At 47.8% G+C, this 70888-nt stretch overlaps 1 protein-coding gene across 1 annotated transcript; it reads left to right on the top strand.

Moving 5' to 3' along the window:
• Nucleotides 1-7992: 7992 nt before the first annotated feature.
• LOC134428793 (heparan sulfate glucosamine 3-O-sulfotransferase 3B1-like) lies at nucleotides 7993-37912 on the top strand. The gene is made up of 2 exons (XM_063175777.1): nucleotides 7993-8435; nucleotides 33804-37912. Exons 1-2 carry the CDS (start codon nucleotides 7993-7995, stop codon nucleotides 34420-34422), a joined length of 1062 nt encoding a protein of 353 aa, XP_063031847.1. The 3' UTR covers nucleotides 34423-37912.
• Nucleotides 37913-70888: the final 32976 nt, after the last annotated feature.

The following is a 70888-nucleotide window of genomic DNA, read 5'->3' on the forward strand; positions in this document are numbered from 1 at the left end:
CACAGAGCACAGCACTGGCCTGGCAGGGTGGTTTGGGGAGCTGAGCTGCGTGGCTGGGAGTTGCCCTGTGCTCTCAGGTTCACGAGGAGCCCCAGGCTTTGTGTGAGCCGTGTGTGGTACCCCAGCAGAGCAGGTATCCTGGTACCCCTGCCAGGGAGGCATCCCAGCACAGCCGGCAGTTGCTGGAACAAAACGCTCTGCTCTTTGTTCCAGCATGAGTGAAGAAACACAATCCCTGTGCTCACAGCACTTTTCCTTCTCATTTTCCCCACTGGGCTTTTTTTTCTCACTTCCTGTATCAATCTCTGATATAATCTGCCCCAGCAGAGTCACACATTCACACTCTCCTGGCTCCAGCAGCATTTCCCGCTCAGCCAGGCCATGGCATTTCAAGGCTTACACAAAACACATGTCCTTTTCAGTTCTGACAGTCCCAGAAGAGTAGGAATGGAAGCAGTGATACTGTTAGAAATCATCATTACAGACAGAAGGCATGTTGTCCTGGTTGCTCTCCAGAGTTGATTAGATATTCCATCTTCCTAAGAAATTCAGGGTATCTATAGAACACTTTGCTATTAAAACAGAGATATCAGCACTGTTTCCCTGCAAACAGCTCTGCTGGAGGTGGTAATTCTATAAGGTCCTTTGCAGGCTATCCCCAATGGCATTTTGAGTCATGGAATTTCTTAACCAGGCAAAGAGCCACTCCCAGTGAGGGCTTATGGGATGCAGGATGCCACTTGTGCTGTCCGTGGGACCTTGAGTCAATTATTTGCCTCTTGGTGCTGCAATTCCTTCTTCCCATCACAGCAAGGTCAGTGCTGCAGGGCAGGGCTTGTCCCCCAGGGGAACATGTCCAGTTCTTGGCCTCGCCCAAGATAAGTCAGAGTCTGCTTCTAATGCTCGTCACCTCCCAAACAGAGTTTGGGAGGGTTAACATGGGGTTAGGGAGGGTTAACATGGGGTTAATTTGGAGTCAAAGGCCACAACAGTGTTGGGAGTTCAGAGGTGTCATCAGTGATCACCCTCCTCCCTGAGATCCCTCAGACTGTGTACCCTTCTGGATGGTTCCGTCGATGTTTTTTAGTCCCCTCTGAAATAAAAGTTCTACAGGATTCTATGGCTCCAATAGGAGGTCTAGTGAGCTTCAGAGCTGCCTTCTGAACCCTTCTGTTCACAGAATCCCAGAATAGCTGGAAGGGACCTCTGGAGATCATTTCATCCAATGCCCTGCCAAGACAGGGCCACCCAGAGCAGGTGACCCAGAAATGTGACCAGGTGGGATTGGAATGTCTCCAGATAAGGAGACTCCACACCTTCCCTGGGAGTTCCAGTGCTCTGCCACCCTCAGTGGAAGTAAGTTCTTTCTCATATTGAAGTGAAACTTCTTGTGTTTTAGTTTATGGCCACTGCTCCTTGTTCTGTCACTGGGCTCTACTGAAGAGTCTGACACCATCATCCATCACCTCTGTTTTTTCTGCTTCCAGACTTTACCTGTTTGTGCTGAAGATTTTCCAGCCTGGGTCAGCACTTCAGGCTACTTTCCAGTATTTCAGAAAAGTACAGTTCATCTGTTTCACAGAACAGAGTTGGCAAAACAAGCTGTTTTCCCACAATGTGGAGATGTTTTCCTACTGTTCCTAACCAGTTCTGGCACCCCCAGGTCTTGGAGCGAGAACTGACGATTTGGCAGCGGGCTCAGGTTGGCACATTAAACCATTCTGGGAAGGTGTTGGGTGTTTTTCCCGGTGCCTGAAAGGCTGTGGCTCCCAAATGCTTGTTTGAGCATTGCTGACCCTTCCTAAGAGATGCTTTGCATGTGGTGGGCATGGATTGTACTGGGGAGCTGGTGAGGAGCTGCTGCCATGGTGCATGTGCTTTGGGAGAGCACAAGGACTCAGAAAAAGGTGCTAGAAGGGAGGGTGCCTGACCCTCACCACTAGTGCTGGAACAGCTCTAAATTCATGCCTGTATTCTCATTTTTGTAGGACACCTGACTCAGCCTTGCCCACCGAGTGAGGGGGGTACCCAAAGAGAGGTTTCCATGTGTCTCCAAAGTGTGGGGAGACCTCAGGACTGGGGCTATTTGGCGGTTGAGGTTCTTCCCCTGGTTTTGCTGTCCCAGATGCATCCCATGGTCCTTTCTGCCCCCTGTTCCCCTTTTTAACACTTTCTATTGTAATTACAGATTCTTTTCCATACATTTTTTTCATGGAATGTGTGCTGTAACACACATTGTCTGTGCCCCTCAAAACTAGTTGTAGTCAGAGACAGGCTCTCTGTTCTTCAAGAGAAATGCAGACTTTGAGGAATTGTCCTGGGTGATTGGAACAGCAGGGATCTGATCTCCCACACTGACCAAACTGTCCCTAACTGGGGTGACTGCGAGAAAGGTGCACAGAGACCAGACCTTGCTGCCAGGGCATCTCCCAGCATGGCAGGACAGGCTCCAGCCCTGAACTTCTTCAGGTGCAGGATTGGCATGGCACTCAAAGCTCATTTGCAAAGAAGTGTCTGGCCCAGAGATCCATCGTTTAGGTTTTTAACCAAGGAGAAAGATCAAGATTTTTGCTGCTGAGAAAGGCTGGGAGATGTTTCGGATTTTTTTTGTTGTTGTTGTTGTTATGAAGAGGAGACACTGTATCAAATTAAAATGGAAACAGAAATGCAAATAAAGTAATTAAGGCATTTCCACAGTGCTTCCAGGGAAGCTGCTGGACAGCATCCAGACTGGGGAAAGGAACAGCCTTTTAGTTTATCAGCTGAATTCCAAGGTTTGGATGGATATTCCTGCTGCAAAGTTGCCAAAGCCATCCCTGCACTGAACCAGACCCAGCAGCACTGAAGGGAAATTCAGGCATGCCAGGGGTAAGCAGGATGGCTGGGGCCACACACTCACCCACCAACAGAGAGGAATGTTATTTGGGTCTCTTCTCCCTCGTCTGATTGCTCTGGCCTGGTTGTTGCGTTGCACTTGGCTTTCAGCGGGGGCAAGGACTGGCAGGACTGTCAATATGTTGGGAGTGAGGCTGATTAACCCTCCTCACTTCAAAAATGAGGATTGGGAAGTGAAAGCATCTGCAGGGCGATGTTCCCATGCCATCCCTTCCCTACGCTGCTCAGAGCTCGGCCCCCACCCTGTGGGTCCCCATGGCCCCTGGCCGGGCCAGGCCGTGCCTCCAGGGCTGCCGAACGCTTCTGTTGGGGTGGGAGGGGGCTGCCCCCGCGGTGTCACTGCTGCTGGGCCCCGGCAGTCACCGGGGCAGCATCGCTGCCATCGCTCCGTGCGTGTCTGGGAGGCGAGGAGCCTCCGGAACCCGTGCAGCTGAACGAGGCACCTGCAGAGCTGAGCCGTGCAGCCGTGACAATGCCAGAGCCGCCGTCGGACTGCAGAGCTCAGAGCTCCGGGCACGGTCCAGAGCCGCCCGCCGCTCGTGTGCCCTTCTCCCAGTGGGGAGGACAGACGGACAGAGGGACAGACGGGCAGAGGGACAGACGGACAGAGGGACAGACGGGCAGAGGGACAGACGGACAGAGGGACAGACGGGCAGAGGGACAGACGGGCAGAGGGACAGACGGACAGAGGGACAGATTGCTCCGCGCGGCTGCCGGGATGTGCGGCCGAGTCTCGCTGGCCGCGGTGGCGGGCACTCCACTCCCTCTGTTGACTTCTCCCGAAGTTGCATCCCTTCATCCAGCAGTGTCCCTGGGTCTGTAATAAATAGCACCTTCGGTAATGTCTGTAGCCCTCACTAAACCACAGACCAGACTGATTATTGCTGCTTTTTTAGCCTTTGCAGAGCTGTTTTTATTTATAATTGCATCCCGCTGGTCTGTTCATAATGATTTTCCCGGCTGCATCCCATGCGGTCCACTGCTGCAAAGCCGCATTTTCATAGAAGCTGTTGTTGGTTTTAATCACTTGTTATTTGGATGATATATTAATGGCAGTATCTCTGTGAAGCTTTAGAGTGTTTTCTTTTCCAAAACATTTACAATAAAAGCTAAGGGTTAGCCCTAATAACACGTGTGTTTCCTTTGGCTGCCTCCTCCAGCGATGAATGCAATTAACTGTGTGCTCAGTGCAGAGCCTGTCTCACCCCATCCTGTCCCCTCTCCTCCCCAAAGCCTCTCCTGAACCTCTGATTAAAAGGTGTTTGGGACCCCAGTGGGAATAAGGGTGCTTGAAAGGCACTGTGTGGTTGGAGGGGCGTGAACTTTTAATTGCCCATGTGCAGACTGTAGGAGGCTATAATAATCCCAACTGTACTTTGCAGATGTTTGTTTGTGTCTTGTGTTCTCCTAAACCCCAAACAACCCATCACAGCTTATTTCCCAGAGAGGAAGGGTGATGAGTTTGGGTGGTTTGATGCTCTTGGGATGAGAAAGCACTAGTGAAAACAGAAATAAAACCAGAGCTGTTGTCTCCTGAGTATCCTGAGTCTGTGGGTGGGGAGTAGTGGGGTGATGCTCTTTATTTTAGACATTTATGGGGGAAACCACCCCCCCTAGCAAAACCTTTGCTGGAAGTGGTTTAAATGCAACACTTAACTCACTGGGGCTGCTGCCTTTAATTTCATTCAGAAGGCGACTGTGAACGGATTCTTCACCCACTTCAAAAGGCTGTGGCCGTGTGTCCACTGTGGTGCAGGTCATTCATGGACACTACAGGAGATGTGAAAACATCTGCTAGGTCCATGCCTGCTCCTTTCAGTACAGTTACTCCCTTGCTAATAATTGTCTGTGTTCTGTCATCTAGAAAGGGACCTTGTGTTCCTCCCAGGTATTCTAATGCTAATTTGTTTAGTTAAAAAGAAGAGGCTAAACAGATGTGAACCATTTGGTTAGGTTGTAGTTCATTTGTTAGGAAGTGCAAAGGATTCTTGGCAGGATATTAAATATTACCTTGGCTGATCACAAACACTTCATATTTCAAGAGAGGAAGGGAGGTAGGGACTTCACTCCATAAATCAGCCTTTTCAAAGAGACAGACAAAGGCAAACATTTGATAAATCTGTGTCATTATATTTAGAGATCAAAGGGGGTTTTACATATGTATTTATGCAACTGGCAACCCAGGAGACAATAATAACAAACACAGATCTCTGACAGCTTTACAAAAATAAAAATTAGTCGGTTCTAATCTGTAATTATCTGGGAACTGTGTGAGGTAGGAGGTTGCTCGCACTAGAGCTTTGCTGAGACACTGAGCAAATGTTAAGTCATTCATAAATACATTAGGAAGTTCCATGGACAAGAGGTTGCCAGAGCCACTGGGTGGTAGCAGGGCACAGCCACTGCATCTGCAGCCCTGGTTTTATCCACAGAGCCCAAGTTAGGCAGGCAGGGGCTACCAGAGCCAGAGGTCACCAGGAAAAGCAACATTTCCCTCTGTGCCTTGATGAGAATCATTCCTTTGTAATGAAAATACAGAATGATGAAAATCTATAGAGATGGAAATAAGTAGTGATGAAAATCATTCCTTGATGGTTTTCCAGCAAATTAGCTACAAGGAATTTACCTGAAGAATCCCTGAAGGCAGGAGAATTTCCATCTGTGGGGTCTCTCATGCTTGGCAGTAGCATGGAGTTAGGGCTCCATATCTGGTACCTTCCACAGCCTCTCATGGCCTGGATGAGCCCTCACACTATTCCCAATGGCTGCTCCACTCTGTACAGTTCAGTAAGTACAGGACTGGAGCCAGAGGCTCGGGTCAGTCAGGGAAGAAGCCTGAGAAGACCCCAGAAGGGGTTTGCAAGCAGCAGAATAAGTGAAAGACTAATGGGGGCTGCAGTGGGTATTGCTTTAATCCGGGGCAGAATTTAATCCAGGGCAGAGGAACTGAAACTTCTCCAAAGCAGCAAGGGCCATCACATCACCCAAAAGAAGGCGAAATCCAGTTGCGTTAAAATAATTTCATGGACAAAGCAATGCAGCCACAGAAATTAGAGACGGAGGAGTAGCATGATGTCATCTCTCCTTCCTTCTGGCCAGTTACCGGGCTGATTTCCTATTCTCTTGTGCCGATTTAAAATGACTTCAGCAACTTGGTTTCTGCCCGTTCCCATGGGACACTTCCGCAGTCTATAGATTTCACTGGTAGGAAACTCTTCTTGACAGTCAGACTATATTTTCCTTTACTCAATTCCATCACATCACTCCTACTTATGCCTCCTTGGAGCACCCTAAACGCTCTTCTCCATTGAAGTCAGTGCAGTTATGTGAGCAGTAAATTTGGCTTATGGCACTTGGAGAAATAGATATTAAAACCCCAGGGACAAATTAGGGAGTAAGGGGAGGGAGGGCAGTGGGGGAAAGGAAATGGTTTCAGGTTAAGAGAAACAAGATCTCCTCTTACATCTGTAGAGCAGTGCTGCCCATGGGCCTGGTGGGAGCATGCCCAGGACAGCACAGCGGGACACTGTGAGAGGCAGTGATGTCCCTGGGGTCCCCCGAGGTTGTTCCTGGGATGTCCCTGTTCAGTGGTGGGGTTACAAAGCCACAGCTGAGGGCTCTAAGGCATTATGTGGCACTTGGACTTGGGTGCAGAGAGGTTGCATAAAGCCCTGGGCACTTGCCTTGCCAGTGGCTGAGCTGTTCTGAGTCCCAGTGATGGTACCCACAGCCACCCCATGGATGGCCTGTCTCCCCCAGCTGGGATGGCCACTGCCTGCTGCTCCAGCAACCCTGTTCCAAGAACACTCACTGCAAGCTGCACCTCTATGGGTTATATTTATGCATCTTTTAATTAAAAAAAAAAAAAAAAAAAAAAAAAAAAACCAAAAAAAAGCAGAAGAGAAAAGTTGCCCAAATGCGTTGAAGCTGTAAGTTACCTGATTGCTGGGAGAATACTGGCTAAAGCACTTCCATGGAATGTGCAAAATCCCCATCCCTGGACAATGCTGGAGCAATCAGGTCCTGGAAAGGAGGGTCCCACAGCTAATGGTATTGTGGCAAGGATCTTCTCAGACAGATTCTCTGAGTCTGCCTTGCAGGACCTATTGTGTTGAGTTTGGTTTCTGTGTGTTACTCCCATAATGTGGACTGTGGCAAATCTCACCAGGAATTTTTAAGGGCCAGGATTTCAGAAAATACAGCACAACAGATGGTGCAGCAGTTTGAAAAGCCAACTCATCAACAAAAAAGGCAAATCATAGTATCACAACATAGCTTGGGTTGGAAAGGACCATTAAAGGTGATATAGTTCAGCACCCTAGACCAGGTTACTCCAAGCCCTGTCCACCCTGACCTTGAATACTTGCAAGGATGGGCCATCCACAGCTTTTCTGGGCAACAGTGTTCTATCACCCTCGCTGTAAAAAAATTCTCCCTAATATCTAATCTAACCCTACCCTCTGTCAGTTTAAAACCATTATCCCCTGACTGTGCTAAAAGAAAGGCCTGTCCCCACCTTTTTTATAATCCCCACTTAGATACTGAAAGACCACAATAAACTCTCCCTGGAAACCTTGCTACCCACGTATCTGGGGACAAGGAGGAGAAGAAAATGACTGAGATGCCCCCCACACCATGATGCCCCCCACACCATGCTGCCCCCCACACCATGCTGCCCCCAGTGCCTGGCTGCTCCCTGCAGCCGTGGGGGACAGGACGGGCAATCCCAGCCTGGGATCGAGCGTGCGGCGCTCGGAGCCCCCGGAGCCGCCCGGGGGTGCCCCACGGGCCCGGGGCCCCGACGGCGCGGCCCCTCCTGCCGCCAGCCAATCAACGCGTCCTCCGCTCCTCTCGCCCCGCCCCTCCTCATTATGCGAGAAGCCGCGGCTGTGATTGGCCGAGGGCGCCGCCCGTCCCCCGGGCCCGCGCCCCGCCCCCCCGCTCTGCCTGCGCTCCCGGCGGCGGGCGCGGAGCGGAGCGGGCCGGGCGGCGGCGATGGGGCCGTGCTGAGCCTCCGGGGGTGCCCATGAGGCGCCGGGCAGAGCCGAGCCGAGCCGGGCGGGCTCCAGCCATGCATCCCGCTGCGCCCGCGGGCACATGGGGCAGCGCTTGAACCGCTGCCTCGATGCCCCCGTCGCGTTGCCGCCGCTGAGGCGGAGGCTGCTGCTGCTCTTCATCATGCTCTTCCTCTGGCTCTACATGTTCTACTCGTGCGCCGGCTCCTGCGCCGGGCTGACGACCCGCGGGTCACCCGCGCCTCCCCGCGCCGCCCCGCCGCTGCCCCCGCTGCTGCCGGGAGAGCCGGGCGAGGAGAGCAGCCTGGAGGAGCAGCGGGCAGCGCCCGACGCCGGCAGCCCCATCTCCAGCTTCTTCAACGGCTCCGGTACCAAGCGGCTGCCGCAGGCCATCATCATCGGCGTGAAGAAGGGCGGGACGCGGGCGCTGCTGGAGTTCCTGCGGGTGCACCCCGACGTGCGCGCCGTCGGTGCCGAGCCGCACTTCTTCGACCGCAACTACGAGCGGGGACTCGCCTGGTACAGGTACGGGCCGGGCCGGGGCTGAGCGGGGTCCCCGCCGTCCTGCGCTCGCCGCCCCGGTGCGGGGATGCGGCCGCCCCGGGCTCCGGAGCAGGTTGGAGCGCGCCCGAGGCGAAGAGTAAATGCTCCGCCGAATGCTTTCCCCCGAAAATCAACCCCTACAAATATAATAAACCCAGAGCGCAACTTGCGGTCCCCGTTAGCCCGGGCGGCGGCGGAGCGTCTGCAGGTTTTCCGCGAGCCAAACCCTATTTAATTTTTTTATAAAGGTTACATATTAATTTAATATTTTTAAACACTCTTATTCCGCTGTACTTCCCGGTCTTTTGCTGGAGCGTACTTTTCTTCCAGCTCAGGGTGTTGCTGAGGGATGACTGGTGTGTCTCCCGGGTCTGCGCGGGCTGGCGGGCGGTGCGCTCAGCCACCGCGTGTTTGCGGGGTTTCTGACCCTTTTGGGTTCGGGTTTTTTTGGTTTTTTGGGGTTTTTTTTTTTTTTGTACCCATTGCGGTGGGGCTTGACCCGTTTTCTCTTTTTCCATTTTTTGTGTCGGGGAGGCGAGGTGGGGAGGATTTAGTCATTTGGGAATTTTTTTGCACGTTTGGAGGGGGTTTGACCCGTTCCGGGAGCACTGCCTGGGACTGGCAGGCGGCAGCTCCACGTTCCAGGTAAAGCTTCCTCACTCGCTGCCTGCATTCAGTCTCCGTTCACTTTCTCCTTCCCCGTAATCATCTGTGGAGCTGATGGATCGCCCGAGGTCGCGATCGCCAGCCCGGCGCTGCGCTGCGGGAGCGGCGTGGGGTGCAGCGGGTACCGGGCGCGTCGGGAACGGGATGAACCCTTTGCACTGGGAGAGAATTATAAATCTGTGGCTTGCAGCCTGTAAGGATGGATGTAATTGTAAGTGGTTTTGCGAGGAGCAGCCCGGGCCGGGGTGTCTGTGTGCGGGTGGGCTCGGCGGAGAGGGCGGCGGTGGCTGCGGAGCAGAAGCGCGGACACCGAACGAGGGGCGACCCCGTTTCGGTGCCTTTCTCACCCTTTTCCGACTGAAGTTTCTTTATTGGGGTGTTTTGAATACGTCTTTCTACTGAGTGTTTACAGGAATGCTAAAGAAGCCGAGATGGAAACTTTGAAGCTAAATGGGAGCTGTGAAGTTCCGAATTGTAACCTCTTTGTAGTCTTGAAACTCCCACCCGACAAGTCCGCTTACGTTTATGTCTCTTTTTTTTTTTAATGTTGCCGTCTCCCAGCAGTTAGTGAAATGAGTGAAGGATAAGATCTGATGAGGAGGAAGCATTTGAAAGCCGTTTCGTTTTAGGAAATTCTGTCATCTCGGTGGAGGCTGTAGCGTGTCGTCCCACAGGAGCCCAAATGAAACCTTTGTAAATTCAGCTGAGTTTAAAAATCTCCCATTTTGAAGGAGAACTTGCATATAACAGAGCAGAAAACCTGTCAGGATTTATCAGCAAAATGGTGTTGTATGTGTTGAACTCTGTTTTTAATTAGGCACCTAAATTAGACCATAAAATGGTTGATTAATCTTTTACAAGTAGGAGGTGGAAGGGGAGAAGGAGAGAATAATCTTTATGATTGAGTTCATCTGTTATCCCAGATGTAGTGGGTGAAAGCCAATATTTAAAGGACATACATTATTTTTAAATTTGGAGAACAGGTATTGTGTTTAACTTCTTAAAGCTTCACCTTATCAGCTGCTGAATTTTAAGCAGCGTGGGCCCTATCCCTGCAAATATACTGTGGTTTTTCATTAGTATCTTTGCAAAAGGGCTGTTTTAGCTGAGATCTGACAAATGTTGAGGTCTGAATGGTGATGCTCTCAAGCAGCAAGAGATGCTGGAAGTCTTGAAATCAGTTGTGTGTGATTTACCCCGAAGATGGGAGTGTGTCTGGCTGTCTGTGGTACTGGGGCCTGGGTCAACTGGGGGGGAGCTAATTAATGCAAAATACTTGGGAGAGGATGAAAACCAGCAGACAAGTTGTTTTATATTGTGCATTATTTCTAACTTAATTAGAATTAGATACAGAAGTTTGTTCCTATAAATTTAGTCATTAGAAGTCAGATCCTATAGAGTAGTAACTCCAAGCTCTTGCTGACTTCAGTGAATCTTGGCTTCCCAGCGCTCCTCAAGAACACATTTATTTCTCCCAGACCTAATGAGGCTTTTATTTATTATCTTAGTATCAATAAGGAGATGTGCTTGTATCTTCTTGTTAGTGTTTCAATACAGTTGGATTAAAGATGCTGTAGAAGGTGTGTGGTGTCAGCATGGTGCAGTGAGCTGGGCAAGCCTTGTCTTTATTTTTCAGATGCTTTTGCTCAAATCTACTCAACTTTGGAACTGGGGGAGTTACTGTGTCCTCAGCACTCAGAGTGTAGTGCAAATCCAATTGCCTGACTTTGAAAAGATGAAGATAGAATTTTTGACCCATGCCTCATTTGAAGTATATTTTAGCTAATTGACTAAATCTGTTTATGTTTGTTAGGAATTTTTGTTTGTTTAAGTTGTTCCTGCCATCCAAAATATTTTTCAGATTTTCGAGACGAAGGGGCATGAGATTTACTTGTTTGGCTTGATGAATTCTTAATTTTGGAGGTGATTGTGATTAATCCTGTTTAACTACTTGTTTCTGCCTGAAGTTTTCATCTATTGAAAATAACTTTAGAAAGAGAAAACACAAACTTTTTCCTTGCTCCATTTTCTGTCAAGTGAAATGAAATCTGTTGGTTTGTTTCCATAGTCTGGAATGCAGAACACCATCAAGTGGTGCTGAGTATCTTTCCTGAAAAGCAGGGGAGAAACAGGACAAATTAAATGGCTTTTTTCAATAGTGAGATAACTAAAAATTGGTGGAAATAACTTCTGTATGCACATTGCAAGGTTTCCTCCCCCCCCCCCCCCCCCATAATGAATACAGCGTGTTAACTGCTTCTAGTGAAAATATGTATTGTGACAGGGGAGAAGGGGAGAAATGGGATCCAGCCACTATTTCAAACTAATTTTATGAAGTGCCTTGAATTTTTGGATAGTAGAGAAGTTCCCTCTTTGTGGCAGTAGGGAGTTCAGCTCCACAGCCTGCGTGCATGTGTCTGGCTGAGCAGCCTCAGGGATGTCGTTGCTTTCTTTGGGGTTTACAGTAGAGCTTGGTGGAAGTGTTTTTTCCAAGCCTAGAAAATCAGTTGTTGAATTTCTTTTATGATTTTCTTCATTTGATTCAACAATGATGCATTTTGAAGTGTCCTATGGACTTGAAAGCCTGTTGTCCTCTAATTATTGTAAGAAAAAATGATTGTCGTTAGTGTTACATGTTTTGGTTTTTTTCTTTTTTTGTTATTATTTTCAGCCCTGTGGGCTGTAATGCCCAGTCCCTCCTGCCTTGGGCTGGGTGTTGTCAGCCCTACTCAGCATCACTGATTTATATTTCAAGTCTGTAGCTCTCTGCTAGGAACCTCTGCCACGGCTGTGCCGGCTGTAACTGCGATAGCAGGACGAGGCTGCGCTCCTCTGCTTCTAGCGGGGCACCAGGGACACCTCTTGTCCTTTTTTCTTCTTTTCCGTTATGGAAAATTCTTAAAATGCTGGTGCTTTCTCTTCCCATTACTCCTAGGTTGCCTTAATTCATTGTCCTTGCTGCTACTGGGCGATTTGGATCAGCAGGATCAGGCCCTGTGGTCTTGTGGTGTGTGATAAACTGTTTCAAATATGCATTTCTTAGACTCTGAAATTGTTTGGACTTTAGGGTGCAAGGTGCTGCTTGAAAGCAATTCCTGAATTGTGAGAAACTTCCTTATTTATATTTTTTCCCATGAGCCTGCTTTTTTTTTTCCCCCAAGGAATGTGTGGGGGTACAAGCTGGTGCTTGCAATTGGCCAGGCTGTGAGCAAAGAATAAGGTTAAAAGTTTGGGGTGAAAGCCCTGATGAACCAAATCTTGAGCAAGGCAGGATTTTGCCCCTGTGTTTGGCCATGGTCTATAATCTCTGCTTTAATGAAGGTTTAATACCTGCTGCTTAATTGCCTTCCCAGTGATGCATGGACCCAGCAGCACAGACAGAACCGTGGTTGGTTTCCACTGAGTGTCACACGGTTTATTGGCCCCAGGAAGTTTGGGAACAGTCCTGATAGTCCCACCTGGGTGCAAATGACTGCATCTGAGCAAAGACTGGTTCCTCCACTGCATTCCTGTGAGTTGTGCTGGGTCAGAACAAGCATCTCCTAAAGGACAGTTGTGTTCTCTGGGAAGGTTTTGCCAAACAATTTTGGTATTGAGATTTCATTTTCTTGATGTGAAAAAAAAATTAAAACTCAACTATTTACCTTGCATTGTGTTGTGCTTAAGCAAGCAGGGACTTTTAGTGGCCCCTCGGAATGTGCATGGAGTTCAGTGCCCCCTTGGCCACTGCAGCGGCTCCCCACGACGTGTCCTGAGCTGCCGCGTAACGCTGGGAGGAAAATGGCCCCCAAAAGAAGGGCTGGACTGCTATAGTCAGTCAGCAAGGCCCTTGTGTTTGCATGGGATCATTCCTTTAGATCTGAGGAGGGTTGAGTTGTTCAAACAGATGGCAAAGATTATTCGTGTTGCTGGGGTTTCAGTGCACTGCTCTGTTTCATGCATGTTGCCCGATATGACGCACGTGACAAGTTCTTCCCAGCACGACGCTGGGGGGATGACATTGTCTGTTGTGATCGGGTTTCATGGCCTCACCTGTTGAGCTGCTGAACTTTTCAAAGTTGACCAAGCATTGGGGGTGACGGATGCGGATGGTGGATCTGCCTGGCTAATCGTGTTAGCGCAGGACCCGTGGCCTGCCGGGAGCATTGTGCTCCTTGGCATGAAAATGATGGGAATGAAAACCCACGGGCTCAGCTCGGAGTTTGGGATTTATTACTTTTTTCTTTTCAACTGGGCCATGGCAGGTGTCTGTAACACACCCCGAGCGTTGGATAGCTCAAGGCACTTCCAGGCAAGTCTTTGGTTTTAAAAGCATCCAGCAAGGCCTGCATGCAGCGGCTATAGAAACTCTACCCGAACTACTGTTCTTTGGAGCCAGATTTCCAATCTGCTAATGATAAGAATGTTCTGAATTCAGGCCTTTCTTGCTGCTGCTCTGTTCACTTGAGCTTGGGTTAGGGGCTATTTAATTAGGAAGAAGTCTAATTTAGTGACCATTCAGCACAGGATTCACGTCTCCTGGTGGTGTGGCCATGGGTGACCGATGGGTTCAGGTGATAATGAATGGGCCAGGGCCATGTGGGATGGGTAACATGGGTTCAAAGAACAACAAATAGTGGGGCATGTTGTCTCAGTGGTGTAATTAATGGGTCAGGGGCTATCAGCTACTACCTGTTGTCACCATGTGGTGCATGAGGACAGGCTGGAGAGGCTTCTTCCTTGGTTTGTGGGAAATGACTAAGTGCTGTGCTGGGTCCTGACTTGCTGATGATGACTGTACTGGGGCTTGCCCTAACCATTGCAATTCCAGGTCTTTCAGCAGCTTGCTGTATGCTTAATTAGCTTTCCAGAAATACCATGTACTTTTTAAAGGTACTCAGCCCAGCAGCAGCCAGAAGGCAATGGACCTTATCTTAGATTTCTTAATGGAAACAAGGGGTCCTGTGACAAAACATATTGATTATCAGCAGGCTCAGAGGAAATGAGGGGTGAATTCAGGACAGGCATTTGTGGTGGTGTAACTTTGCCTTCAAGGAGTTGCTCCCAGTCTGAAGGTGGTGAGAAGGAGTGCAGAGACAAGTGGGAAAGGGCATCCCATTGTGCCATGGGTCAGATGAGGGGAAGAAATGGAAGAGCACAGTCCCTCTGTCTCCACCTAGGGAGAGCAGGGTCTGCTTGGCTGGGATGTGCGGTGTACCTGAGTCCATTCATAACAGTGATCCAGTGGGAACAATCTCTCCTGATGCCATGCTGGCTTTGAGTATCCCCTGTGGTGGTTTTGCTCCTAGGAATAGCCATGAAGGAGGAGAAAATTAACTCAGTGATGATGATTTAGCATGTGGTGCCCCTGTACTGGGAAGGTCCAGAGATGAGGAGGGACTTTTGGGAGCTGGCTTGCTTGGCTGCCTAACCTTTCTTCCTGGTCCTGTGGCCTCAGGAATCATTCGGACAAGACCAGAAACTTTGGCGTTTGGGACTTTAGGTGATATTGGTGGGAATGTTAGAGAAAAATAGGTGTGCAGGTGCTGCTGGCAGATCTCACACTGATTTCTGGTAAATGAATAATTCCATTTTTAAAATCTTTCTGTCAAGATATGTGAGCATGGCAGTGTCCTGCCACGTGGTGGCTAGAGAAACTTTATTTAGAGAAAAATAATTCCAGGTTCTGCTCAATGCTTTACATCTGCGTTAACCTCCTTGGAAACGCCCTGGAACCAGCCTGCTTCTGCAGCAGTTTTGTTTTCTTCTCTCCATACAGAAAAGGGAGGGAGGGAGGAAGAACATCTCTCTAGAGGGATGGTGTGACCTAGCCCTGGCACCAAGGGAGTCATGGCTCTGTTTGGCAGCCGGTCTGACCCAGAGTTTAATTTGCAGCCTGTCTGGGACGCAGAGCAGCTGGCTCTGCCCTGCCCTCAATGTGGCTTGTAAGGTGTCACACAGGGAGCCTGTCTTTGCTATCCCTATGCTGGTGGGTGTCATCCTCCCTTGTCCTGGTCTTATTGTGAGTGTTGTGCTGATAAAATTCCATAGGTCAGAGCTGTAATTTGGCCAGTCTTCTCTGCTGGTACAAGGGAGTTCTACGAATACACCAAAGTGGCTGGTTTGCAATAAAAGTGAGCAGTTGTAACCTTTCCTTGGAACTGACACAGACTTTGCATTCCTGTCAATGCAGCAGACAGCTCTTCCACAAGAGAGGGAGAATTATTGTGCACAGGCTTTCATTTTATATGCCAATGTACAATATTATGGATGTGTGCATTTGACAGATTTTTCCTAAAAGTGAACACAAGGCCAAATCCTGCATTGCCACAAACATGGTCCAACAGCACTGAGTATGACTGTATTCTGCTACACTAATTCCCTGTAAAAATACACTTTTTCATGTGGGAAGTTGACTCTGATGAGGAGACGAGTCTTCAGCAGCATGTGATGACAGAGACTGAACCACGTTCCCAAACATGACTCTGTCCAATGCAGTCCAGAACTCTGCCTAGGGATGGGCTCCAAGACCAAAACCTTCGGGTGTATCCATGTCTCTGTGCAGAAAATGACCCCACAGAAACCAAAATCTGTTACAATTATGAACCTCAATAAAGCATCTTGACAAGCTTTATATTAAAGCCCCAAGGTTTCAGCCTCTTTTGATTATCAAATGCAAACTTGCGTTAAAGCTTGAAAGTCTTGAAACTTGAAAACTTAAACTTCAAGTGTGGGTGAATGGCACAGGGAGGTGTAGAAAATCCTTGGAAAAGTGCTCATTTAGTGAAAGGACAATTGTGCTGAGGTTATGCTCCAGTAGTATTTTTGATTTGGAATGGGGTCCAGAGGCTGAGCAGGCTCAGAGCATGGATCCTCCTGTCACTAGGGGGAGGATGAAACCCCAGCGTCTTCCTAATAAAGTGCTTTGCTTCTTCACTGAGCTATGAAATATTAAAAAAAAAAAAAAAACTGGCAAGGCCTGCAGCTTTGGCATGCCTTCCATTTGTTTTTCTGAAGATGTATTAGGCTTGGAAGGGAATCAGGAGGTGTTGGAGTAAACAGGAGGTGTGTCCCAGCCCTTCGGTCCCGGAGTGGCTGTACACGGTCCTCAGCTGTTTGTACACAGGGCCATGAATGCAGTTGCTAAACATGAATTGCAGAGGGACCCCGTGACTGCGCTGTGCCCCGTGTCTCTGTGTGTGGGAACAAAGGTGCTGCCTGACACTGAGGTGCTGTGTCTCTGCTCTGAACCCCTGCACACACCTCTGGTGCCACATTCAGTGAATTGTGCTGGATCAGAGCCAGTGTCCCAAGTGCTAGGGGGTTCCATCTTCCACAAGTGGGTTGGAATGGAGAAAGCTCATGAAGGTCTCACCTGTGACCAGTAGGGCAGTGGTAGATGTCTGGGTGGCTCTGAGCATCCCTGGGCTCCTGCTCTGACTTTATTATGACTGGACCAACCAAAGTGAGCTACAAAAAGCCAGGCAGCCTGGGCATTGCCCCTTGTTGAGGGCATGCTTAGCAAAGCCCATTTTCCCTTTCCCTGCAGTGCACTGACTTGCTGCAACTTAACACAAAGCTTGTAACACCTTTTTTTCCTCCCCTTTTAATTTTCCTCTTGAGCTGGTCTGGTAACTAATGAGCCTTGGGCTGTCTGCATGGCATTTGGAAAAGCAGAGGGAATAGCTAATACAGGGTGTTGAGCAGGGAAGGAACCCTTGAGAGGAGATATCAGCCTTGCCAAAGCAGAAGTGGAATAGCTGGTTAGGGTTTCAGCCTGGGTTTGCTGCAAGCCCAGAGGGGCCGGGAGCTGCTGTGTGCCCTGGTAATTGCAGAGGAGCCACCAGCACACCCCGGAGCCTTGGCCAGCTGCCCCGGCTGCACTGCCCCTGCTGCCTCCCCCTGGAGACGATTCCAAGGTCAAACTGCTCAATGCAGTGTAATAATTAATTGGGCTATATATAAACAGAAAGATCATGTGGTCCTAAAGTAGCTTAAGAGCCCGTGGGTTTCCTCTTCTCCGCCTTCCTCCCCACAGTCTTCCTCTTGCGGGGCTCCTCTGCGGGTGAGCCCTGCAGTTGTCGCAGGCTCGGCTGTTCCAGCAGCGCTCACCAGTTGGGTTAAGCAGCTGCACAGCTGGGTCAGAGCCCAGAAATGGGGGCAGAGCAATGCCTGCTCTGCCCCACCCAGCTCCCCCATCAAGCCCACTGCTGGTGCCGGGGCACAGGGCACACGCCAATCTCTGCCTTCCCAGAGTGAATCCCTTCACTCAGTGGCGGTGCCTGATGGGGAAGAGCCCCGAGCTGGGAGTAGCTGCTGGCATTTGCCTTCAGGAACAGGCATTCCAAAGCTCCTCTTGCTTTGGGACTCAGTATAGCAAGAGCTAAACTCGACAGCTTGTTCCCAACATGGGGAACATGGGGAAGCTACAGTGTGGGGTTCAAAACCTCCCTGAAGGTATATTTGTGTGGCATTTGCAGAATGGAGGGGAAGAATAAGACGGGCTAGGTTTCCTGGAAGAGCTATGAAAACTTAAGTTTGTAATGAGGCTTGAAGCTAAACCCAAACAATTGCTTGTCTTGTGACTCCTGGGGAGCTGAGGCTTGTATGGTATCAAAATTGGTAATGCTCTTTTATTAATTTTCTCACATATTGATATAAAACTGGTTGAAGCTCTCTCCAAACTCCAAATGTAAAAATTTAGGGATAACATTTGTTTAAGCTCTTTGTTATTTTCAATGTATCTGCAGAAACATCTTAGTGAAAATTAAAAATCAGATTTCTTAATCAAACATTAGTGATTATGTGCTGTTAAGGTAGTTGGAGAAGGGCAGAGCAGCTTCCAGCTCTTCCAGACCAGCCCAGGTTTTACAGCAGGGGCATGTACATGCCCTGAACCCATCAGCAAAGTCTGGCCCTTGGTTTTGCACAGGGAAATCCTTGAACACCAATGAGACGCCACGTCTGGCTCCAGGAGTGGGGCAATGAGCATTGTTGCTGCCCATGTTTGCTCTGGACCCTCTTCTGCTGCTTCCTAGGACATTTCCTGATGCACGTCTAGGTGACTGAGGGCCACCACCAGGGTGAGGACTGGTGGAGGAGATGCTCGGGGTGGTGGGCTCCACGTGAGAGGCTGTGTTTTGGTAGTGTAGTTCATCTCCAGCTCCCCGGCTGTCCAAGGCAGAGCTCACTTCTCTCACTTTTCAAGCACCAGGCTGCATCTACATCCTGGAGATGGAGGCAGAGAGAAAGGACTTTGTGAGGCTCACAATGGAATCCCAGAGCAGTTCAGCCGGGTCAGAGGGGGTTGTGCTGTCTCTTTAAGAACCCAAGGGTGTAGAGATCAAAGGTGTGGGTGAGTCAATTACAATTCACATTTGCTTCATCCATATGTTTGGGTATTTGAAAAGCTTCAATAGTCACCCATTTTATATCTCTTATGCCCATTGATTTGTTAATCTGACACTTGGTTTCATCTGAATAATAATAGCTGTCATTCAGAGTCCTCAGTGTTCAGGGAAAAGTCATTTCACTTGGGTTGTGCTCTAAGGCCTTGGCAGACTGGTCCACGGCGCTCTTTATGTACAAGGACTTGAAGGACCTGTGGATAATTCAGCCCCATGGCTGGCTCTGGAAGGAAATTGGCTCTGAATGAAAGCAGAGTGGGATGCTGGAGGTTGCTCAAGGGCTTTGGCACGTGTAGTTTTACTCGTGAAGTCCTTCCTGGTTGTCACCATGGCCATGGACCTGCCAATGGCAGTGCATGAGGTGTGAGGAGATGGCAGGGTTACACACAAGGACAACCCAAGCCATCAGAAATGGCAAGCAGGCCCTCTTGAATAGTGCCTGAGTGCTCTGGACTAGACCAAATCATTGGTATGGCCATGTGAAGTCTCTAATTATGTGAATGCTTTTTTAATGAGAAGCAGTGCTTTGCATCTGTTGTACTTGCAGCAGAGCATCTCCACCAGCTGAGCCTGCTCTTTAAAGAGCTCTTGGCTGGGTGTCATTGACTGTTTATGACCACGCCAAGATCCCAGGTAATGACTGGGCAGAAAGGCAGTCTGCAGACAGACCTGCTCCTTCATGTTTCCCTAATTGGCACCTGTCTCCCTCCTTCACTGGGAATTTCTCTCCTTCGCAAGGCTGGTTTGGTTCCTTCTGTTTTACCCCGAGTCCTGCAGTGTCATTGGGGACGCAGGGATCTGGTGGCACCACAAACCTGCAGCCTGATTGCCTCAATGGGCATGCTGGGTTTTAGTCCTGGAAATTAATTGTATTTTCTCTCTTGGATTCTTGATGTAAGATGTCAAAGGGAGGGGAGAGTCAGGAGGTTCATCCTGGCCTGACTAGAGATGTTGGTGGAATAAATCTTATTTTGGACAGATGTCTCACTGCCCTGGTCTGTTTGCCACAGAGAGATCCTTGATTTTCAGCACTACTCCTTTATGAGAGCGAATCACAAATCCATTAACAAATGAGTTGAGGTGACAATCCCATTTGTGCTAAAATGCATTTAGGGATCAGTACTGAGAGGATCACCGGTGTATTAATTTGCCAGGCCTTTTGTTCCAGTGGGTGGCAAACAGCTCATCCCAATGAGGGTCACACTGACCTGGCCAGTGCCCAGATTAGTGATGGTTGGGGTTGGTGCCACCCCTTCCTTCTGCGAAGGAAGCATGAGACTTCCAGAAGTTAATTAGGTGTTTCAGCTGAGAATAAAGTCTAAACCAATTTTAAATTCTTGACCCACTCAATGAGATGCTAAGGGTAGTGAGCAGCTGGTGAGTACAGGACGTGCTTGGTTGGTTGAGCACCCTCCTGGTTTTCCTCTGATGGATTTGTTCTTCCCTGCTGTTACTGGCCATGGGAAAGGTGCTCTGATGGTCAGAGGGGCACCCCCTTCCCTGTCCCACAGCTGAGGAGAAGCCTCAGTGCTGCACAGTTCCAAGGCTGGTTTGGGTGTTGCTGAAGAGGCAGGTGGAGTCGTGCAGCTGAGGGCTAACAGAACCTCGTTGGCATTACTTGGCCTGTGAACATATGTAGATGATCAGAAAGGGCAGGAAAAACCATAACTTTCTTTCTTCATAATGAAAATGAAAAGCTGACTGTTTTCTGTGCTGTTGTTTTGAAGGTCTTTGCTATTCAGGTGGTGCTGGATGCCTGTTGGATCCCTTTTGGTGCAGAAAGTGAATTCCTGGAGATTTTGCATGGCTTTTTCATAAAACTGTAGATGCAAATGTGTCTCAAGATTTGTTTCAAGCCTGGTCTGGCCCTGGCCACCCTGTGAGATCCCTTCCTACATGCTGTGGAAGGGCTAGTGGTCTCTGGTTCAGATGTGATATGGAAGTTGTTCCAGAGCATGTCAGTGCACAGAGAAGAGTGCTGCTGGGTGAACAAAGTGTCCCTGCTCCCCCTCCCTGCTTTGTTATGTCCATGGTGAGGAAGAGGAGCAGGAGCAGAGCTGCCCCCAGTCCCTTTTTGGGATTCTAACTCAGCACAGTGTTTCAAGCCTGACTTTGGCTTGTCTTACTGCAAGGTTAGACAAATCACGGGGGATACTTCCCCAGCATGAGTTATGATCCCAAGGGTGAGAGCTGGGGTATCACTCAGGTCTCCAGAGTCTATCAGGAGGCTTTTTTCTCTAATCATGTCTGTAAAGACCCAGAGCAGGAAGGCTGGGCTTAATTAGGAGAGATGCGTGTCAATGTGGCAAACAAAGTCCTCCCTGTGCAAATTCTGGGCCACTCGTGCAGGTGTTTTACAAAAGGCAACATTATCAGTGTAACTCATTACCTGCCCGTGCAGGCACACAGATTAAGGCATTTGTTTCTGTGTTGGGGAAAATACAAAAGACCTCTCAGCAGGGCTGTGATTTATGAACATTGCATTAGGGGAACATGGTCTTACCTGTATCTTGCTGGAGTGGCTGTTGACTTGTATTTCCTTTTGGAGTTGGCTCTTTGCTGTGTGGGATGAGGTTTTTTTCCCTCTTTCTAGCAGAGTTGGAGCAGGTGAAATGTGGTGGCTTGGCAGTGCCCCAGAGGAGAGGCAAAGCCTGGGAAGTTCAGCTCCTTGTAGTGCTCTCCTGGGTAGAAATTTGTCAGGTGTTTCTCAGTGTCAGCAGGGGTGGACCAGGGTTGGCCACTCACATTCAGCTGCCTTTTGGTGGCTGGAGAGAGGCTGCTGCCATGGTCACTACAGGGTTACTTAACCAGAAAGTTGATTTATGAGTGTGTGCCATACAAATCTATATCCATGTAACTGGCATGGACCTGCACCCTAGAATGGCCCAAACCAGAAGCTGTTTCTGTTGAGCCAGCTCCTTTTCTGGGAAACTGGCAAAGTTCCCTATTGCAGCAGGGCTACAGAAGCAGTGTGGCAGTGTGTTGCTGCTGTACAGATGACTAGGGGGTAGGAGGTGTGACCATCTCCCCTGCACCAGATGTGCTCTCTGGGTCCACATCGAGGTGTACCATGCTCGCTGGGCTCCCCACCTCCAGCATGCAGCAAAAGGAGTCCCTGGAACAGGGCCTGGAACAGGAGGTGCTGCAGGGATGAGGCTGGTGGGATAACCTCCTGGGGGCCGCCTGGATTGGGAATACCTGCACGTGTCCTAGCCAGGGGCAGGAGCCTCAGGGTGCTCTGGTGTCACAGGCGGAATGAGCCAGGAGGATGTTCTGGTCCATGTGCAGCGGTTGGTGGTTCGACCCTTGGATGAGTTCTGGCGCCACTTGGTTTGGGCATCTAATTCCTGAAACACCTGGTGCTCCTGGGATAGCAGCAGAATGCCAATAGGCTGTACTCTTTCTGCAGTGCCAGCTCTGTGTGTCTCAGTAGCCACTTCTGCCTCCCCCAAATCCCAGATCCTCACATCTCTGGGGCTTAACCTGATTATATTGCTCCCTTAACTGCAAGAAATTATTTTCCCAAGACCTAGGAGAATATCTTGAAGACCTGTAAGGAGCAGTGCTCCGAGTGGTTTAAGTCTTTGAGAGGATTAGTGCTGTTGCTACAATTAAGAGAGCAAATTGGTGGGTGTGGGAGCTGTTTGGGGCTGTGGACTCGATGGTTGAATGTACCACCAGTACTGGCTGGTGCTCCTGCCGCACCGGGGATTTGTGCCTGAGCCTTGGTGGCAGGGAAGGGGTGAGAGGGAAGAAGCTGTGGTGTGAGCAGTGGGCATTGGTGCCTCTTGGACATGTCTGAGTGGCTGCTGTGGGGCAAGAAAGCTGGCAGCGAGGTGTAGGCTTTGGCTGGGACTTGTGGGGACAGCCCAGTTATTCTCCTGATGGAGTTGAAGCCAAACCCCGGAGATCAGAGTCTCTGTGTTCATGTGGACTGTCTTAGTCCCACATCCTCTGCTGCAGGAGACCTTCCTGTCACCTGGGTGCCATGGATGTGTTTTGGATATCCCACCCTTATTATTTCTTCATCTGCTTTTAAGCCTCTTCCAAGACAGGCTTCCTTTGCTTCCTTTGCACAGGCCTACTCTGAGCAAGCAAACATCTTGCAAGATCTGTAGGGTTTTTGTCTTTTTTGTCTCCACAATTAAGCCAATAACTCCAGACCCTGACTCTCTTACTTTGCTGGCTTTTCTCTGGACAAGGACATTCTGTGCTTGCAGGTGCTTACCCAGTCCAGACGCTGGTTTCAGCTTCTCATGAGGGCAGGATTGGTGCTACTAAAGTAAAGCTGAGTTCAAGAATTCATGTCTCTGGTGCAAGGATGTGTTTGACTAGCACTCTTCAAGAGCAGAACTTTGTCTTGCAATGAGTCTGTAAGTGGATCTATCAAATCTTTACATAGTAGGAGGTTAGTACACATAATGTTAACTCTAGGCTATAAATTCTGGAGGGAGGAGAAGTTGCTGGTCTTTCTGGTTGCAAAAGAGTAAAAGGCAGAGGCAGTCCAGAGAATTTATTTTTTACCAAGAATGAGTTGTAAGCACTGAAATCTCTCTGGATGCCTAAAATTCTTCCTCTTTCCTCCCTTTCAGGCTGTTGTCTGTTTAATTTATTGAGAAAAATGTTTCTACAGCTTTGCAACAAACTCTCACACACTGTGACAGTGATCTTGGCTCGTTTCAAGCCTGCGAGTGGCGCAGCTCTGGAGCAGTTTCTGATTTCCCAGAGTGAGCAGAGCTGAGCTGCTGCTCCTGGGGCAGGGCTGGGGACTCACACTGGGGCCCTCCAGGTGCCTGAAGAGAGGGAAGAGGATTACACCGGTGCAAGTGAGGCACTCCTGCAGGGAAACATTCCAGTTAAACACTCCGACGGGGTGTATGAAGAGCTGACATGGAGCAGCAATAAAGCACACCGTTTGGTGAAGGCAGTTGGTGCTGCGATCTGCTGATAAAGGGGCTTTAGTCCCAGTTTGTCAGTTAGCTCAGTCATATTTCCTGCTGAGTTCAGGGGATTTTTCCCCCTTAAATCATGGGTTTCACAGAACTTCCCTCTCCCTGCTCTGCTTTTAAACAAAACCAGTCTTTTTGTCCTTTTTGAGGGAAGTGGAGACAGATTAGAGTTATCTCACATGGCTTGACCGGTGGCAGCACAGCCCGGTGATGCCGGGCAATATTCTAAGGAACTCACCCATGAACAGCAATTAGCTTTTAATGGTGGCACTGCCGCCTGCCCGGGGCTGCCGGAACAGCACCGGGAGCTCTTTGTGGCCTGGAGCGACACCAGGGGGACCCTCGGCCATGAAAGGGGAGCGGCGGTGACCCAAAGGGATAAGATGCTCATTTCAGCCCCACCCCCTTACCGCGCTCAAAAGCTCTTATTTTCAGAGCAAAGCACTATTGAAGCATCGGGACAATGGAGCCCAAATCCTGCTGGGGGAAGGGAGATGCTGGCAATTGCGTCTTTTGTTGCTTTTCCTTCTTTATTTGCCTATGGCCTCCCCTATCCCACCCCTCCAAGAAATCCACATAGATGCTCGCTAGATGATAATGAAATCACTTTCTTGGGACCTTGCTAATAGGATTATAATTATTACTGGAGATGGACTGGAGTGAATAGAATATTTACCATTTCATCTTAAATTATTGTAAATCCCTCCAAAGCAGCCCTTTGATATGTAAAGTGCTGCTCCTCTCCCCCCGGTGAAGATAATTATTTAGTGGAAGTTCAGAGCTTTTAAGTATGGTGGGGAGTAGAAAGAGGCTTCCGTGTTTACATAAAGAGAAGAGGAGGGCCTGTGTAATGAACTGGGGACGTTGATGAATATCTTGCCTGGCTCCAGCAAAGGAGGAGGGAAAGTTCTTGCTTAGCAGTTGTAACATCTCACGCTGTTATTTGGGCAAGAGTAAAAAAAAATAATTGGAAATTTAGTTCTTCCTAATCCACATCCCTGCAGCCTGTGTTCAGTTGGTGCATGACCTACCCAGTGGCAGTGGCAACATTCTGAGTTTGTTCTGCAGAGCTGGAGGAGTTTCTATTGGAGGAATGACCAGGTAGCCTGGGCATCCTCAGCCTGGCAGAGAGATTCCTTGGGGAAGGTATGGTGCTTGCCAGACGTGCAGCTAGGCTGGAGATGGAGGGAGGGGTGGACTGGTGAGATGGTGCAAGGACTGGGGCTATGGTGTGAGGGCAGGGCCTGGTGAAAATGGGCAAAGCAAGGAGCTTTGCCTTGGACAGGCTGTGCATGCAGAGGTTCAGGAGAAATCATAGAATGTCCTGGGTTGGAAGGGACCTTGAATATCCCCTCATGTCATTCCCCTGGAGGGATACCACCCACTAGACCAGATTTCTCAGGGCCCCATCCAACGTGGCCTTGAACACTTACAGGAATGAGGCAACCACCTAGACAAGGGATTGGAAGAGAGATCAGCTGAGGATTGTTAGATGGACGAAGTGCATCAAGCAAAAGAAAGCCTCTGGAGCTGAATTTGGATGGAGGCTGAGAAAACAGTAGGGGACAGCATGCTGCCTGCCCCATTCCTGCTCTGCCCTTTCCCTCCTCTGGCTAGGGCTGGAGATCCCCAGGCCACAGGAGAGAGGGCCACAAGGAGAGGACTGCACCCTGTGGGCACGGTCATGTTAGTGTCTGCAAGGAGGGTGCCCTGTGGGCACGTTCATGTTAGTGTCTGCAAGGAGGGTGCCCTTCTCTCCACTTTCCAGGGTGGTCTCGGCTCCTTGAACCCTCCCTCCCAGAGGCTGCCCTGCATGGAGCCTGAGCACAGGTAGGAAGGGGGATTGCTCCAATCAGCCACCTCCAAGGCCACCTTCGTGCCCTTGCAGCCTTTGCCAAGGAGCAGGCATGTCCCAGGAGCCATGGTGACATCACCCATCAATGGCCCAGGAGTCCTGGTGCAACCTGGGCTTCTCTATTGTGCTTCCAGGTGAAAGCACAAGCCTGCTCCGGTGCAGACAAGACTCCCAGCAGGTGTTTCTGCTGATCTAAGTTATTCCTGCTCTGTAGGTTGCAGCTATATGGTACACCATATGTGGCACTTTGATATAGAAGGCAGCAGCCCTGCAAGGGATGGCATGTCATATCTTGGTTGTGAGACTGCTCCTAATTAACCCATTTCATCTCATGCAGTAGGGGAGGCATGTGGGTGAGAGCTGTGTTTTGTCTGGCACAGGGTGGGAGGCTGCCTTTGCAGCAGAGGCTGGTGGAGCTTGTTGTACCCATCACTGTTCCCAGAGGCACAAACCCTCCATGGATCAGGCCCTGCTTTGTCCAGGTTGGTGCTCAGATGCTGCTGCAAACTGTCTGTTCAGCTCTGCAGCTGGGTTAGCTCCTCCTGTCCCAGCATAGAGAGGGTCAAGCCTCTGTGGTGGCTCCTAGGTCTGATTGGAGGAAGTGACTTTTGAAGAGGTGAATAAAGTCTTTTATTTAGGAAAAAACCAAACAAACCTAAACCCCAAAAATATCCTAAGCCATGATATTTGCTGTGGTGTGTTGCCCCCTCCTTGGGGCACTTCTTGCTTTGATTTGCCAGGGCCCTTTGGTGTGTCCTGGCTGTGCCACGTGCAGTGGGGACGAGAGGGCCATCTGCCACTGCCCTGCACCTCCCCACTCCCCAGACCTCTGATGGAGCTTTTCATCAGCATCAAAGGAGCTTAGATCAGGCTCCTCAGCCACACCAGAGCCTGTTGCTGTGGGGCACATAGTGATGCCACCCATGGCCACCAGCTCTTTAGTCCCATTGAAGTCCCAGAGCACCTTCATCACCGGTGCTCTTCACACACAGTTACTGTCCTCTCCCTTCTTTAGTCCCCAAAATTCCCCAAAAAGTGAAGGGTACCTAGCAGATCTGGGGACAGGGAGCAAGGAGAGTGAGAAAAACATTAATTTCAGGCCAACGTATTTTTTCCTCCTTTCCCTCCTTCTTCACCTACTCCTTCCTCACTCCCAAAGTTCATTAATTCCCATCATCTGGTTTGTGTAATCATCGTGGTGAGTGTTCGACGGAGCTGGATAGGGTTACATCCATTTCAAAAAGGCCGAGGCTGGTTCCCAGCCGTTCCCTTTTATTGTTGTATAATTTGCCAACCCAAACAACAGACTCCTGCTTGAGACAAAGGCACACATGTTGCTCTTACCACTGGTCATAAAAAAGGGAGAGACTGCCTGCTACTGTACAGGTCTGTGGTGCAACAGCAGTTGAAGCCAGGGAAAATTTTTTGTAAGATGATATATCAAATAATAAAGCAGCAAGCACTCACACCCCCAAAGAGGAATTTGCTACTGCTTCTCTCTCTACTTCTTCCTCTTCCTCCATCTTCCTCATTGCCCTTTCCCATTGCTGTCACCAGAAAGCAGAGTCAAAGCCAAGCAGGTAATTTTGAAGCCAGTTGACCTGTGTGCTGGTGGCAGGGTTTGTGATGCAATTAAAGCTATTTTATTTTTTATTTTTTTAAATTTTATTTTATTATTTGTTTTCTTTATATTACTTTAACATTCTTTCCCAGAGCTGGTTAGGTCCTTGCTTTTAAGGAGCATTGCTGGCATCCAACAGTTTTGTGATCAGCCATGGAGGCAAAAGGGCCTGACAGGGTCGGGAGGGGACCAGTGTGGTGGCCTCAGGAGGTGCTTTGGGGTTTTGATTGATGAGCATCTGAGCTCTTGCTCATGGTCAGGTGCCAGTATGTGCTATAGCTGTGTGGTTTTGATCCAGCCCCTGGCTGCTCTTGCCAGCACTGTACATCTTTCCTGCTTTCTGACAGCAACATGCTGCCTTGCAAACTGGGAGCTATTGGGTATCACCTTGGCAGAGGGGATGAGCTGTAAGGCAAAGCTACCACCAATGGAGGTACTGCCCCATCCTTCCCTGAGTGTCTACAGCTCTTTTCCAAGATATTAGAATTAACTCGCTCTGCCTAAATTTTTTTATTGATATGGGGAGGAGAGAAAAGGCAGAGAAGCAGCAGGAACTAGAGTGAGAATTGGCTGTTGCAGTAAAGCCCTCCTTAAAAATGTTTCGCTTAAGATGACAGATGGACAGATAGACTGCAGTGTGGAATGAGCCCTTTGGCTTTGGTGGGATCCTGACCCGAGCAAAGCTGAACAGGCCCATGCTGAGATGGGAACAGGGTACTGAACTGTCCCTGGGGTGGGGACAAGGCAGAGGGAGATGCAGCATGCTGGAAAGAATCAGCTTCTGAGGGGATGCAGCTTTAATCTCCCTCATCTTCTGCACTTGGTTCCTCAGAGCTGTTCCAAGACTGAACAGACCACTGCTGGGCCTGTTTGCTTTTGAACCTGTAAATTAAAAATGCAGAAAAAATCTTAAATTCATTATGTGTGTTAAGTTGTCCCATGTTCTGGGTTGTTCTGTTACTGGCTGTACTTTAGCTTGGTGTCATCTTGGATTTTCAAACCCTCTGTCATTACTCTGCAGGCTAAAAAAATCTGTTTTCCCCTAGGATGGGAGAAGAACTTTGTTGTTTACCTTTTGTATTTCTATTCACCTTCTCACCATAACTTTTCAATCTAATTTATGCAGTTTCTTGGGAGGGTTTGGGGGGCACTTTCCCATGAGAAAAATCAGATTGTCAAAATTGGGTTTTCTGAAAAGGAATCACTTTTTGCCTTCTTGAAACATCAGTGAGGAATGGGGCAGAAACTGGTCAGAGATAGGTCAGATGCTCTGTGTGTGCAGTGTTGGGCTGCAAAGCAAAGTTTGTGGGTTTACAGACATGAATTTGGCATAAATGTGGCTGATGTCCTGAATAATTGGACTTGCTTTTCCTGACGTTTCCCAGTTTTCCTTGCTTCTAGGGAACAGCCGTGGGGGGAAAGTCTAGAAATTCTGTGCTAAAGTGGTTCTTGCTGTATTTGCTGGCAGAGCTGCTGTGGGGACTGCTTGTGAGTGCACTCCATCTCCCCCAGGAGAGTTTTATCCCCTTTGCCGAGGGAAACTGAGGAAGCACAGAGCATTGAGGAAGTGTGGTGGTGTGGAGCAGAGAGGCTGGAGACTGGAAGTGCCATTGCTGCAGCTGCATCACAGGACAACCCGGTTTTAAGACTTACCTGTGGGACTCATTACTTGAATTTGTTGGAGCAGGGGGAGCATCTCCCAGAGTGGTGCTGGGTGGCTCCAGGGGCTGGATAGGAATCTACCCAGCATGAAACCTTCCTCAGAAAGGCAAGCCCGTGGCTCAGCTCTGGAGCTCCTGCTGGGCAGCAGCACACCTGAGTGAGCTGGGCCTTGGCTGGGCAGCCTGGGCTGGGCCCAGGGCAGGCGGTGCTGGGTCAGCCCGGGTTGGGCCTGCCCTGGGCTCCGCCACAGCAGAGGGTTTATCCCAGCAGGGCTGGCCGTGGCAGAGGGTGCCTGAGTGAGCTGGGCCTTGGCTGGGCAGCCTGGGCTGGGCCCAGGGCAGGCGGTGCTGGGTTGGGCCTGCCCTGGGCTCCACCACAGCAGAGGGTTCATCCCAGCAGGGGCTGGCCGTGGCAGGAGGTGCACGGGGGGCCAGCAGACATCCCCAGGGATAAAACCAGACACCACAGCTGTGCTCTGCCCTGCACTGGTCTGTCCTACCTGTGGCAAATAAGGCAGCAACAGGTTGTGGGGGTCCTCTCACCCCCCTGGCATGTTCCTCCTTGAGAAGTAGCAGCAGATTAGCCTGGAGCCCCTCTGTGCAGACAAAAGCTGCCACAAAGGGCATTAGGCTTCAGGATTAGATTACCATGTGGCCACCTGTCATCCCCACTTTGTAAATTTATCTCACTCTGGGTCTGATTTTCACATTGGAAAAGTTTGCGCCTAAAACCCCCCCCCACAAAATGCCCTGCTCAGTGCCTTTCCAAGCAACAGCCTGGCTGAGTTCATCTTAGTATCCCTTCTTATTCCAGGCTTCAGAGCTGCGTGGGGCTGGGGATTAGGGCTGTTTGAATGAAGAGAGCCTTTATTACATTAGTTTAAGTGGTTAATAGGTAAAGTAGGCCAATCCATCTTTAGACTAAGCCTATCACTTCGCCTACGAAGGGTGCAGGCTTCACCGAGGAAATGTTCATTAAAGGAAAAGCTTTTCCTCTGTCCCTCTTGACATGTTAATAGCTCAGGGTTAGGGGCTTGCTCTTTGCCTGTGCAAAATTCATAGCTGTGCTCACACAGCAGCTTCCTCCCCTTGCTGGGACCCAGCTGTGGCGGCTCTGCCCCAGTCAGCAGTGCTTTCTGGCTGGGCTGGGTGGGGAATCAAGGATGCTGGGAGTCTGCTGGTGCTCTTCATCCTCGTTTCCTTCTTCCATGCTCAATAAGCAGGTGCCTCGTCCCTTCCCAAGCAGGGAAGTGGGGATGGAGTTCAAATGACAGGTAGAGGCAGTGATTTGGTGCTGGGACTATCTGCTGTGGGATATTCTCAAGGCCAGAAGTATTTGTGGGTTTGTAAGGATTAGACAGTTCATAGTCACTATGAAATAGGATGATTTGGATGCAGATGCTGTCTCCAGAGGTCTTTGAACTCCAGGTTGCCAGAAGGCAGGAGGATAACAAGACAGGAGGGATGGCTTGCCAAGGTTTTCATGCTGTATTTTCTACTACAGTTTCCACTATGGCCCTCAGTGGTGTCTCTATCCAGCCCTGGGGCTCAGCTGAGCTCTCTGTTTCCCACAGCCTGGTTCCCTCTCTCATCTCCCTTTGCTCTCCTGTATGGACAGCAGTGGTAGCTGCACCTCTGCCTTTCTCACCTTGTGTCAGGCAGTGCTGGCAGGAGCTGCCCACGTCTCCATGGTGCCTGAGAATCCTCCATGGAAACAGAGGCTCCACAGTGGTCACAAGCTGCCTGGGGTGATCTGGGTCCACCTGAGCTGAAAGCAGGTTTCTGCTGGACCCCACTCCTTTCTCCCAAGGGGCTGCATCCCACCAGGCCATCGTGGCTCCTCACCATCACAGCTCCTCTTTCCCCTCCCAAAGCAACCGCTGTAGTTTAGCATGGCCCTTGCTGTCTTGGAGCCCCAGGAGCAGATATGCTCAGCTCTGGATCTGGTCCTCCTCCCACCAAAGTGTATGTCCAGTGTGTTGTGTTGGAGCTGCAGTGCTCTGCTGGGCCAAGTTGCCCTTCTCCAGCTGTGGCTTGAATGGGAATAAATTATTCTTCTTTCCACCACTATGAGTTCAGACCAGCCAACATACCAGTTCCTTCTGTCCCTGAGGCTCTGCTGTCTCTGGCTGCCAGGATGATGGATGGTGCCTCTGTGGGAGATTATGGAAACCATGGGAAAGCTCCCACAACTGACATGCCCATGCAGTAAAACTTTGCTTTCCTGGATGTGGTGTTGTCAGAGGTTCAAACGACCTCTATGGGTCACAATATTTGGCTTCTCTTGCAGCTGTCTTTCTTTCATGCAGCCACTTTACAAACAAAGCAGAGTCTGAGACAATCTTGAGGGTCTCAGTTTCGGACTGTGCCTGGCACCCATGTGGTACAATGAAGGGAGAGCAGGGGCCCGAGGGCTGTTTCTGGTGGATCCAGGCCTTGTACGTGGGATGAAGGTTTTGCTTCTACCTCTGCTCACCTCAGCCCGTGTTGGCCAACCTGAGGGCAGTAGGTGTGTCAATGTACCTTGTTCTGCTTTGCTTGCTGTGATGGGTCACCAGCAAAATGTTCTTAAATTGCCAGGAATTTAAGTCCTCTCCAAAAATAACAATCTGGGAGGTTTAGGCTTGTCCAGAACTGAATACTTTCAGCCACAAGTACAGTGTGGGCCCAGGGGATGAACTGCTCTGCAAAGGGGCTGATGCCAGGCCAATGGATGCCTCTTAGGTAAAGAGTAACTCCCTACTTTCTTCCACTTATGGTGAGCTCCTCTGTATTTGCTGAAATGCTAATTAAGAACCTGTGTTTCCCAACTGAATCAACTGACTTGGCACTCCATCCCCAGCAATTTCCTCCTGTTTCACAGCCCTGCCCAATGCCTTTCTTGTGCAAGGAGGGGAAAAATAAACCTTGCATCATTCCCATGAGACTGATAAATACTGGCTGTAGTAGTCCTGGAGGAGAAATCAGTCCCAAAATGCAGGGCCCCATACAACCAGCAATCCAATGAACCTGACCTAAAGCTGAAGGGCCTCAGTGGAACACGGGCGACCTGAGAATATTTTGGGAATCTTTCTCCTCTCTAGGCAGGTCCTAGGCCATTAAGGACTTCATGGGTGGAAAACAACCTCTTAAATCAAGCTGAAAAGCAGTTGGTGGCCAGTGCAGGATGTAGAACTTGGGTTTAATGTGGCCGTAAAAGGGGACACCACTTAATGAGCAAATGTTGAAATCTACCTCAGCCTACGACAAATTTAAGAGTTGCTCTGAGTGTTATTGACTGGCCCTATTCTGTGACAGCATTATGGGGTTGCAGAGTTGGCCAGAAAGGCGAAGGATTAGTCAGAGTTTTATTCTGGTTGCTGGTTTTGGCACACATACTAGCTCCTGCCTTCCAGAAGCTCTCACATCCTAGGTATCTGGTAGACCAGCATGATTTTTATCTGCATGTGAAACTCCACTTGTGTGGACTTGAAATCCCAGCCTTCAGGGTTGCCACCACCTCTGGCCATGACTGGAGGTTCAACAAGCTGATATCCCCTTCCTCCACTGTCCACCTCGTCCATTGCCACTCCTACCTGAATGCCATGCAGGTCTGGCACAGGGATTGTCTCCCACACTGGCGCTGTGGAGAAGGGGCTTTATGGGCAGCCTGTGGGCACAGCTCACAGGGAGGATGGGGGCGCAGCCCCTGGGTGCCCCTTGCCAGTAAACACATTGCACAAAGCATTGCCAGAGGCTGGTGAAGTAAAATACCAGGTACAGTGTGAGCTCACCAATGGTTGCATAAACAGCTACTGACCAAATTTCATAGACATGGGATGATTTTTGGATGCAAACAGACCTCTCATTCCTGGATCCCCTGTTATTTGCCCTCAGAACAGACTGGTCAGCTTTCTTCCCTGGCGTTCTTAATAAGGGCAACCATTGGCTTTAGCACAAATTATCAGTGGCTGTTTTAATTGCAAGAGCCCTGGTGATCTTTGCTGTGGAAGCATGAAAGCAGTCAGGGAGGAGATGGCTGTGGGAGCAGCCTCTGTGTGGTGTCCTATGGCTGAGGGAAGCACAGCTTCAGGCTTGTAGATCACACGCTGGCTGCTTATTTCTCTGTGCTGGGTGGATGCTTTGAAAACTTAATGAAATTTTATAACTTTAATTTTGTACTTGACTCCCCTTTTGCCTTTTCTTTTCAACTGTCTCTCAATCGAGAGCAAATGAGTCCATTAGGGCTATAAAGGGAAAGAACTGGCAAACGGTCTAAAATATTTTAGCTTGCCTAGTGAATAATAGGAAAAAATTACTCTTCCTTCTTCATGCCCACTTCCATCAATTCTGCAAGCTCCCTACTCTTTCCCCATGTGGTTAATTAGGAATAGGCAGAGAATAAGGTGGAATTGCTGGAAGCTTTAAGTTTTAAAAGTCCTTTGTGGAGGTATGTCCTGCCCATGTGCTGAGGTGGTGTTCTCCACAGCTGTACCCCATATCCTGACCTGCTGTAGCCCCTGGGGCAGTGCTGGGGTGGGGCTGTCCTCATTGTCTCTTGGACTGGGATGTGCTGAAGATGCCACGGGCAGCTCTTGATGCCCTTTCTTGCTCATGTGAGGAAACAAGTGATAGGGAATAGTAAAGCAGGGGGAGAAACTGGATACAAGAGGACACCTGTGAGTGAAGTCCTGCTGATGGCAAGCCAGAGAAAAATTGCACACTCTTGCCTGAATTGGGAAAAGTTTTGCATTTGGAATGCTGAGGAAAAATTAGGTGAACATACTCTAGTGATCTCCTGCTATTCTGCTGTACCATCCTCTCATTCCCATGGGGAAATGAGCTCTGGGTTGGGGCTGAGGTCTCAGTGGTGTAGTCATGAGCCAAAACAGCCACCTCAGGTGCAGCTCAGGACCCATCCTGACCAGTCTAGAGCTGGTGTGGTACATTCAGCCATGGTCCAAGCACAGAGTGTAGTTCAGCTAATCCACTCATGAATAACTGGGGGATTACTCAACTGGATTTCTAATACAGTGGCCTTTAATAATAATCCTTCCTTAATCCCTAAATCAATGGGAAATGGATTTGTCTGTCTGATCCAAATGGCCTGTGAAGGCATTCTAGGGAGAAGAATTCTTGTGTATCTATGTGTGAACATACCTGTAAATGCATATGGATATTTTTGTTCCTCTTCCTTGCCCTTCTGACCCACGTCTGTGTGTTTTGCTGGCAGGGAGCTGATGCCCAGGACACTGGAGGGGCAGATCACCATGGAGAAGACCCCCAGCTACTTTGTGACCAAGGAGGCGCCAGCCCGCATCTCCTCCATGAGCAAGGGCACCAAGCTGATCGTGGTGGTGCGCGACCCCGTCACCAGAGCCATCTCGGACTACACCCAGACCCTCTCCAAAAAGCCTGACATCCCCACCTTTGAGAGCCTGACCTTCAAAAACAGGACTACAGGCCTCATAGACACCTCGTGGAGCGCCATCCAGATTGGCATCTACGCCAAGCACCTGGAGAACTGGCTGCTGCACTTCCCCATCGGGCAGATCCTCTTTGTCAGCGGGGAGAGGCTCATCAGGGACCCCGCGGGGGAGCTGGGCAGGGTCCAGGACTTCCTGGGCCTCAAGAGGATCATCACGGACAAACACTTCTACTTCAACAAAACCAAGGGCTTCCCGTGTCTGAAGAAGGCGGAGGGCAGCAGCAAACCCCACTGCCTGGGCAAGACCAAGGGCAGGACCCACCCTGACATTGACCAGGAGGTGGTGCAGAGGCTGAGGGACTTCTACAGGCCCTTCAACATGAAGTTCTACCAGATGACAGGGCAGGACTTCGGCTGGGACTGAGCCTGGCATGGGAAAGTCCCCTGTTATTACTTGCCCAGCAGGGTTTGCTTATATAAAGAGATATATATGTATGTAAAATGTACAGAAATCTATTTTATAATAATTTATTTTTAATTCCTAAGCAATTAATTCACTAAGCTGCCTAACCGCACTGGCTAGAACGGTAGCCTGTAACCTGTTTAACATTCCACGGTGTTTAATTCTAATGTCTCTCCTTTCCTTGGTTTTATGCCCTTCTTCTTTCTCTTTGGTTTGGTTTGTAACAGACAGTGCTTCCACTTTTCCTAAACAAAATTTGTATTTAAAAATCAAAAGGAGGGAGGGAGGGAAAGCACAAGTTTATTTTTGTTACGGGTATCTGGCCTTTATAAATGGTTGCTTTCCCTATTCCAGTGTCCCAGTCTCTGCTCCGCTGTTGTGCTCCCTCATCCCACATTTTTCTGGCTACTTCCATGGCCCAGGGGGGTGTTTCTCTGGGGTGGGTGGGAGGAAGGCTGGGCATCCCTGCACCCCACATACCTCTGCTGAGCAGCAGCATGTTTTCCCAATGGCTGTAAGCCTGGGAACCCCAAGCCAAGGGCTCCTGCTCAGGATTGCCAGGAGGGCAATATGCTCTTTTTCCAGCAGACAAGCTGCAGAGCTGATTGCATAGGCAAAGCTTTCAGTACAGTTTTCCTTCCTGCTTTTTGTCCAGGAGGTTCTTTCCCATAGTCCCTCTATGCATTTAAAATCTTTACTGCAGGACAAATGCAAAATGCTGTGTCTGTGTGTGACATGTGTGGTGCTGGTCAGAGCGACTTGCAGAAAGTGTTGCTCCAGGGACACCCATGCACACCAGGCACTGCTGGGAGATGGCAGTGCCTGCAGCACATGGAGCACCCTCCACCACCAAAGACACCAGCAGAACCACTGGGAAAACCTCAGGTGCCTGCCTGGCATCATGCCCAGCATGGAGCGTGTCCCAGGACATGGCACAGGCGCTGTTCCTCCAGCCCCACGGCTGCCGCAGCACGTCCCAGTACGTGAGACTGGGGAGCATCGCCCTTAGCCCTCTTAATTCCATCTTAATTCTATCTGTGCTCTCTCCCAAGGGAGAAGCGCTGCTTTACCAACAAGGGTGAATCTGTAGGAAGGCAGGGGGGAATCTGGGCACGCTGGGGTTGGGGTACTCCAGGCAGTCCCTGGGTGCCCTGGCTGAGTAGCCAGGCAGGACAGGAGGCTGCAAACATGCAACCATTAACCTGAATGAAATCCTTCTCGGATATAAGCACTTGCTGTGGGACTCCAGGACAGGTTAGGTGTGTCCTAAGAGAGCTCTACCAGTGTTCTGTGAGCCCAGGAGGTCCTGATAAGCACTGTGTGTGTCCAATGCCTTATCACTGCTGTCAGAGGGTCTGCCAGCTTGACTGCAACACTTCCAGGGCAAGGTGGCAGCAGAAGTGATCTTCTCACTGAATGTTTAACAGAAAGAGAGCTCTGATGTCTCTGGGCAGCAGAACTCCCCACTCCTCATCTGCAGCCCTGAAAAGATGCATTGCAGTGAGCATCACCTGGTGTTGCTGTGGGAGCACTTCCAGAGGCAGTGTGAGCGAAACTGGAAACAACAAAAGCACCAATGGGTAGAACATCTAATTTCATATGCATTGCCTATAGAAATCCCTGCCCTGTACCTCTCCATGGTTACCTGTAGCTCCCCCTTAGAGCTGCCCATTGTAGCTGTGCCCAGCTGTGGTGGGGCCCATTCAGTGTTGTTTCCCAAATGTTTGTTTTACTTTTGCAGCCTCCTCACTCTAGCCTGCCTCTTCCATCTCTCTGCTGTGGCTGTTGGGTGATGAAAATGTTCCTTAGAGCCTGGGCTGCTCTGTCTGGGTCTCGAGCTAGTCCTGCTGCAGCAGACAGAGCAAAGAGCAGACTTGGCTCTGGGTCTGCTGCAGGTGCCAGGGAGCTGCCCTTCAGAGCTCTGTATAAACCTGAGGGCTTCTGGCCTGCTCAGCAGTGTCACACCTCCAGAGGGATTTAGGAACTCACACCACCATGTGTGAGTTCACCCCTGAGGTGGAGTGCATGTGGGTGACCTCAAGGAAAGGGAGATTTTAAGCATAACAACATCAGGCTGAGATGCCTATAAAGCTGCTGTGAGCAGGATCCAAATCCCTCCTTGGGGTTTGCCTCCAAACACATCTTCCCACAAACAGGGAAGCTCTCCTTGCCCTGAGCCATTTCTGGTGAAGAAATGACACTTTGGGCCAATGCAGTCTGACTGCAGAGGGTTCAGGTGGGATCAGGGACCTGCTGGGCTCTGCAGGCTGACAGCCCCTGCTTTCCCTCTGTCCTGCAAAATCCAGCTGCAGGCCTGAGCAGCTGGGTGGATCTATGCACTTTTGAGGGGTTTGGCTTCAGCTCCAGCCAGGTCCCTGGCTCTGTTTCCTGCTGCTGGACAGGTGATGAGTGCAGGAGTGTGTCTGCTTTATCCCAGACCCTGCCACTGTTGGGTGACCAAGGGGAAGGAGCTGCAGGCACCAAGAAAATGCTTCCTGGTAGAAAAACAAGTGATTTTTGGTTCTCAAAACCTCAGTCTTCCTTCTAGCAGCTTATGCAATGCATGGAAAGAAGCTTGACCTCTCCACCTGGCCCTTGGTGAGCTCCCACCTCCCCGTGTTTCACTGGTGGAGCCTCCAGGACCTGTGTGCTGGCATGGGCTCCTTTCCAGGCGCTTCCCTCCGGAGTCTCTGCCGGCTGCTCAGTGCCTGAAGAGTTCTGCATCCCCCTGCAAGTCTTCCTTGCTTGCCTGCAAACAAGTTTTTAATATCCCAATGCCTTCCTCAGCTGTACAGCAGAGTGTGGGCTTAATTTGTATAATCAAGCCCTGCTGCGAAGAACTCTTGTGGAGCAAACTTGTTGGAGAGTGGAAATACAGAGAGTGAGGAATAACACTTCTAACCATAAGAAAATTTTCTCAATATCCTTCATAATGAAGTCTGCAGTAGACTTTTAATGTAAAAAAGCCTTACCTAACAAATATGACAATGAAGGTGAATTCTCTGTGGTGTTCATCTAGTTGCTAATATTGGAATTGGTGCATTTTTTTTAAATACCCCCCTTATTTCTTTTAAATTAAGCTTGAAGGTGTGATTAGAAGTTTGATTGGTTGGTTATTTTTTTCACATTGTAACTTTAATTTATGGCTGAGTTTCATTCAGTCCTTTATTCAGAAGTGCAGTATAGCTATTAGTCATGTGTTGCCTGTAACATGGTTCTATAGTCCAGTAGCCAATTTGTAAAAAAAAAAAAAAAAAAAAAAAAAAGTACAAAATAGAAAGGAAAACAAACAAAAAAAAGCCACAAAAAAGAAAATATAAAAAAAATTATATGGAGTATTTTGTGGTATGTACAACACAAATTAATTTTACACAGAGAAAGATGTTTCTAGGAAAATGAAATTCTGATAATTCATACTATTTGTATGAACAAATAAAAGCTCTATTTTCCGAAGCAACAGGCACGGCTGTGTTCATTTGGGAGGGTTGGATGTGCTGTCCCTGCCAGGACTGTCCGTGCAGCTGGGCTGGCCCAGGGGCCGTGGAGAGCCTGGGGAGGGGGACACGGTGCTGGGCCAGGGCTCCCTGGAGCTGCTCTGGAGCCAGGGGCTGTCCTGGGGCACGCAGAGGTGTCCCAGTGCTGCCCAGGCAGGGCTCTGGGGCTGCCCTGCCCTGATGGACACAGCTGCACCCAGTGCCAGCCCAAATACTGCCCAGGCAGGGCTCTGGGGATGCCCATCTGGGCATCCCCTGCTGCGCTCAGTGCCAGCTCAGGGGCTGGGGCTGCCCTGTCCTGTCCTGCTGGACACATCCATCTGGGCATCCCCTGCTGCGCTCAGTGCCAGCTCAGGGGCTGGGGCTGCCCTGTCCTGTCCTGCTGGACACATCCATCTGGGCATCCCCTGCTGCACCCAGCACCAGCTCAGGGGCTGGGGCTGCCCCTGGCCCTGCTGTGAGCACTGGATGAGCTCAGGGATGCTCCAGGACAAACTCAGTCCTTCACAGCTGCAATGGGGAACCTCTCCAGTGCCAAGTTCCTTTTCCAAAGCTTTACTCTCACTGTAGTGATCCTGATCCAGCCTCTGGGGTCAGTGGTTGCTGCTGCTCCCTCAGCATTTTTCGGCATAAAACTTCATTACCACAAAATTCAGGAAGTCCCAGGCCAGTGCTATACCATGCAGCACCTGAAGAATTAGATTTATATAATGTACCAAATGCCACTAAAAATGAATTTCAATAATTTCATTTTTCTTTGCAAGCCTTGCATCTGGTGCAGAGTAATTGATGATACTCTTTCAAATTGTCCATTTTTCAGAGACCTTCTAGAGAAGGAGTCAGAACAGAGCACAAGATTTAATTTAGCCATTTAGGAAGAATTTAACCTGGAAACCTCCAGCTGGTCCAGGGATGTAATTAGTTGTTCCCAAACTCTGGCAATACTTAAATTCTATAGGTGTCTCATTTTTAAAATATGTAGATTTTACTTTAACATTCCCATGTAACTCTCAAGCAGCACAGCTGGATGACCTCAGCTTGATGGAGTTGAGCTGTTCCTTACCTCATTCTCACCTCCCCTTGATTTCATTCCAAACCAGGTGTGAATGCCCCAGCAGATGTCAGTCCTGGAGGCAGCCTGGATCTGAGTTCACCCTGATTTTACCACAGCTCATGGAGCCCTGTCCCTCATTTCTGTATTTTATGCAAGCTGCTCCGTTCTGGGTTGGAAAGCATGTAGCTGCCATTCCTTCACAGGTAGGTTGGTGCTGCAGAGGAAAGGGAAGGGGATTCCTAGAGTCCTTGTGGGGTTCAGCATCTGCCCTGTCCTCTGTATATCCCTGAAAACTGTTCCCAGCTGTACCTGGGCTTGTGGATATTGTGGATTCATCCCCCAGTTTGGTTTGGGGACCATTCTCAGGTGCTGTTTGGCAAGAGCATCCAGAAGACAAGGATGAGGATGTCTGTGGCTCATGGGGGCCTGGATACAGAGAAGGGTTTGCTCTGAAGAAGATGGGCTGAAGGGTCTCCTTGTTGATCTGGAACCTCATCTGAAGGAGGAAGCTCCTGAAGGCAAATGGATTGATGAAGAGGTAGGTGAGACTGCTGTGACATTGCTGCTAAGCATGGTGATAGCCAAAGTGGATTTACTTTTTCTCTTGGCCGATACAAGAAAGGTGAGAAACAATTTCTTTAACATAGAAATCAAACAAGCCTCCAGGTTGTGCAAGTGAACGTGGCATTTCTAGGGGAGATGCTTGGGCTGATGGCAGCATCCCAGAGAAGCATCACCTTGTAGGGATGAGAACAGACAGAGCAGGGAGGAATCCACCTGAAAGGGTGCAGGCTGCTGCCAGGAACATCTCTGTGCAGCACTCAGGGAGTGTTGAGACCTCCCTGAGGAAGGTGAGGGAAGGGTGAAATGACAAAGGATAATCTGGAGAGCATGTAAGTACTAGGGAAAGATCTGGGGAGAATCTGTGAGGGCAACAAATGCTGGTAAATCTTGGAGCTGAGTCCATGCTAATAAAGACATTGAAAAAGTTGGTGGATTTCATAGGTAGAATCACATTTATTGAGCTTTGGGCCAAAATTACTCATTTTAAAGCACCTTGAAGCTTGAGGTTTTCACCGGGGGCCATTTTCAGGAAGATATCTTCATTGTATATGTGTATTCTCCTTGTGCCAGTGTTCAAATGTCTGGGAGTTTGTGCTGCTGGCAGTCCCAGATCCCCACCACCAGGGCATTGCAGTTTTTGTTATTTTTCTCTCCCCTTCAAAAATGTTACCTAGCTACTAAATCTGTCTGTAAATTGCTTTATTTGAAGCTAAACTATTATCCTCCAATTTCTCTCTGTGGTTAAGAATCATGGTGTTAAAACTTTTCCTAATGCATATATTTAGAAAGGTAGTGGCTAATTGGTTATAAATCATTCAAACATTTCTGTGCAAGGCAATTGTTCAGCACCTTGTTAAATGGCTTTTTTATTAGAGAGAGGACTATCAATGTCAAATGTTAGGGCTGGTACCTTCAGCTGGGGTAATAGCATATGACCATTGCAAGTCCTCAGACCTTCCTGTAAATCAGGATATCCCCACCCCTTTATTTACAGATTAAAATTCATTTCTTTAAGACACCTGATTGTTGCAGGGTCCTGCAGCCTAATTCACTGTGAGAGCAGGTGGTCCCAAACACTCAGTAGGTTGGCTGGTCTCATTGTCTCTGAGCTCTTCTCACCAAGCTTTTTACTCTCTTTTCTTCCTGCTGCTTTCCCTGATTCTCCAGCAGACCATGATTCAGTCCTGCAGGCATTTTAGATCTTGACTTCTGCTTCTGCAGTTTACTCTTTCCCCCTGAGAAGGGTCTTACAAATAGGATTGCAAGAATCAGCCACTCTCACTGGAGCAATTTGCTTAAGAACTGCAGAGCATAGTCCTCCAGGAATGTTATTTGCAACTATTTATACAGTCAGCTCTAAATGTGAGGCTTAATTCAGGCTCATTAAGTCCTCTGAGATGCTTGATGAGCAGCACTGCAGCAGTGCTAAGGGTTCCTGGCTATTTGAGCTGCTCACAGCAGAGAAAGCATCACCGTTTTTCTTGTCTTGATCTTTTCCCCATCCCACCAGGGACTGGTAGGGAGAATATTGGTACCAGCTACCTCAGGAAAAATCTGGATATTGGTCTTTTGCCAGAAATTACAGGCCATGTGCTGGTAGCCACCAAAATCCTGAACAAAGGGATGAATTTTCAAAATAATATGCTCCAAAAATGGCTTGGCAGAGAAGATCCAACTGGCTGCTTTAACATTGAGGTTAGTTAGCTGGGAATTGATGTGTCAAAACCTTAAAAGCTACACCAAAGAAAATTTAAGAAAGCGCCATGATTCCAGCTAATTAAGTAATGTCAGCCAAATATAATTTATTTCTCACCATCACTCATGTCTACAACAGAATTATCTCATTTTTGATTTCTAATGACTTACTCTCTGTCATTAATCTGTCCATGAATGATTTTTATATAACTTTTTGGCATTGAAACAAAGAATTTTTTTTCTTTTTAATAAAGAGAGAATCCCTAGATAATTCTGCATCACCCTTGAAAGGGGGCAGGGAGTGTAGCTTAGGTTTCATGGCACAACTCCAGCCTCCCTTCCCAGAAACTCTGTTAGGCTCTTACTCAGGTCTTACCCAGGACTTCAGCTTATCCTTGCTCCCTGTGAAAGTCCTTCTAGTATCACGCTGCATATTCAGGCTCTGGTTTGGGCTTTTAGTCTACCAAAAAAGAGGTCTTTTCCTGAATTTTTCAGCTCAGGGAATTTTTTCAAGTGCTTTTCACTGAGCATTACTGGATTTTCAGTTTCTCCCAGGATCCCTGGCTCTTTTCATAGGTACAGAGGGTTGCTGAGTTTTAAAATTTGGGTCCTTCACTTGGATCATGCACAATTCTGTCCCAGGCATGTGTGTCCTGGTTATTGGAATTGTTTGTATTCCTGCTTTACTGCTTTGGTTTGCATGCTTGTGTTTCCTAATGGTTTGTTTCTTCAAGTTCAGCTCGTTTCCAAGTCCCTGGAGCAAGCCCCAATGATGCTCCCAAACAGGACTGGTTTTTTCATCCAGTACCCCACCTCTGATCCCAGATAGCTGAAAGGGCATGGAGATGAACCTTTGTTTCCTGCTGCTCATGGGTGAAGAGGCTGAATCTGAAATGTGGAGGTCTGTGCTCTGCTGGGGTTTCTGTTGCAGTGAAGCCCTTGAGCAAAACCTAAAGGCACCAGCAAATACCCTTTGTGTGAAAGGGCCAGTCCCAGCTACAGAGCAAAGAAACTCAGGTGGTTTTGAAGGGCAAGGAGGTGTTGGATGCTTTACATACATTGGCCTGACCTCCAGAAAAACCCCTATGTTTCCAAGCACTTGAGAGGCAGAGCCTGCTCCCCTCAGCCACCAAGAGCTCTGCATCTCCTGCGGGAGGAGCTGCCACCTCCAGCCAGCCCGGACTGCTGCGAGGGAACCTGGCGGGCAGGGGACCCAGGGAGAGCAGCAGGAGCATGGTGAGCAGGTGACCCAGCAGACAGCCAGGGAGAGCAGCAGGAGCATAGCCAGGAGTGCCGGGCAGGCAGAGTCCCAGCTGGCAGGGATCTGTTGCCTGCAAAGGATGAGCTGGGAGGGAGCTGCAGGCAGCGAGCAGACGGCTGGAGGGCAGTGAGGAGAGGGGCAGAAGGAGCACTGCACAGGGACAAACGTGGCTTTGCTGTGTCCGCTGCGGGGCTGGGGCTGCAGCCTGGGCTCACAGCCATGTGGGCAAGGGGGGAATGGCTTCAAAGTGAAGGAGGGCACACTTACACTAAGCATTAGGAAGAAATTCTTCCCTGTGAGAGTGGTGAGGCCCTGGCACACGGTGCCCAGAGAAGCTGCGGCTGCCCCATCCCTGGAAATGTCCAAGGCCAGGCTGGATGGGGCTCTGCACAAGCTGGTCTGGTGGAAAGTGTCTCTGCCCATGGCAGGGAATTTGGAACTAGGTGATCTTTGAGGTCCCTTCCAATCCAAACCATTTCATGATTCTACATGCTGCATCTCCATCTGCAGCATGGGCTGTGGTCTGCTCAGGCGATCCTCAGACAGGGACGTGGAACGATACTGTATTATTTTTCAAGCCTTTGTATCAAATTCCAATGTGGAGGGCCCAATCCTCAGTTTGGTATAAATCAGCCCCATTTCACATAGCTGAAGTTGCCTGAGTAATTTCAGTGGTTCATGTGGGGTTTATGGCATCTGGTGGGACCTGCATTTCTGGAGCTTCTAAGCTCAAAACACAGCAGCAAAAAATACCTTATCCTGAATTAATTCTGAAGCAGCACTTGGATACTACAGATGGATCCATGCACATCTTTTTTTGCTGTTCACCACTTTCACTCTCCTGTTTTAAAGTTTAAATAATTATGTAACATGGGAATAAACAGTAAATTCAGGAACAGCTTACAGTTTAGCAAAGATTGACTAATTCTTGTCAAGAGCAAACTGGCATAGCTGTGTTGACTTCAAGGGAGCAGAATTGATTGATGTTAACAATGTGCCTGGCTCTGTTTCTCCAGATATTCTGGTGAATGCCTGCAGATAATGAATCCTGTCTGGAAATCTGCTGAAATTTATGAATATTTGTGGGATAAAGATGTTGTTACATGGATTACTGTGACCTGCTCCAGGCATGGCTCAGTACAGGGCAAGAAGCAGCCCTGCTTGCTGAAGCATAAATGCTGCCAGAGACCCCAATTCAGCTGTGGAGGACAAAGCTGTGAAAGTGGATTTATCAAGTGAGTGATCGTAGCTCACTCTGTGTGTGTGTGTGTGTGTGTGTGTGTGTGACATAAACATCTATTACCTTCATTTGTAAAACTTCTCCTTGGCTTACCTCAGGGCAGACACTTCTGAGAGCTCAATTACAGGCAGTTATAGCTGCTTGACAACACTTCTGGCACAGTGCAGGGCTGTGTCCCTGTCAGGGGCAGATCTCTGTTTATTAATGTACTGACATCAAGCAGTGCCTGAAGTCAGCTGGGAAACTGCTGAGCTTCCCACAGGGATGGAAAGAGATGAAGCCGGGAGTGTGAGGTCCTTGTGGCTGTGCAGGAATTTCCAAGAGGTCTTTGGTCACCTTGAATCCCACTGGGATGGAAGGACAGCTTCCCTGTGGAATGGTCAGTCTCCAAAGGCATTGCCATTCAGGCAGGAGCAATCCCATCCCTGCACCACAAGTGCAAAGGGATTTACCCAAGCACGGGCAGGGAGCCTGGGGCAGTGCTTGCAGTCAAAGGTGGATTCCTGGCTCTCAGCCCACAGCTCTTTAAAGCATTTAAGCAGATACAAATCCCATCTGAGGATTGGACCCCTGCCCTTGGAGGGATTAGAGAGCAGAAACTGTCCTGGTGTCAGAGCCTCCCACTGAATTGTCCCTGTGGAGCTTGAGGGGGTGATCCCTGTCCTTCACCAGTGTCTCCCCACCGGGAGGGACTCTAAGGTGAGGAAGGATCTCTGGAGGTTTACAGCACCCAAATGATGCCGTTTGAAAGAGCTGTTTAGCAGCCTCCTGCTCTGCTAGCTGGCACAATGAGAGCAGGAAGGGGCTAAGGAGTCTCCTGAGAGTGGCCTGGGATCTTTTAAAGGCTTATTTTTAAAAAATACTTTCATTCTCCTTCTAAAAGCTGGTGGAAGGGGCTTGCATGGTCAGATGACAGCTCCAGTGATCAATCAGGTCTTTCTAATGACCAATATCCTGCAGCAGTGAAGGTTCACAAGCAACCACAACCTATTATTATTACATGATCATCATCCATCATTACATGATGAAATTGTAATTATAGGAGGGAAACATGGCATAACACTTCCACATCAGACACCCCAGAGCTTCACACTTTGCTGGCAACTCTGACAAATTCACTGAAGTATTTAATGAAGATGCTTCCTTCCCCTCTTCCCTCCCTGCCAGCCCCCCTGTCCTGATTCAACACAAGTAGGAACTCAGGAGGAAACCAGGAGAGGGAAAAATGTGGGAAGAGTTCATTGCACCAAAACTCCTCAGAGCAAATCCCTTGTGTCCTTACTGCTCCTGTGTACCTTCAAAACATCAATGACAGAGCCAGGTGTAAATGTCTACAGCTGTGGAGTCTCAAACCCACCCGTAGGCTCCCTCAGCAGTCAGCACAACACTGGGAATATCCCAAACTGTGGCTGAGGTGAGCCCTCAGTGTTGGCCCTGACACATTCAGGCCAGAGTTAATTATCTCAAAAAGAGTAATTCTGTTGGGTGTGATTTACTGTTTCACTTGCATTTGCACGTTGTCTGAGATGATTTGTCAACAATCCTCTGTAATTTGATCTTGATTTAGGCTAATCAGGATATGTCTAGCTCAAAGTGTGTATTTAAACCCCATTGAACATAATAGGGCATAAGTGCATGCTGAGGAAATATTAAATATTTTCACAAAAAGACTGAACTGAAATACTCAACCATTTGTTGTTTCAACCATTCTTTCCACATGCAAGAAAAAAAAATCCATTATTCTAATATCATGAGCTGTCTCCAATTATTTTGCCAAACTGGGAAATTTGTGAAAATTCCACTCTGGAAACTTGAAAGCAAAACACACCAGTACATTAAAGTGTTTTAAAGCCGCTGCTGAAAAAGTGGTGACATAGTGGCTTTGTTCCAATTTTCTATCTGTTTTTTGTTTTTTCTTGTGTCCCTACAGAAATTTCAGGACTGAGTCAATTTTGTAAAAGTCACTTGGATTCCATGAGGACTGCATTTGCAGCCTTACTAATGTAATTAATGTCTATTAAGCGAGCACGTGCCCCAAGCAGCTTAATAGGAAAATCTAATAATGTTTCCTATTGGAATGTTCCCTGTTAAATTGTCAAAGTGCTTTAGTGTATGTTTTCTGTAGGCAGCACTGTATAATGGAAATGTTACACAAATTAGTATTAGGCCCTTGGTGAAATGGGATCTTTTATTTAATTTGATTTTACAGCCAGGATGCAGAGTGATTGCTGCTTTGGCCTCACCAGCACGTGGCCAGGCACAATCAGGTTTTGCAGGGACCACCTTTGGAATGACTCCTGCACAGCCCTTGCCTGCAGAGTGGCTGGGCTTGTTTTTAACCTGATCTCTAAATGGCATCAGTAATGTCCTTGTGGAGCAATAGCACGGCAGGATGGGCTCCATAAAAACAGGAATCCAGCACTGCCTGACCAGTGTTTATTTTTTTTAGGTGGGTAACAGAAGAAAATGGAGAGCTCGTGCCTTTGTTTCTGTTTGGTGGCAGAGCTGCAGTGTCTGAATGAAGCCCCCCTTGTCCCTCAGGGGCTGCTGCCCCATGTGCTGGAGCCTCACTGGGCTCCCTCAGGGGCTCAGGGGTGGTTAATGGAGCAGGGACGGGCAGAGCCTCGTGCCAAAGTCTGTCCCTGGCCCCTCCGTGTGCTGGCGTGGCAGAGACCAGCTGGGTCTGCCGCTGGGAAGGGACAGAGGGAGCAGGGACACTGCTCTGCTCGTGCGGCGCCAGCCACGAGCGCTGGGCACGGTCGCTGAGCTCCCTGTCCTGCTCCTGGCAGAGCTGAGGAGGGCAGGGCTCCATCCCCTTGAACCTGGGAAACCGTGAAATCCCAAAGGAGCTGCTTCTCTTCTCAGTGCCTACACAGTAACCTTGGTCAGTCAGCAGTAAATGCCCACATTAAATTCTTCCCTCCAAAATCAGAGCGGCAAACGTTCGTGCTGCATGAGGGAGATGCTGGGTTGGCTCAGTCTGGGCTGGTGCAGCTCTGAGAATAGAGTCTCAGGAAAATATTAACTGAAAATTAACTGAGATTTGTTCCTCTTTTAGTTGTTTCTGTTCTGGAGAGGGGAAGGGATGAACATCCCCCTGGATTTTAGGGTAACAAAGAGAGCAATTTGTTGAGGAAACTCTCTGAAATGGGCAGTGCATCTGCTGTTAATATGTAAGGGGAAAGGTTTGCCTCTCTCTTCAGGCTGCTGCTTTAACTCACCCCAGGAGGAAACCACCAGGCCAGGGGTTCTTTAATTTTTCATCAGGCAAAGCTGTTTCCTTCCCTAGAATGGAGAATTTCTTCTTCAGAGCAGACCGACTAATTCTGTCCTATGCACCATCTTGTACTTGGGGCTTGCAGCAGAGCTCCTGCAGCCCCTTCTGCAGCACCAGGCACTTCTCAGACACCTCTGAAGCCAGGATCTCCTCCAGGAGCAGCTCTGGGCATAAGCTGGGCTGACTCTGCTTCAGGAATAGCAAATTATGGAAGACTTTTCTGAGCAGCCCCTTTGAGCTCTGCCTCTCTTGAAGCCCCTGGGCTGCCCAGCCAGTGTCCAAGTGTCCCTGAGCCTGAAACAGCCAGCTTTGGTTTGGATTTAATGGCAATTTCCCTCAGAACACCATCCAGCAATTCACACATAAATTTTAGCAACCTGGTCTAGTGGAAGGTGTCCCTGCCCATGGCAGAGAGTTGGAATGAGATGGTTGTTAAGGTTCCTTCCAACCCAAACCACGCTGGGATTGTGTGTCTGAGGTTCACTGGGTCTCCCTGTCTTCCAGAAAAGCACCATGATCATGGCAGAAGCCTCCCTGGATACAAATCCTCTCCCAGGGGATGAACTGAGAGCTCAGGAGCAACCCTAGGTTTCCTGGTTTGGTGATCTGTGAGCTGCTGTCCTGATCCAAAACAAAAGAAGAAAACTGGAATTTCCAAAACCATTGTCACAGACAGAGTTTTCCTGCTGTCTTTCAAAGGCATTTGAGCAAAGCTAGAGCTGAACTGATAGTGCTGGTGTACAAGGGCTGGGGAACAGGGAAGGGGGATAGAGAGGGGAAATTGTTTGGGCAGTTCTCAATGGAAAATGATTTTAACAACAACAAACCCATTCTGTCTGCTTGTAAAACAATGAACTTAAAATCCTTGTGTCTGCTAAGTGAAAAGTCCCTAGGCAGGGACAACTTTGACCAAAATCATTAAACAGGGAAACCTACACTTCTTGTGTGTTTCCATTACCAGCTGCAAGAGCCTGTGAGTGTCTTTATAGATTTCTGCTGTTGCAAAGGAAAAAAAGAGTTCTTGGTTCCTCATACTGATGAGTCTGTAAAACCTTTGCTTGGCTTTTTTAGCTTAGTTGTCTTTTTTGTTTGGGGGAGAGTTTAATGTTGTTGGAGTTTTCTTTTATTTCCTCATGAAAGCAGTTCTCTGAGGTTGGCTGGGTTCACTTTAACTTATAATTAGAGAAACCGAGGCAAAAATGGGGCTGTACCTTGCCCAAAATCATAAAATGACAACATTTGGGGTAGAACCCTGATTTTTCCTGGTTCCAGCTGGCTGGGCAGAGATGCAAGAGGGCTTCCCAGGAAGCAGGTCAGAACTATCTCCCTCACCTGTGAGCCAGACTCTCTCCTAGCAGCAGAGCCATACACCCCATTTTGTACCATTTAGTACTGATTTTTGTCATCACTGGAATGCCTTAGACACAGGCAGAGCTGGCACTAATGGTACTTGATAAAATCCTTCCATTTTCTTGGTTTGGTAACTGATGTCAGGAGCTCCATGCCTGCATGAGGCATCAGCATGAACCATGTGGAAATGATTGATGAGATGTTTGGTCCATGGCAGGAGAAGGAGCAAAAGATGCTTTTCTCTTGAAGCATTTGGCTTTTATTAGCTACCTATAAATGAAAACACTGATATTGGGACTTCCTTGGCCAGGAACCACTTGATTTAGGTACAGAATAGAGAGAGACCTTTTTTGTGCCTGTGGTGTTGCTGTCTTGGGTCCCCGCCCATTATGATTTTCTTAGTTTAATATTGCTGCTCAGCTAAATTTTAATTAATTTCTATCTTATGGGGCACTGTATTCCCTGAGAGAAAGTTTGCATGCTGGGTGAAACAGGGATGTGGGTCCAGGGAGAGGGCTGTGGCAGGGTGTGTGTGTGTGTCCTCACTGGTGCCACCTGGGCCAACTTGTCCTGGCCTCACCTCTCCTGAAGGCAAGAGATGGCTACAGAAACATGACCTCTGTGAGACCTTGGAGTCTATTCCGTGCATTTGAGAGAAAAATATTGCTGTTCAGAAGGAAAAGTAACAGCAGCTGCTGTCTGGGCTGGTGGGACACAATGTCCCAGCAGATCCTGGCCGTGGCACATGTTGTGGCCATGGCTCTCCAGGGAGGTGCTGGTGGTTTTTGTCCTTTAGAGCTGGCAGCTGAACTTCCTGAAGCTTTGGGAGCTTCCATGGTTTGAGTCTTTCTGTGGACAGGGGCAGTGAAACTGAATGTCGTGGAGTGAAAAAGGGAGGTGAAAGGTGGAAAAGGAGAGACAAAGTGGAATGTTGTGCTAGGTTTGTCTGCAACCAACCCCCAGTCCGTGTGTGCTGTTTGACTTTGTCAGATGTTCTTGTCACAAAGACCATTTTCTGCAGGGACAGTGTCTGGGTGATGCTGATATGAGCAGGAGTCTGGGATTTGTGATGGACTATCTGGTTCGAATCAAATAAAGAATGACTCTGAATCCCTGCCCAAAGCACAAATGAAGCCTGCAGCATGTTAACAAGATGAGAAAGTCTGGCCAACTCACTTAATCTATTCCAGGCTCCTCTTGGCTTCCAGGTGTTCGTCCTGGATCACAAGCCAAAACATCCTGGGAGAGGCTCTTGCTGTCATATTTCCAGCCCATCTGATAAGGCTCTTGCCTTCAAGCCGGCATGCTGCTGCAGGATTCCCACTCTGCCCTAGCCAGGGATGTCAGCTTAGGGCTTTCAGGCCACATCCAAACTGTAAATAGAAAAACAGAGGATTTATTGTCCAAATGCCTCACCAGCTGCATGCCTTTGACCTCAGAGCTCCCCTCTGGGACATGTGCTTATTTTCTTGTCCAGTGTCCTGTCAAATTCTCATGGCACTTTTCTCTGTTTTAGAGGGTGTGCAAGGGACTGGGCAATGATGGTTGATCTAAAGGAGGTCCAAGCTCACTTCTGTCCCCAGAGAAATCTACCTTGTTGACAGGACATGCTGGCTGTGCCTAGGCTTCCAGATGGGCCACAGGGAGCAGGGAGAGCCCGGTGCTGATGTGGGAATGGGTTTGGGACTGGTGATGGCCATGCACTTCATACACATTCACAGTTCACAGCTCTAGACTGGGACTGCCTTGCTCTTCCTTGGCTCCCTGGGCTCTGACTTGCTTTGCAAAGGGCAGGGAAGGTTTTGACAGGACTCAGTGTCCCATGGTGGAAGGACAAAGGCCCTGAGCTGTGCCCATGGCCAGCCCTCTCTGAGGAACCTGCCGAGTGCAGGGGGAGAAGGGGAAGAAAGAGGGGAAAGACTCATCCCTGATGATTTTCCCAAGCACTTGGTGGGGGTTGGACCAGGCTAAAACTCAACCCAAGGACTTTGCCACACACCCCTGGCTTTTCCATAGTTATATGAACGATGCTTCAGACTGACTTTTCAGTGTTTCTCTGAATTATCTGTGTATTCTCCTACCAAACATTACAAGTACTTGCAATATTTTTCCCCCAAAGAGCTGAATCTAGTCACTTTTTTCCTCTAGGCTTCAGAGGAAATGGAAAGGTACTTAACTTATGTTTTATTCATTGCAGTCACTATCTCTTGTTAATTTACTTACATTATTTACAGAATTTTAAAGTATTTTGTGTGTCAGACAGCATCCCAGGTCCTATAAAATGCTAATTTTCAAACTGTATCAGAGGCAAACATCTTTCCTGGGCCTCTAGGTAGACAAAGGGTCATCCCCATTCCTAATTTATTTTTTATGATTCTATATTTAAATGCAATAAAGCCTGCTTGAATGACAGATCTCAGGCAACCCACTTCTCTGTGTGGTTAAATTTTATGAAGATCCATTGTGGTTGTGCTACTGGTACAATAAATTTAATTTTTGATCTAGTGCCCTTAATTAGTAAGGATGACTGAACCTGGTTTAAGTACAGGAATAACTATCTTGGATCTTTGCCCTCAACGAGAATGAACATAAGGTTCCGAAAGTTCAAGCAACTTTCTGAAAAGAAACTAAGTTTTATTTCCACAATTGCTTCTTTGCACTTCCTGATTCCAATGAGAGAGGAAGTGGGGGAAAACTCAAACCCCAGAAGGGCCTTAATGTTTTAGGTTTTAATCTCATGTCTGTGAGCTCTCAGCAAATTGGTCCAGTTCCCAGCCTTGGGGTGTTGGAGTCTTCTGAAGTGCTGGAGCAGCTGACACCATAAAACTGGGCAGCACGTGAAGATTTAGGGACATTTCAAGGTAGTCTAAATCACTGTGACATGCCTGAACTGTGTGTTTCCTGCTGCTCAGCTGCCTCTCAAGGTTCCAGTCCTGAAGAAGTTTTAGGTGTAACTGGTAAAGTTCTCATGAGGCTGGTCATTGCCCCAACGAAGGTTTTTGGAGGGAGCAGCTGTGGTGTTTCCAGCTGTTATGAGATCTCTTTTGGAAAAATGACAGATACATTTTTTTGGAAATGACTGGTAAACCTTGGAGCTTTTCTGCTGCTGGGAGCCAGGGTCTTGTGTGGCTATTACACTCTTCCAGTGCTCACTGTGAAAAGAAACAACTAAAGAAACACTGTTCATTAGACACTGTGGTCCTGGCCACCCACCCCAAGGGAGCACAAAATCCTTTAGCAGCATGTGTTCATGATGGACACTGACAGGACAAGCTGTCCATCCTGCTGGACTCTGAGGGGAGCTGGGTGAAATGCAAGGCTGAGGAATCTGCTAACCACAGCCAGCTCAGGTTTTGGGTTGTGTCCTTGATGATAGACTTTGTTTTGGGGGAAGGTATTTTCTAAGTCAGCAGCCTGTACACATGGCATTATGCTGCTCAGAATTTCCCTGTGTGTGCACTGTAGCCAGAAGGAATACACTTAACATACAAAAGCTGTCACTCTACTGAGAGGAAAAAAAAAAAAATCCCACTTACAAGCTTGTTTGAAAGATTTCCTCCCCCCTTCATCTTAACCAAGAAACTGGCATGTTGATAAATGCAAGCCCCAAGAATCTGAATGCTGCTCAGACACTGTGCACTGTGATGCTCAGCCAGCCCAGCAGCACTCCCTGCCCAGAGCTGGCTCTGCCACCTCCAGTCAAGGCAGGGACACAGCCTTGCCTTAGGGTGTGCTAGATTTATGTGCAAAGCACAGCTGATAGTATATGAACTTTGATAGGAATTAAGAATATGATAATTTTGCAAATCATTCTTTATGATGTCCTTATGAAGTGGGGAAAGGCAGCAAAAGTTGCCCATTGTAAATTACTGGCAGCTAAATTTAAATATGTTCCTCTTCCATTCACAATCTTGTCCCCAGCTTGCTGCTGTGCTCCAGTGGGCCCATAGGTCTAGATCACCTTCTTTCCACCATGAATAAGACCACAAATTCCTCCAAGCATTCTCTTCAAGTTGACTCGAATATGCATTTCTAAGTATTCTTCCTTTTTCCAGACCTTGGTTAGTCTCACTATGAGGTGAGAAATTCCTTCCTGATAGTTTTATAAGTTCACATGAGGTGTCATTTACCATCATTGGTTAAATCTAAATAAATCCATTTGTTCCCCAAAAAAACCCATTTCTTCTGTGATGTCAAAGCCTGGCCTTGGTGACATCATTGTTCATCACAGGAATTGCTGTGAAGCCCCAGGAAATTACTGGCTACAGCAGTCAGGAGCCAGTTACTGAATGCAGGAAGAAAAATACTCTCTTCAGATAAGAGCATTGGAAAAGAAAGAATGGAATTTTAGGACAGGTTAAAGGATCTTTTGATGTGCAGAATGTAATCTTCCCCTCTGTGTGGCAGGGATTAATTCTTTTTTTGCAAGGTAAAGAACCTCTAAGGAAATACACTCTAAATAGGCTGATGTACCCAGATACAACAGCAAGAGAATGCTACAATTCTAAATCTGTGTACCTGGAGATAAATGAGAAGGGGCCGCTCTTCCTCTGAGGGCTACACTGGAATGCTTCCTGATCTCAGGAACCTCCTTCATGCACATGACAGCTAAGATATTCCAAGCTGGATCTTCCACTGATAATTTCCAGTGCATTTGCTGCAGTGCATCATACATCCAGGATGGAGTTTGCTTTAGTGAAATTGTCATTTTTAGTCCTAAATAGCTGATGAGCAGTGGGCTAAAGACAACTCTCCAGAAGTGACCTTGAAGATCACACACCATTACTGACTCCTTGTTTAAATTGCAGAGAAATGCTGGGGCTGCATAATAAGATGTTGATTGTCAGGCTGAGCAAGCAAACTGAGGTGAAGATGATGTTGGGAAGAACTGCTGCTTTACATCTCTGCCTGCACTGTTCAAAATGCTTTTCTTGATTCTCTGTTCATCCACTATCTTCCTTCAGCAAACTTCCTGGAGATAAGTTTCTGCTCTTCTTGGACAAATATTTTTCAGAATAAACAGGGAGGCAGAGGGAAAGTGTTTGTTTTATACCTTGGTGAAGTGATAAAAAAAATCTCCATGTTCTGCAGCCCTTGAACCATTGTTCCTTTGTGCTTTTGGCAGAAATGCTTGGGCTGTATTGATTTCTTGTGAAATGAAATGTTAACAAATGTGTAGCAACAATGGAAGTTGTTTCCTTCTCTTTCTTGTGAATTTTCTGAGCCTGGAGGATTTTTTGACCTTTATTCCCTAAGCTCCTGGTTGGAAACTGAATGAGGTTCATGGGAAAACAGTATAACAATTAGTGGTGTGTTCAGCTGGCTTCTTTCTCCCTGTACTGTGTCACATGAACCTGCCCGAGATGTCAAAAATAACAACAGTTAAATATCTATGAAACATTGGACATGAGGCAGCATACGAGTAATGTTGCTAACTTTTAAAATCATTATTTCAAAATTTAATAATTAATATTCTCTTGGAGGGGGAAGCTCCTTGTCAAGTAAATCTCATTCCTGGCTTAGCCCGGGGTTTTCTGCAGTGCTATGAGCCCATACAAGCTTTTCAGTGCCCTACAAGCTGAGGCAGCTGCTGACAACAGCCTGGGAGCAAAGCTGGTCCCACACCAGCTCCAGAGGTGCCAGCAGCTGTGGGGGAGAAAACCTGAACCTTACTGTACTATTTTCCATCTCTTAACAGGAATAAAAAAAAAAAAAGGCTACCAAGGGGAAATTAATGGGGATCAGCTCCTCCTGGAACTCCCACTGTACAGTTGGTTTTAAGCTGCAGATCTTATCTAAATCTCGTCAAGGCACATCCAAGCCCTGGGCTTTGTGTAGTAGCACCCTGAGCTGCCGTCCTGCACTGCTGGATGTTCCTGCTCTGATGAATCAATCCCATAACATCCCACTCCTCTGTGTGTGACCTCCCTGCTCTGCAGGGCTGTTTGCAGGGTTATCCAGGTGCACTGCTCCCAGTACAAGCTCCCAACACTCTCTCCCTCCTGTAGTTTATAGCTCTCACTGTTCTGGCAGGGAACAAAAGGATCTGACCTTCCTGAGGGCAAGCAGGGAAGTTACTAAATAACAGAGCTCTCCTTTCCCCAAAAGGCTGTAAATTGTGCTGAAATAGTGGTTTCACGATATGCCAGATGAGGAGCTGCTGTTGGCCACCAAATGATTTTTAATTGAACATGAACCAGAGGAAATGCTTTACCCTGGAAAACTCCCACCTTCTCTCCCCTGCAGAGCACACATGTGCTGCCTGCCCTTGTCTCAACATGATGGAAGCACTGGCAGCATCCCGTGGGTCAGGGGAGGTTCTGGTCTGCCCCCAGAAAGGACACGGAGGTACCACCAGCTTTCAAACCACTGCTGCTGTCCCCTTGGAGTGCTCAGGGACAGCTCACGGCCCTTGGACTTGCTGAAGGTTTGGACACGTGCTTGTTGTCAGGCAGGGCAGTGCTGGAAAGCCCAGAGCCCTTTGTGGGTTTGGGTTGCTTGCTTTGCTTTGGGGACAGCCTGGAAGGGGCATTGAGCAGCCTGGTCTAGTGGGAGGCGTCCCCAGCCAAGAGAGGGAGATGGAACAAGGTGCTCCTGCAGGCCCCTTCAAACTCAGACTTTTCTGGGATTGTGTGGCAGGTCCACTGTGCCAGAGGGATGAGAAAAAAATAGTGGAACTAGCTCTGCTCTATTGAGAAAACTTTCATTAATGGTGAAAAACAAGGTCCCAAAACCAGAAGGTGAATGAACTGGATTTGTGCCACCTGTCCTCCAGCTGCAACTAATATTTCTGAAGAAGGCAAGACAAGTGCCACAAGATACTTCTTTTTTTACCTGTGCAACTTCTATTGAACACCCCAAAAGTATTCCCTTTTTAGAATTTAATCCTTAAAAAATGGCTCTTACACACTTTTTCTCCTCCTCTTGGTTATTTTCTTTCATGCTTTGATGTTATTATTTGAGGGACATTTCTGAGTCCCAAAGTGTGGAAGAAATGGTTCAGAGCCAAAAAGTTCTACTGGAAAAAAAAATTAAGAACTGTTTCCATGGCTCCTCTAAATGCAGCCAACTTGGTTTTCAGTGGCTCCAGTTTTATAGGAGAGATTTCTGAAGTTCTACCCTGAGGTCACCAACTTGTGGGAAAGTACTTGTGATTTCTCCCTCCCCAGCCAATAAGTATCAGTGCTACTTTTCACACTATTGCAGAATGACCCTAATTAGGCTTATTAAAGTTAGTTCTGTGCTAATGTTGTGGCCACGATCCTGCAAACACCTCTGCATATGTACAGACATTATTGATGTTGAGTTCCTGCTAAAGGCAGTGAGGCTGGATCCGTGCTGAAAACTACATGTCAGGGATGGTGAGAACAAAAGCTGTGGCCAGATGGAAGCAAGAGTTTTACATAAAATAAGATCTGAACCAGTCATTTCCTCAAATTAAAGCAGAATCCCGAGGGTTGGGGTTTTTTCCTGTCAAGGAAAAGATGAGTTTTATATTTTTATAGCATGTTATTGTGAGTGAGCACTATACTGGCGTTGTCCTTCCTCCCTACCCAGTGTTGCTGCTGCTGCACCCGTTGCAGTTTCCTCATGAGCCTCTTCCTCTCCAGAGCAGGGGCAGCACTGCTCCCAGGGAGCCCCCAAGCCCTGGGAGGGCTGGCTCGTGCCTCATGCAGCTTTACCACCCAGAAATGCTGTTCCTGCCCACCCTGGCACCCCCAAAGTGAGCAGCAGCTGCAGGAGGTGACCAAGGGCTTGAAGCTGTGCCAAGGCTGGGTGCATCCAGCTGACCTGTAATTAATGCTGGCCTTGCACCCTCCAGGGCTGGGTCTCTGTCTTGGCTTGGGGTCACTGTCCCCAGGGATGACAGTAGCCTGTCTCTCACTCATGCTCCAGTAAGACAGAGCACTTTTTTCTCATGCAATTTTGAGCATTCTCCTTATCAGGTCTCTGCTGCTGGGTTGTGACTTCCAGGAAAGGCCTCCTGGTGTCTGCCTTTGTTTGTTGGCTAATTGGTGCCTCAGGAAGGAAATATGCATGGTGGACACGAGCGTGCCCAGGTCTGATTCGTTGCAGCAGGTCCTATTGAGAAGTTCTCAAGCTTCACCACTGCTGTAACTCACTGTGTGTTTTCTCCTCTGGGCTTTGGCTCATTAAGTAATGAAGCAAACTTACTGCGCCTTGGACAGAGGCTACATGAGAACTTCCCATTGAGTTTCTTAAGAATTCTTGGTTTTGGTGATTCTGAGCTATTCAGAAGCCTAGTGGTGAATGTGTTAGAATAGATGGAAAGAGTTCAATTGATTTTGGGGGAAGTTTGCTTTAGCCCATTCACAAAGAAGAAAGGACACCACCTAAAGATGTTCCCTCAAAGTATTTCTTCCTTCCCACTAATTTCCCAAGAGCTGAGGAAGTGGGCAGTCAATTATGCAGAAGAGCCACCGTGGGTCAAGGGAAGCCCTCAGCCCTTGCCCAGACCCAGTGGGCAGCTGCATATGAACAGTGGCTGCTCTCACAAATCCATCGCTACCCTTTGCTGTGGAGATCCCTAATTAGACAGGAGCGCTGGAACCTTTCCAACACGTCTCCCCTGCTGGCTGCCCTCCCATTTGGTCATGCTAAACGAGTAGGTAAATAGGCCTTTCATGAAATCTAACACCCGCCCTACCTAATCCCCCCTGCCTTCAAACTGTGGGGCTAATCAGTTGTTTTGACATAACTGGGATCCAAATTCTATAAGGAATATTGCCAAGAAAAGTTCAAATCCAAGACCAAGATTAATGAGAACTTCAAAGAAATTTGCCACCAAATGTTACTAATTTAGTACACCCTCTGTTTGAAACCAATGACCTAATTGGAAACTATATTCTTTCAAAGCCTTTATGTTCCAGCTCTTTAGTATTCAGGAGGTGACTTCTGAGATCAGAGTGGGTTTATGTCATTCGGTGGGACAGGACTGTTGATTTCCACTCCCACCTCCCTAAAACTGGGATAAAATATCCAGCATTAGGTGATGGAGCTCTTAATGCACAATAAATAACAGGTTTGTAATCAGACAAACAATTTCCTCCTGTTCTCCAATAACTGAGTATAATGTTACAAATCCCTTAAAGCTGGTTAGAGAAATGAAAGGTCTGACTGACTTTGCTCCTTCACATGTTGCCAAAAAATCAGCACATCAAAAAAAATTATACTTAGCGTAATAATGCACGTTGTTTCACAGAGCTGTTGGTACTACCTCTGCCTTCCCAGAGTTTCACCAGGGTCTAAATGGCTGTATACTCTGCACTTGGCTATGGATTTGGGAAGAAAACCTGAGGAGAACGTCAGGTCATTGATGCCTACAGCAAAGATTGATCAACCTGCTGTGGAGATAATGCTGTCATTAGCTCAGGTGCTCCTCTGTGTCTTGTGCTCTTCCTAGAGCTCCACAGAGCTCCACGCTCTCCTGACAGGGTCCTGCTGTCACTCGTGATGGGGCTGTTTGTCCTGCATCTGACTGTGCTGATCCTCACCCCTGGGGCCAGACAGAGGCAAACTCATCCTGGAGACCCTGCAGGGTTCTCCCAGCAAATGAACTTCAACAGAATGAGGTCAAGGTGGGACTTGTAGTGCCTGCTGCTGCAGGTGAATGTTTTGTGTAGATGTACATTCTAAACCGCTGCTTTCTGTATATTAGGAGGAGGAAAGTTTCTCCAGTTCAGGCCTCTACTTTAGTGTGAAGTTCACCATCCTCTAGCACTGGCTGTTTCTCTGCTCTGATTGCAGGGACACTGCATGACAGCGCAGGGTTGTATCTTCATGTCCTGAGCATCAGTGAATCACAGAATCCCAGAAGGGTTTGGGTTGGGAGGGACCTCAAAGCCCCTCCAGTGCCACCCTTGCCATGGCAGGGACAGCTCCCACTGTCCCAGGTGCTCCCAGCCCTGTCCAGCCTGGCCTTGGGCACTGCCAGGGATCCAGGGGCAGCCACAGCTGCTCTGGGCACCTGTGCCAGGGCCTGCCCACCCTCACAGGGAAAAATGTCTTTCCAAAATCCCATCTAACTCTACTCTCTGTCAGTGTGAAGCCATCCCCCCTGTCCTGGCACTCCTTATAAACAGTCTCTCTCCATCTTTCCTGTGGGTTCCCTTCAGGTGCTGGAAGGCCACAATGAGTTCACCACAAAGCCTTTTCTTCGGCAGGCTGAACAATCCCAACCCTCTCAGCCTTTCCTCCCAGCAGAGCTGCTCCAACCCTCTGTGACAGGAAATATAAAGCAAAGTCTTTAAAAAATCCTCATTGGTTTCTGGGCAGAACAACAGCTCTGGAAGGATCTGCAGAGAAGATTTTGGTCCACAACCCCGAATAACCTGTAAGTGAATTATTTGGGACGTACTGCAGCTCATTTCAGACGCTAGAGGAGCTGGGATACCTAATTTGCCATCACTGCCATCTCCCATGGAGTCTGTACACAGCTTCCGTGTGCTGAGGTGACAAACACACTGCAGAGGTAATGCCATATTTTGACATAAAACCAGGCTTGAGCTTCTTACCTGCCACTGCACAGTGGGGTGAGAACCTTCTCTGGAGCCAGGGGACACAGCATTCAGACCTGACACACTCTGAGGATTTTCTAGTAATTTGGATAAAAAAGTCATTTTTTAATAAAGGTTACACAATCTCTCAGGCTGAGAGCTGGTGTTTTCCATTCCTAAATCACAGTGGAATTCCCCTTTTCTGCATAAATTAAAATGCAGAGAGTAGTTACCAGTTCAAAAATGAATAGAGGAATAGCAAAAATGAAAGGGCTGGGGCACTTTGGCTACATTCAACCTTTAAGAAAGATTCCTTGTTTTCACATCAGTGATATTTTGCCAGTAACAGCTTAGTGAACATCAAGGAAGGTTTTTCTTGGGTTGTTTTCAGAAAACAGTTTCTTAAAAAAATTAAAAAGCCTAAACCGAATGGGGTCCTTTGCTGGCTGAGGAGCTGATTCCTGCAGGGTGTGTTACCTGCTCCAGGCTGGACACTCAGCCTGCTGGTCATGGGTGAGCTGTGAGCAGGGGCAGCTCAGTGATTCTCCCCCACCAAAGGTGTTTCTGTGCATGTCCAGCGCTGCCAAATTCATTTATTGGGTATTTATCAGTTTCTGCTCATGAGGATCCCTCCCACGGCAGTGAGGGCAGTGCTCAGGGCTGTGCTAGCAATCCTGCATCTGCTGAGGGGAGATGGAAATTGCAGTGATTTCCTCTCCAGCCCTTACAGGCCTTGCGGGGTTCGTGCCACCTCAGGAGTCTGGGCAGAGTTTGAAAGGCTTGAGTGCGGGACAGACCAAATTTCCCAGAAAAGGGAAATTTGTGTTTTATAAACCCCACAGTACCCATTCTGCTCACATCCATTTTATGATTATAATTACTTAGATCACTTTTTAGATTAAGAAAAACAATAATGAAAGAGTAACTAAATAAAAAAGCTCAGAAAAAAAAAGAAGGAAAACACTGTGGTTTCTGTTCAGAAATTTTAACCCTTCAGCAAGCAGGAAAGCTGGATTTTTAGAGGTGAGGGAAAAGGCTGGCTTGTAGCTACATATATTCCACTATTTCAACTGGCTCTTTTCTTTATTCCTGCCCTTAAAGAAAGGTGAATCTCCCATGCTTTTTCTGTGCTTAAATGAGATGTGACTCTCCAGATGTCTGCAACAAAATTAGGCATTATAAATACATATAATAAATATTAGATATGTGCACACACATGATAAATACAGATGTATAATGCAGTTCAAGTGAGTTTAGAGGGCAGGTCCAAGCTCCAAAAGATCCTTTGTACCTTTACCTTTGTGTTTACCCTTGGGCTCTGTCCCTCTGGTTGCTCCATCCCTGGTGCACATGGTGCTGCTGGGAATTTGCAGGAGGCTGGTGGGAATGAGCCCAGGATTTCCTGCCATGGAGGTGTGATTCCCAGAGGAACTGCAGAGACACCCCTGTGTCCATCCCTGCTGGGTGCACTGAGCTCAGCCCAGGAGAAGGGGATGGGCAGGGGACGGGGCTGCAGCACCTCAGCTCTGTGGGTGACAGAGCACCAATGGACCGCGCCAAGAGATGGAGCAGCTGTGTCCACCCCTGTCTGCATTTCTGCAGGGCTCACTGACCAATGTTCTGTGTGTGGGGTGGCACCAAATATCTGTGACCCCCTGCCAGAGCTCCCTGCTGGGCTCTGGGTCTCAATGAGGCTTTTCAGCCTCAAACAAGCGATTTTATGTGAACTAGGTAAATAATTAAGATAATAATCAGTCTGTTGGTGTTTCAGGCCCCATTTCAGATTCCAGCAGGGAGATTATAATCCTGTAAGTGCTTTGGAGTGTGATGATTTCCAAAATAAGTGAAATTTCAAACCAGGGACTGATGATTGCTGGAGACGCTGTGTCCTCATAAAGACCTCTCATCCCTTTTCCTGTTCTCTCTGGTGGAAGCTGCTCTTCCTTCTTGTGTAATTCCTAAAACCCCACAACATGTAGGGAGCTTGTTCTTTCCAGGGGCTTCCACTGCCCTGGGCTGTGCCTGTTTGAGATGCCCAGAGGTCAGAAAACCACAGGGATTGCCTGAGTCAGGTTTGCTGAATTTTATCGATTTTTTTCTGGGTGTTTAACCCCAAAAAAGGACACAGCATCCTTTTCTGGATCGTGAGTCCTGGGAAGCAGATGCCATGAACCTTTACACCCACTACAAAGTGCATGGCAGGCTGCAAGGAAAGCAAGCACACGTATTGGTTTCTCTGCAGTGGCAATCAGGAAGGGAATTAAAATTATGACATGTTGCCATGGTAATGAAGTCCCAGGATTTGGCTAGGAGGAAAAGTGAGGTTGTAGTTAGTTGCTCATGAATTCCTCAGTAGGCTTTTCAATACTCTGTTTCCTTTAAATGAAATTGGAGAAAGACTTGCAGTTCATAGTGGGGATAAAAATTTTATGAAGCTAAATCTAGGCAGTGTTTTAGTGTCAGTCAGCATTAACCCACAGCATGAACACATAAATAATTGAAATTTCAAATACCCCTGGATTAGAGCACTGGCAGCACTCGAGGGCCAGCGTTCCATGGATATCCCAGAACCTCTCCAGCCTCCTCCTCAGCATCCTGGGATGAAGGCACTGCTCCTGCCTCCTGCCCTGCCCCATGTCTCAGCACAGACCCCTGTGCTTGCTCCCTCTGCCTGCAATCAACGGCCTGCAGATGCTCAGGGATGCAAAAGGGGGCAAGGGTGCTCAGTTAAAACAGCTTTTCTTTTTACTGCTATGTTTGAATGACTTCTAGAGCTGGTGGGAAACAGAAAATCACTATGAGGTGATCTGTGATGAGAATCTCCTGTGTAAATCTTTATCTTCTGTAAACCTCCAAATTTGTTTTATTTAAATTTAAAAATCATAAATGCCCCCATGAACCTGTTTTATTTTTATTTCTCATTGTTTTTAAATAACATTTTTCAATAACAGCTTAGATACAGTTTCCATTTTCAATACAAACTTGAATATCAGAATAAATTTGAACAGTACAAACAGAATTAGTTGTGACAGGCAAATTTACAAGGTGCTGATCCTGGACAGAGATGTTTGAAAACGCTTTCATTTGAAAGGTTTGTCATTCAAATGTTGCTAAGTCAAAGCTGACAGTCATAAATCTCTAGAAGCATGTTCAAGAAAGGTGTGTTAATAAATCTGAGGTTGGGATTGCCTCCAATTTCCTGCCAGCAACCATGCTGCAGAAACTAAATAAAATAAACAGGGAGAAGTAAAATCTGAGCAGGACTATAGTGCTATTTAAGAGCAATTTTCACTTACGCATAAGTCTTCCAAAACTTTTAATGGCCTTTTGTGATAAAAGCTCCCATTTAGGTAAGTTTGTCTCAAAGGTTTCTTCAAAACAGTAAAATTACACTGTTAAAACCCCAGAGGTAACAACGTGCCACTTCAGCCAAAACAACTAAAGCTTCCAGCTTAAAAACAAACTGTATTTTACAGGGAGAATGAAAACTTCCAAAGGAAATATGAACGGCTTCTTCAGGAAAAGTGGGAAATGGGAAGACCCCCCACTTACTGAATGTGTTCTTCCAGCAAAAGCACTCTAAAACAAATTCCCATTTCCCACGAGAAATGTGCACATCTCCTATCAGCTGAAAAACATTGTGTTTTGGCATTAAAAGTAGTTGCTGAAAGATCTTACCCAGGAACAGGAGGTGGATTGGATCAAGGGGAGCCTCCATGGGGCGTGGGTGGCTTCCCACTTGCTGGAGTGTCCGGAAGGGTCTGGCTGGGGCTGCAGGGCTGCAGTGCTGGGCTTAGCAAGGAAAGCTGGGACACAAACACAGGTCTCTCAGGGCAAGCCTGCAAGCCTGCAAGTGTCAAATCTTATTACACTGATCTCAGGGGTGCTCATTTCAGTCAGAGCCTGGATGGTCAGATTAGGTTTGTTTGCTCTCTTTTGTGAAATCTCTGCAATTCAGCATTAGTGCAGGTCTAATTTTAGTGTTATTGTTACAGAAGGTAATACAAGCCCCAGAATACTGGCAAGGAAATAAAGTTATGAGGTCCACGCCAGTGGTCAGTTTTCTGAACTAGTTGATTTACTAACTGGTTGGTAAATGAGATCAAACAAAACTTTGACTTTCAGCTCAAACAGAGCCATCACCCATTTCCATGAAGTCTTCCCCAATGCTTCTTAAATTATACTTCTGTTCTTCACACTTCTCTGGCAAGAGAACCTCACTGAAGGGGAAGGACCACAGCTCCTTGTGGGACCATCAGTGCTGATTAGACCTGGGAAGCAACAGAAACTTCAAAATGCCCCATCTCCTACCAGAGGGCTGTAATGACCTTGAGCCCAGAGCCTTGCTTTTGGCTGTGCTCATTGGAGCTCTCTTTGCTTGTCTCTTGGCAGCCACAATTCCATAGAATCATAGAAAGGCCTGGCTTGGAAAGGACCCTAAAGCACATCTCATTCCAGCCCTGCCATGGCGGGGACACCTTCCATTGCCCCGTTCTCCAAGCCCCAAACAACCTGGCCTTGAACCAGGACTGGGACAGCCACAGCTCCTCTGGGGAGCCTGTGCCGAGTCCTTACATCCCTCCTGCCCCAAAATCGTTTGTGATGTGGGCACAGGTCACTGTCCCACTGCTGCTGTCTCCTGCAAAGGTGTCTTTGTCCTAGCTACCCCTGATCCATGTCTGGCTGCACCTGGAGATGGGTGAGCTCTTCCTCAGTCGTGTCTCCATCTTCCCAGGGGCCCTGCCACAGAGTAAATAGGAAGAAAACCTTTCTGCAGCGGGCCCTGCAAAGGTGTTCTGGGGATGGCTGAGCTGGTCCAGGTGAAGGTGGGACTCAGGCTGAGTGCACATCAGGACAGGTGATGGTAAGTCCTGGGGCTAATGGTGGTGGTTGCCAGCAGAAAGTCCCAACTCCCTTTCTCTTGTGGGGAGTCTGCATTGAAATAGAACAGACGTGGCCAATGCTTCTTGAAAATTTTCTTCATGCTGTGCTTACATTTCTTTATTTCTTCTCCAAGTCTGTCCTTATTTTGAGAGGAGGTACCAAGGTGAATCCAGGCATAACATCCTGGGCATCCTGTTTCTCCAGAGCCCACTGTGTGTTTGACTTGGCTAATGTTTCTTTCTCCAGATCGATGAATGCCCATCCTGTTTGCCTTTCTCTGAAGAAAAAACAGATAAAATAACCTCCCTCCCAGTCCTCCTGGGATTAGATTCCAGATCTGGGCAGCCCAGCTGTGACAAAGGACAGGTGTGGGTCTGCAGGCAGGACAGGGCACTGGGGTGTCCCTGCGAGTGCTGCTCTTGCAAGATGAGCTGTCTTCCTGACCGTTCCAATTAGGAAGGACCTCTGCTCCCTATCCTGATCAGCAGGCTCCGTGTGTTTGTGGAGAAAAGTTAGAAGAGGGGTTGAAAGGCATTACTGTTTGGGGGAAGTGTGGAGGGGAGAGTAATAGATGTGAGGAAGGAGGGGAAAAAGACAAGGAAACATTCCAGGAGTTGCATTAGGAATGGACAAACTGATAGTGTGCAGTGTGAGGCAGGCAGGGTTTCTCATTTTGGTGCTGTGCTTATTTCTCTAAACCCCCTGATTTCTCTTGCTTGTGTTCAGTCCTGTGCCTGTTGGGAAGGGCCTGGGAAGCAGAGGATGCCCGAGGCTCTGCAGTGTCCCTGGGAAGCCGAGCACAGCTTACTGGGGCTGAGAAAGTGGCAGAGTTACACCCAAGGAGCAGCCATGGGCCAACAGTACAGCCTGACCCAGACCTGGCCTTACCCTTTCACTCATCCAGGCCGAGACAAAGCCCAGCACTGCTTGTTGTAGCCAGAGAAAAATCCAGAGCTGAGCTGGGACCAGCTCTTCTTGCAGCTGTGTGGAGCAGGATGCTCTCCTGCACTCTAATGCCAAAATGAATCTCTGTTCCCAGTGCCAGCACAGAGTCTTGCAACAAGGCTGAGCACAAACCCTACACTGATGGATTTTGGTGCAGCAGATGTGACTTGTCTTTTCCTGCACTGCTGCTTAGTTTATGTGCCATTATAGATGTCCCTGATGTGGTCTAACACCAACAACACTGTGAAGACAAAAAAAAAAAACCCAAAATGCAAATTTCCTTGACCAGTTATGTTTGGAGGAAGGCAGAGAAAGCAGAGAGAAACTGCAGAACTTAACCTAGGTTAACTAAACAGACTCTTAAACTCTGTTTCAACATAAGGCTTCTAACATTACCTGCTTGGCACGTCACAGACAGGAATAAGAGCCACCACCCTGTGCACAGCTAATCACAGAGCCAGCTGCCCCCAGATTCTCGGGGACATGAAGCTGTGAGGCAGAAAGGGGGGAGCTCTTTCTCTGACATCATGACACATGGAGAAAAATGAATAAAGGATGGGAAATCTCACATGACAAGGCAGGCACCAGTCACTGAATGGAGCTGAAGTGCAAATCCTTCTACAGAATGCCTTGTGCCATAAAGTCTGATGGGGTTTTTTCCCCCTTTGTTTTTTTTTCTCTGAGTTTGTATAGCAGTGTAAAGGGTAGCCATGAACTTGGTTCTTCACTTCTTTCAATTCTGCACAAAAAACAGGTCCCACTGTCTTTTTAATGTGTCAGTCTTTATTGGGAATGTGGAACTAAACCAGGTGTATCCTGGTGCTACCACTGGCACACCGAAGGCAGATCAATTTTAACTCTTGCATCATCTCATCCTGCCCTACATTTTTCTTGCTTTTATTTCTTGGACAGTGATGTCTTGACCACCAGTTCCCATTTTTTTCTGTTAATATGGGCACAGAGGAGCAGCTCTGGGGATGCTTTTCTTGACTGGTGTGTTCTGAGTAGTGGAGTCCAGACTTGCCAGTTTGGGTCTCTGCTTTGGGACTCACTTTGGTGAAACTTCCACTGTTTCTGCCATATCCCTTTCAGAAGTTCCTCTTGGAAACCAAGCCTCTCTGAATGTCTGCACTGATTCCTTACAGCCTCCTTTGCTGGGCATCTCTGCAGGGACCTAAATGAAATGCTGGAGGAAATACAGGCTTTTTTTGGACAGCTTCATGGTTAAAGACACTTGACAGAGACTTGAGAGTGTTTTCTCCCCAGCTCTGTGTCACTGACCTCCAGCAAACCATTTTATCTCCCTGTTTCCTATCTGTGACGATGATAGAAATGTTCCCTTTCTTTCTCCCTTTGTCTGTCTTATCTATTTATATTTTAAGGTCTTTGGGGCAAGGACTGTCTCTTGACTGTACAAAGGCTGACAGACAAAGGCATTGACCTTGCTTGGGATCTCTAAGTGTTAATGTGATAACAGTACCAGAGCAATGGATGAATGCTAAATAATAGCACAGCCTATTTTGGAAAAGAAAGCAAACTATTTTCCCTTCCTTCTAATGGCTTTTCTAATGGCAATAATTAAGGCATCAAATAGAAAGTACCTAGGGCTACATGAAAAACTGAACGTTCTTCAAAACACTCTGAATGAAACAGTTTTGTCAAGATTGAGGTTATCTTCTTCAGTTTTCTAGGGAGTTTGTTTGTTTGTTTGTTTTGTTTTGTTTTTTAAAGCAAAATCCACTCTCTGAGAAGGGGAACACTTGTAGCTTGCTAAAGCTTTTAGGTCACTTTGGGCATTGCAGACTCTGAGACAGCAGCTTTGTCAGAAATGTTAGAATCCATAAAGTTAAAGAATCTTTAAAAAATAATTAAAAAAGTATAAACCTCAAACTAAAATTTTGTTAACATTACAAATACAACAAAAAAGTTTCCCATGCAAGCAAAAAAAATTCCCAAGCAGTAAACATAACAAACCACAATAAACCTCTATAAAATTAACTTTAAGGTAACAACAAAGTTATTTAATGTATATCTTTAAAAAGTTAACATAAATAAAACTTTATTCTTTATCTCTTATAAACTAGTCTTTGTTTTAACTATCATTACGTGTGCTTTGTAAAATTAAATAAAATACTTATCAATACATGTTTTCTATATCTGATTAGCTAAATTCTAATCTAAAATGATTTTATGTATTACTATATGAACCCTACTAAAAAAAAAAAAAATTTTAGTGTAGATCAATGAGCTGTCATGTCTCCATTTTGTATTTTAAGACTAATGTACTAAAAATAAAAACAAAAATCTCTTCACTAATCTAGTTACAATATTATCCATATTTAAATATTTTGCCGCAACCTAGTAAATTCCTTTTTTAAAACGTAAATTCCTAACACCATTAAACTTATACCTATACCTCAAGAAAGCTTTTGGGAGTCCACAACTCCCCTGCTGAGCAGGTGAAGTGTGGTGGCTGTTTCCTGGCACTGCAGGAATGGCTCACACCATTTTCAACCATGTAAACATATTTTGGAATTTACTCATAGAGGAGGTTTTTCTTCTGTTGCAATACTGAGAAAAAACTTCCAAATCTTTCTAGAAAATGGAGTTCTTCCCCTAGAGAAGGAAAATGTCTTCTCATGTCCACAGGTAACCTGTATTTTCATGCCACCAGGAGAAAAATGTTAATGCACTGCTCATTAGGAATCTAAAATTTCTGCTATCCTCTCCTGCATCCTAATCCAAACACATTTCATCTCTTTCTTAAACAGAGATCCAAACAAGAATTAAAATGTTGGTGTTAAAAGTAAACTCAGCAGGAAATCCAGTTTCTCTCTTCAGCTGTAGATGTGGTTTTGACCTCCTAAAATGTGACTTTTTGTGTTAATTTAATACTAAATTCCCATCAGATTAAGCACAATCTGAAGACACAACAGGAGAATGGCAGAGGAGGGGAAGCCAAGCAGCACTTAATGTCATCTTTACTTGCGTTTCCTGCTGAAAGATCAGATCAGGTAGTGAATTATTAATGCTGCAGTCTGGCACAATCCTGGGCGTGCAGCCTGCCAAAATGTAAAAAGTCCATTGCAAAGGCAGGATATTGGATCCCATCGGTGCAAACAGGCATGCTTCCATGTTTGAAAGTTCACAGTGGGAGAATTCAAATCAACCTCTGAGGCTGGCTGCAGATTAAACTCCTCTATTTTTAATTAGATGCCATGCAAAGGACCTCAAGTCAGGGAAAAAGTAACACTAAACCCGTGGACATATCCATAATAATTGTCCTACAGACTCAGTCATTGTCAGTGGGGTGAAACATTAACATCCTTTTATCGTGCTTAAGCATTTGCTTGGTTTGGGTATTTTTTCTGCAGTCCAACAACTTTAAAGCCTAATGAGTTAAGAATTGCCCAGGATGATAATGGGGCTGCTCAGAGACTTTAATAATTGGCGTGGCTCAGGAAGTGGAGAAACAAAACTGCAGGAGGCTCCCTGGGGAAGGGGGTGAGGCCACAAAGGGTTGAGTGGGCAACGTGGAGAAAAGGGCTATTGCTTTCACACTGCTTGGTGCTTAAAGCAAGACAAACCCTGGCCACAGCTGACTAATTTTAGCTAATTTGAACCTGCCTAGAGGCCTTGCTCCTGTTGGGTCAGGGCAGCATCCATCCCTGGGCTCCCCACAGCCTGTGACAGCAGTCACGAGATGGCAAATGGGTGGAAAATTATTCCTTGAGGAAGACCCCGTTCCACCCATTTGTCTTTGCTTTCCCATCGCTGGGATGGACCAAACTCGTGGGCTGTCCTGGCTTTTACAGGGCCATGCAGTGACAGGATGAGGGGAATGGACTCACACCTGAACTGAGAGAAGGTTTAGATTGGATATTAGGGAAAATTCTTCCCTGTGAGCGTGGGCAGGCACAGGTGCCCAGAGCAGCTGGGGCTGCCCTGGATCCCTGGCAGTGCCCAAGGGCTGCCTGGACGGGGCTTGGGGCAGCCTGGGACAGGGAAGGAGTCCCTGCCATGGCAGTGGGTAGAACAAGATGCTGCTAAGGTCCCTTCCAGAGCCATTCAACCATTCCTCCTGCTCAGGGCCAGCAGGTCACTGTGGAGCCTTCCTTCTCTGAGGATTAATCAGTTGCCACTCACCCACTGCTCCTCTGCTGCTGAAATCCTCATTGAAAGCTTTCAGGTGATGCTGGTGGGCTTTGGTCCTTGACAGGGGTTGCTCCAGTGCAGGGCTTCATCTTGGGAGTGGAGCTGAGTGACTCAAATTGCTTGTTTGCATTTCTGCTTCCAAACTGTGAGTAAAAGAGCCTTTCTTATGCAACAGCGCTTCCATAAATGTGGACTGCCCCTACAAAAAGGTGGAGGCTTGTGTGGGGTCAGCTGTGGGGAGAGCTGGGCGCTGGGCAGGTGCCTGCTTGCTCCTGCAGTGTGAGGACTGGCCTGGTGTGGGGCAGTGATTTCTGCTCAAATACATTAACCCCAAAATATCTCAGGGAAAAATATAATTTTGATGATATCTCTGCTCAGTCACCTTTTCACTGCCAAAAAATTATCGCACTGTGCACTTATTTGGTAGAATTCATGTTTCTGGTAAGCACAGTGAATTTCTTGGACACCTTAAAGCCTGTTATGTGTTATAATTAATAATAACATTTTCACTGAGGTGCAGGACCAAGGAGGAAGGATTGTTCAGGTATTTCCAATACAAATTTCATGGTGACCTGAGAATTATGGCTAACAAAGAGCTTCCCTCTGTCTTTTTTTCATGCTACTGGACTATTAGTTTAGGGGGATTTTGTCATTGTTAGTAGGGGCTTTGTACTTGTTTTGGTTTTTTAAAGGAAATACCAGATGGACCTGTGAATCTTTCTAACAAACTTTAAATCAAATCCACTTCTGTGCTCCAGTTTTTGTATAACTCAAGACAGGGGGGAGGCTGTCAGATAGTCTGGGGTGTCAAAAGAGTAGAGTTTTGAAAAGTCTCTATGTTGATGTTACCACCAGCCACTTGCTGGCATTCAGTACTTCAAGGGATTGGGCAGTGATACTAAATCAGAGCTTTTCTTCAAAGTAACCATGAATATGAAGTAAAGCGAGAAGAATTTGGATGGGGGATGTAGAACCATTTCAGATGTTATTGGTCCCTGCTGTTCCCTTTTCAGCACTCAGTCTTTGCTACAGTGTTGTTGCCCTTTGACATTTGCTCGAACCAGCAAGTGGAGGAAATGGCACTGTGGTATTTATTAACCTGCAGATGCTGAGCAGAGGAGGTTTCCCTGTGAGCAGGATGGAGCTGCCCTGTGAGAAACAGCCCTTTAGAGCTTACCTGGATGGCAAATACAACAGAACAGCCTCATTATGAAAACTGCTGGGCTGCACTGGAGCTGTGTTTGCAGCACATTGCAGCAGATGTCCCCCGAGCCCCGAGCCCAGCACTGAGGATGTGCCAGCACAGCCCCTGCGTCCCCTGGGCAGCACACGTGGCCAAATTGCACTTTGAACACTCATCTTCTGAAATAGTTACACAATGAGGCAAAATTAATCCTGTGAGGACCATGGTGTACCTGGAGAAGGTGCTGTAGTAAAATGCGGATGGAAAACTCGCCTCCTGTGGCTATGAGCTCAGTTTGGAGAGGAGAATGCTGAAATGCAGTGTGGGAGAGGCTTGCAAGGTGATGAAGGTGGCAAGTCAGCAGATTCAGAGGGGCATTTTTAGAAGTCATGCAGGAGTGGTCAGGCTCATTTCTCTGATCAGCATCTCCTGCTGCCACTGTTGGACCAGTGATTGTCCAGGGCAAGGGAGTTTGAGCCAGTACAGCATTTTTATGTGATATAAAGCAGCTTTAGGAATTGTGGAGTAGTGAAACAAATCTGTGTTTAGGACCTATGCTAAAGGAAAAGATTTGCTGGCAAATCTAGTTTAGCTCAGCCCAAACCCCTTTGCTACAGAGCAGCTCAGAAATGGCAAGTAGATCTCTTTTCCATATGGAAAGCTGGAGGGAAAGGGCAGATGTCAGGCTGGTGTCAAGTGTTTTATACATTTGGAAACATTCAGGTTTTATATTGAATCCCAACTTTAATTGGCTGGGTTTTAATCATGCTGAACACTTGGAAAGAAATGCCTTTTTATTAGATTGGCT

Source organism: Melospiza melodia, chromosome 24 (genome assembly GCF_035770615.1).
Source record: "Melospiza melodia melodia isolate bMelMel2 chromosome 24, bMelMel2.pri, whole genome shotgun sequence".
NCBI lineage: Eukaryota > Metazoa > Chordata > Aves > Passeriformes > Passerellidae > Melospiza > Melospiza melodia.

Bases quoted from the DNA above. Each gene is read 5' to 3' on its own strand.
- LOC134428793 (XM_063175777.1), top strand. From the start codon at position 7,993: ATGGGGCAGCGCTTGAACCGCTGCCTCGATGCCCCCGTCGCGTTGCCG. The intron at 8,436-33,803 runs GTACGGGCCGGG...TTTTGCTGGCAG, and splicing joins CGGGGACTCGCCTGGTACAG to GGAGCTGATGCCCAGGACAC.